This window comes from Gossypium arboreum, chromosome 6 (assembly GCF_025698485.1).
Source record: "Gossypium arboreum isolate Shixiya-1 chromosome 6, ASM2569848v2, whole genome shotgun sequence".
Classification (NCBI taxonomy): Eukaryota; Viridiplantae; Streptophyta; class Magnoliopsida; order Malvales; family Malvaceae; genus Gossypium; species Gossypium arboreum.
The window spans coordinates 122,907,507-122,979,595 of NC_069075.1; the positions used below are offsets into that span (position 1 = coordinate 122,907,507).

General features: G+C 35.1%; 2 protein-coding genes and 1 pseudogene across 2 annotated transcripts; 1 reads left to right on the forward strand and 2 right to left on the reverse strand.

Moving 5' to 3' along the window:
- Positions 1–13,117: 13,117 nt before the first annotated feature.
- Positions 13,118–18,138, forward strand: LOC128293828 (uncharacterized). Its single transcript, XM_053029373.1, has 9 exons — positions 13,118–13,235; positions 14,118–14,963; positions 15,096–15,160; positions 15,248–15,343; positions 15,533–16,306; positions 16,450–16,822; positions 16,931–17,391; positions 17,477–17,586; positions 17,700–18,138. The coding sequence occupies exons 1-9, from the start codon at positions 13,118–13,120 to the stop codon at positions 18,136–18,138; spliced, it is 3,282 nt and encodes a 1,093-aa protein (XP_052885333.1).
- A 4,766-nt stretch (positions 18,139–22,904) lies between these two features.
- On the reverse strand, positions 22,905–26,261 carry LOC108470936 (mechanosensitive ion channel protein 10-like). Its single transcript, XM_017772466.2, has 4 exons — positions 24,325–26,261; positions 24,105–24,228; positions 23,526–24,022; positions 22,905–23,447 (listed from the first exon to the last, which is right to left on the reverse strand). Exons 1-4 carry the CDS (start codon positions 25,713–25,715, stop codon positions 23,174–23,176), a joined length of 2,286 nt encoding a protein of 761 aa, XP_017627955.1. The 5' UTR covers positions 25,716–26,261; the 3' UTR covers positions 22,905–23,173.
- Positions 26,262–41,778: 15,517 nt separating this feature from the next.
- LOC108470723 (vacuolar protein sorting-associated protein 2 homolog 1-like) lies at positions 41,779–43,761 on the reverse strand (annotated as a pseudogene).
- Positions 43,762–72,089: the final 28,328 nt, after the last annotated feature.

Below are 72,089 nucleotides of genomic sequence, written 5' to 3' on the forward strand. Positions count from 1 at the left end.
GCGACTCTTGTGACACCCTAAAAATTTTAGCTTCATTGGATAGGAGTCGTTCCGTAATCAACCCTCGGCCCCAGATCTAGTGTGAGGCCCAGTGACCCTCTCCAATATCCTCAGCATGGCCTGGGATAGTGTGTCGTCCCCAGCCGATCAACTCTAAGACCCAGTCTCAGTAGCAGGTGACACTGGTGTCTCACTCGTGTCCAAATTTGGCATGCTGCCCAGAAAAGAGGACTCAACTCGAGCCCCCTATGGCCTCTAGTACCACGTCCATGGATATCTCGTGCAGTCATGTCTATTCAGATTTGTCTGTATTATGAATTTTATGAATTAGTTACAGTTCCAATATTTATTAACAGATGTTTTATGTAAAGCAGTATCATAAATTCGGAGTTTGTTTTTCACAAGTATAGTCTCTATCAGTTTCAGTTTACTCTAATTAGTGTGTTTTCAGAACAGACTATCTATAACAGTTTATCAGAATACTTACTGGATCGACACCAGTGACTCGGTGTTTGTAACAGGCCAATTTGGGGCTAGTCAAAAAAGTGGTTTCGAAACCACTAACCCGAGGTTGAGGAAATTATTTTAAATATTATTTTATGTATTGTAGAAAAATTAGATAAGTGCATGAAAATTTTGGTGAATTAATTTTAGCGATTGTTTGCTTAATTACGAAAAAAGACTAAATTGCATAAAGTGCAAAAGTCCTATTTTGTTAGATAAGGGTGTCAATTAGCTAAAGAACCTAAATTTGGAGCCTTTAAAGAGCAATTAAACCCCCAATGCTTAGGCTAGCTGGGCATAGGAGACAAAAGAAAGAGAAATGGTCAAAATTAGGTGGGTTGGTGACCAATTTTGACTAGAATAAGAATAAAATAAAGAGAAAAAGATATCATCTTTTCCTCTTCTTCTTTATCACCAAAAAATACAGCCATTAGAGGATTTTTGAGTTTCAAATTTTTATCCAGTTAATCTCTCTACAAGTAAGTGATTTTAATGAGTTTTCTTAATAATTTTTACATTTTTGAGGCCCTTGTGTCATGAGCCTTCTAAAGAGGGGACTATTTTAAAAAATGGTTGAAGGTCTAGGGTTCTTCCATGAGAGCATTTAGTTGTTTTCTAAATTTTTTTGGAAGAATATGAGCCTTAGATGAGTAATAAACAACTTTTGTGAAGGGATTTCTCATGAAAACCCTAATAGGGACTATTTTGCATAAGTTGTAAAATAGATGATAAATGTGTAAAATAGAGGAAATTTTGGATTGCTATAAGAGTAAAAAGGGTTCGGCTAGGCTTATAATAGGGAAAAATTCGATAAAAATTAACTTTCGAGCATAAGGGTAAAATAGTCATTTTGTGAAAGTCTATGGGCAAAATAGTCATTTTGTCCAATTATGAAATTTGGAGTGTCTAAATTGATGTGCTGATGTAATAAATGAATTTTATTAATTTAGATCAAGAAAAGCGTGATTCGGGTTTTGATCGGGGTAAGAACAAAGTTTATGAGGATTAAGCTCGTCTTCATCATTTTGTATGAAGGTAAATACGTATGTGAATAATGTGTTATTGAAGCTTACTTTGGAATATTTTCATAATATACATGTGAAATTGGCTTGTTACTGTTATGTATCTAAATTCTATTTGTTTTCATAAATGTATAAATGACATGTTATGTGAGTAAAGTACATTGCGAGCAAGTACGATGCTATTCGGCTAGTTACGAAATCCCGTTGGACCTTAGACATAGCATAGGATACAAAAGGGTATGATATAAAGATTATGTGGTCTGAACTCATGAGTTGAGTTTGAGTTCATGAGATGAATATTATAGGTACCGTGGGTCCGAGTACTAGCCTTGTGTACAGACCCGTGAGTGGCTCAATGAGCGAACGTTACATGATAGCTATGGAGTCTGGGTCCTGACCTGATAAAAAGGCCCATGAGTAGCTCAAATATGAGCATTTCATAGCACGAGGTAGCCCTGATTTCCTATATGGTAATTAGATGCAAATTCCCTGAGTATCCATATGTATTCCGAGAGTTCCACGGGTAATATTGAAGATTTAATTATTGAAAACTTGACGAGGTATGCATACTGAACTTATGGATAGTACCTGAGTAAGGGACGAGATGCATTAAGTATACATGAATGAAAGGAAAAGTAAGATAGAGATGTTAAAAGATTTATCCTTTTAAATATGACAAGTTACCATTTGATGAATATGATTTTCTTTTAATTACACTTTATTTGCATATATGTACTTACTAAGCTCCCATGCTTACCCTCCTTTCTTTTCTTTCCTTATAGTGCCACCAAGCTAACATCAGGGATCCAGTGACGTCTTAAAGCTTCGATCACACTATCACTTAAGACCTTGGTAAAGTTAGTTTCATTGTTTTGTTTTCTGGCATGTTTAGGGACTCGAGTCTTTGTTTAGTGTTTTGTTAGCTAGCCATAATGTGTTGGCTCATATGATGAACATGATACTCATTTTTGTATAAGTCCATGGATTATGTTCAATACTCATTTTGATTTATAAATAGAAGATGATGTTTTCATGGATGAGTAAATTGCATAAATGATGTGTTGTCCCTTGTGGTTATTTTGGCTACGTGATGTGCCCTTATATTAGTATAGAGTGATTTTGTGCAGGTTACATAAGCAAGGGTAACAAAAAGGCTTGGTAAATAGCCTTATTTTGTTCACACAGGTAGACACACGGGCATGTGTCTAGGCCATGTATGACACACGGTCAACCCCATAGGCATGTTGTTCAGTCGTGTGTCCTCTGCACGTAAAAATTTTAAGTTAGTATGCATAGTAGTAAAAATTTCAGATGATGTTCATTTTTGTCTCTTTTGAAAATAGACTCATTAAGGATTCTAAGAATATAAACTATAACCCATAATTATTTGTTTTCAATTTTTAATGATTTTTCCAAATCAGAATAGGGGATTTCCAAATCATTCTGGCTCTGTCTCACAAAAATTCAAATATCTCATAATATGAACTTCTTTTGCTTACAACATTTCTTCTATATAAAACTAGACTCAATAAGCTTTAATTTCATATTTTATTCAGCCTCTAATTAAATTTCCACAATTTTTGGTGGATTTTCAAATTTAGACTGTTGCTGCTGTCCAAAACTGTTTGAATGCTAATTTTACCCTTTCATAATTATCTTTAAATAGGCTTTCATGCCAATCAATTTCTCTTTTCATATTCATTAGGCCACAAGGTGAAGGGATAAACATATCATGTCCCAATTTAATTCAACCTAAAAGCCTCACACATAATCATCCATCAAATTTACCACATAATTATACACCATAGGTATCGACCTAATATTTACAAGGTCGTCACAAAGTCATTCTCATAGGTGACTTACTCATTTACATTCTTACCAAAAGTCCAATATACATCAAGCTTATCACTCATGAATTTTTAGTACATACCTGTACCCTTTCAACATGATCATAAACATAGCTTACTCATTTTCATTCCTTACCAATCGTACAACATACATTGAGCACGCATTTCATGAATTTCATATAAGTACCTGCATCACTCGCATAATGGTTATAACCTCTCTTATTCCGAAAAAAACCATAAATTTCCCATTGAACCATTTGGAATTCTACAAGATATTCAATAAGCCTCAAGCATAGTGTAAGGTGTCGACGCCATGTCCTGGACATGGTCTTACACTGGCTCAGCCATCAAAGTCGATGCCATGTCTGAGACATGGTCTTACACTGACTCTCGTATATTGAGGCTGATGCCATGTCCCAAACATGGTCTTACACTGGCTCTCATCTATCGGTGCCAATGCCATGTCCCAGACATGGTCTTACACTAGCTCTCATATCTCCCTAGCATCATGGCATGAATATCCGATCTATTCCTACAGTTCAACCGGGAGTTTCCCGTATTAACCTCATCATACATTGCTCATAGCCACATTCAAACATTTTATGCAAAATCAATCATTAAATGCTTAATAACGATAAAGTTGTAATATTTACGCACATCTTACTCGTTTCAATGGAATATCATATTCCATCAAATTTTCAATGTATCCAATCATCACATAAATGTTATTAACATTTGGCATGACTTTCTCATACTCAATATCATCAACATATAATTCAATACAATCATAGAAAGATATATTTCAAGCATATTAACAATAACATGGATAATATGCTTATTTAGTCACACGGACTTACCTCAAATGCAAATTTCGGCCAATTATTCCATTTTAGTCCCTAACCTCGTGCTTTCCGATTTAAGCCCGAATTTCAGTTTTCTTGATCTATAATGATAAAATCCACTACTTTAATCATCATATTAACCAATACATTTCATAATTTATACTTTGGAAAAATGACCATTTTGCCCTTAAACTTTCACAAAATTTATGATTTTACCCCTAGGCTCGTAAATCAATTTTTATCAAATTTCCTCATTAAACAAGCTTAGCCGAATTCTTTTTATACCTATAGCATCTCAAAATTTCAATTATTTCACACATTTGCAACCTATTTTATAAACTTCACAAATGGTCCTCTTAGATGTTCTTATGAAAACCCATTTCACAAAAGTTGTTTATTTAACAACCAAGATTCATTTTATTCCATAAAATTCAGAAAAAAAAATGAAAAATCTCATGTCAAAACCCTATACTTTCAACCATTTTGCAAAATTTTCCTCTCATTAGCTAGATTAAGCTATGAGGGTTCCAAAAACACAAAAATCAAAAAAAGTGACCATCAAAATAACTTACTAGTAAGGGTTGTAAGTTGCTGAAAATTTCAAGCTTCCATGGAGGTTTCTCCTTCAAAATTTCAGCAGTGAAAGGAAATGGAAAAGAGAATTGGCCACTTGTTTTATTTTATTAGTATTTGCTTTTGTCATCAAATACCAAACAATACCAACTTTGACCCCTTTTTGACTCTTCATTTATTACATTTCATGTACAGCCATACACACATGTAATGGCCTAATTACTCATTAAGGACCTCAAATTTTAAGGTCTATAGCTATTTAACACTTTTAGCTAATGGAACACAACTTTTTCATTTTACGCGATTTGGTCCTTTTTCACAAATTGAGCTATTCAACAATAAAATTAGCTCACAAAATTTTCACACATACATGTTCACATGCTATAAGCACTAAAAATAATATTAAAATAATTTTAAAACCCTGGATTTGTGGTCCTGAAACCACTGTTCTGACTCGGCCCAAAATTGGGATGTTACATCTGTGAAGCTCAGAAATGTGATGACACTTTGTTAGCTGAACAGGCACAATGTGAGTCGACTTCTGATTCAAAATTTCAAATAGGATCTGATGGTTGCTTATTGTTTAGAGGTAGAATTTGTGTACCAAAGAGTTCAGAACTAATTCAGAAAATCTTACACGAAGCTTATAGTGGTAGCATGTGGTTTAGGGTTTAAGGTTTAGGGTTTAGGGTTTAATGTTTAAGGTTTAGGATTTTAAGGTTTTAAGGTTTTAGGGTTTAGAATTTAGGGGATATCTAACTTTGTCTCTAAACGCTTAGTATATTAGCAAGTTAAAACTGAACATCAAGTACTTTCTGGATTATTACAGCCAATGATTATACCGAAGTGGAAATGGGATCGAGTTACTATGGTTTTTCTATTTATTTTACCTCTATCTTCGAGAAAAAAAGATGCCATTTGGGTTATTGTTGATTGTTTGAAGAAGTCTGCACATTTTATTCCAGTACGTATAAATTTCTCCCTTGACAAATTGGCTGAGTTATATGTTTCTAAGATTGTCAGATTACACAGAGTGCCAGTCTCCATTATTTCAGATAGAGATCCGCGGTTTACATCACGATTTTGGAGAAAGTTACAAGAAGCTCTTAGTACGCGGTTGCATTTTAGCACTGCATTTCATCCTCAGACCGATGGTCAATCCGAACAAGTAATTTAGATTCTCAAATATATGCTTTGTTGTTGTGTATTAGAGTTTGACGACGACTAAGAGAAATATTTACCGTTGGTTGAATTCATGTACAAAAAAAATTTTCAATCGAGTATAAAGATGGCACCGTATGAGGCTCTGTATAGTCGTAAGTGTCGAACTCCGTTATACTGGACCGAGCTCAATGAGAAAAAGATACACCGGATTTATTTGTTTCGAGAGACTGAAGAAAAAGTAAAAGTGATCCGAGATAGTTTGAAAGCAGCTTCAGATTGTCAAAAATCATATGCGAATCTTAAACGTAAAGACATAGATACATGGAAATGATGTTACAGGTATACACATGAAATACATGGAAATTATGTTACATGATATATAGATATATGAAATAGATGATATATGTATATAGAATTTGATAAATTGTTGTGTTCATCCATGATTATTGACTTATATATATGTGTTTACTTGGCTAACATGGTTGGTGAATATGTGCTTAGGCTTTGGCCAAATTGTGTTGGGATATGCTTTGTTTACTTACCTAATATGTGACTAAATGGTAAGTTATATTCTATGCTTTACGAACTTACTAAGCTTAAATGCTTACTCTGTGTTATTTTCTATATTTTATAGAGATCAGAAGCTCGCTCAGGTTGGAAGCTTGTTGGAGCTATATCACCCAGCTCTTTTGGTACATTTGGATATTTAATTTTTGTTATAATGGCATGTATAGGTATTTTGGCTAATGTTGGCCTATATGTTTGATTGGGAATATGGCCATTTGGTTTGGCTTGTGATTTGGCATTTGATGATGTTATAAGCTTAGTTTTGGGTATGTAAATTTTAGCCTTAATATGGTTGATAATTTGCTTAATGTGTTTGAATGATGAAAGGGGAAATGATAGTTGAATGTGCATATTATATATGTTTTACAACTTGTTGTGAATTGATATTTTATTATAGAAGACATATATGTATGTTAAGGCTAGTAATTGAGTGGTTATTTGGTACCATTTGGTATGCTTTAGTAAGGTAACCAAATATCTTGTATTGATGCTAATGTGCCTATAATTTAGTTGAGGATTTTGGACAAATAGAGTGTATGATTGAACAAATTTACATGTTGTCATTTGAGGTGCCTAAAGGCATATTGGTTGTATGAAACCATACCTTATGTATATATCTTGTTTATGCTTGATTTGTATGCCTTATTATGGCTTGGTTATATATGCAAAGTTGGTCATAGGTGCATGACAAATTAGGTGAGAAAAATGTCTTGTAAAATGGCCTATTTTCATCCATACGGGCGTGTGTCCCCTGTAGCTTTCAAAGGGTTGCAATTTAGGCTGTTACACGGCCTAGCACATAGCCTGGCACACGGGTGTGTGGGGTTACTTCAAAGGGTACACAACCTGGCACATGAGCGTGTAACTTTACTGTGTGACCCAAGTCAGAGAGTTACACAGGCATTGACACGGGTTGGGACATAGCCGTGTGTCCCTATTTCAAATGCCCACACAACCTGAGACACGGGCGTGTTTCCTGGCCGTGTGACACTTGCAGTGTTAAAAATTTTCAATGTTTTTCAAAAAATTCTCTAAGTTCCCAATTTAGTCCCGACTTGTTTCTAATGTATATTTTGGGCCTCAACGGCTCATATATGGGACAATATGAATTATTTTGATTGGTTTTTTATATGAATATTGATATGTTTCGAAATGTTTGAAATTTTTTTCCGTTTAATTTGTAAACTCTAGTAATGTTTCGTAACCCTGTTCCAGCGACAAATTCGGGTTAAGGGTGTTACAATATCCATGAAGATCTTAGAAGCATTTCCTACCATCCTGTTGTAGTATATGCCTTTTAGCGTACCAACGAACAAAACATTGGTCTCCTTTTCTATGAGCGATGGTTGTACTTGCGATGGCAGTTCCCTCCACCATTGTGCGTATTCCTTAATACTCTTATTTGACTTTTTTTTCCATGTTCTGCAGAATTAAGCGGTCTGGGGCCATGTCTACAATATGTTTGTATTGAGCAATAAATGCTTGTGCGAGCTTTCCCCAAGTTCAAATCCGGCTCCTGTCAACTTTATATTCCAGCGAGCCGTAGATCCAGTCAAACTATCTTGAAATATGTGCATTAGAAGTTTCTCATCTTTGAAGTAAGCATCCATTTTCCTACAATACATGGTGATGTGAGTAATGGGGCAACTACTACCATTGAATTTTTCAAAGTCAGGAACTTTGAATTTTGGTAGGACGACCACATCGGGTACCAGACACAGGCCTTCTGCTTCTACAGATCTGAAGGTGTTTAATCCTTTGATGGCTTTCAAACGTTTCTCAACTAAGCTAAATTTATGAGCTTCTTCATCCATAATTGAATTTCCCTTATCCACTTCTCTTTACTCCTCGCTTGTAGGCAACTCGTTTACTCTTGGGATTTGAATGGTCACACCTGGCACTTGAAGCAGTAAATCTTCACAATATACCCTTGTATCATTGTAAAAAGGGATTGGATTGTCGAAAGTGCCACTTCCTTCTCCTACCTTGGCCTTGCCTTTGACTATTGTAGTCATCATTTCCATCATCCTTTCTATCTATTCCTCCAGTTTGGCTATGCGTGCTAATTCTTCTTCCATCATCTTCTTGGCTTTTGAACGGGTATTATACCGGTGAGCTATCTTTGGTCCTTTTTTTTTAGAACAAACTATGAAAAACCTCCCTTCCCTTCATGTCTAACCAGTGTTGTTGTTGTTGTCTCATGATTTCTTCCTCATTTTCTTTTGCATAAGTCTGATGCTACTCTTATTGCTATCTGACCTCTTTATCTCTCCCCCTCTAATGTGTATCTAAATCGTGTATTTTTTTGTTAGCTTGGCTACGTAATCTGGGACCTTCCTCTTTCCCTTGAATTGAGCTGACACAGAGATTTTGCTTCTTTTTAGGTGCCACTGGATATACATTTATGAAGGGGAATGGTTGAAAAAGGTTCCTGATTGCAAGCTCAAGGCTTGACCCCACTTGATTCGCATCTCTTCTAATTTCTTCCAAAAACTCGGGTCTTGAACCAAAGCTTCTACCATATTTAAACCAGCTGTAGCAGGTACGAATTGATCATACCTATATTAGCTCAGAACAACGAGGAATAACTGATATCTCCCCATATGCCAATTAAGGGAACCCAAAAATGACCACCGCACCCGATGAGTAGTATGTTCCGAATTATCCATGAAGCCCTCCATTCTATTTCTTGGTATGTCAATGTACTACGTTTCTAAAACCACTCCTCAATTGATTGATTTAGAGGCCACTCACTTTCTAGAAATTCCTCTATAGGCCTGGTCGAAGGAACACACACCTGATGAAGCGCTTATAGAGGCACCTAAAATGGCTTTTCATCCATACGAACAACAATTGTGCGCATATTAAGAAACGCTCGTCTCCTTTCCTTTTGATGAAATTGAGTGAAATGATGGTTTCAGATAAGACTACTAGATTAGGATTCACTCTTTCTTCAATCTAAAATAGAAAATTAACTAGCTCTACACTCACATATCCCAGAGCTTTTGGGAACACAATCAACCCGTATACAACAAATGCAAACAATGCCAAATGTCTATCACCACTGGCCTTTCCATAGTATCCCTAATGTCGGACCAGGAAATGCAAAGACCATTTTTATCTTTTAATCTTGCTTTCACTATTTCTACAGGTACTCCCATCAGATTTGCTAAGGGTCCCCAAAAATCGGCGTTCCGCTTCCAATATATCCTAAGCAGATCTCTAAAGTCATAGTGGAGAAGGGTAGAATATTCCTCGATAGTCGGTACCATATCCACTTCATTAAATGTAAAACACCTATAAGTGGATCCCAAAAACGTACCATAGCCTTCAACAGGGCATCAACCAGTTTAACGACTAGAAGATGTGCTACATCGCCATACTTGTCCCAGATGTGCATTTTTTTAGCCTTGTCCCATGATTGTCATATTCCCTTTAACTCATCTTTGTGATTCCTCCTACAGTCCATGTGAACTATCTGAGAACTAGCTATTTGGCAATCACCTTCTCTGCTCTGAGTATCCTCTGACATTCTCGCTATTATCCCTATATTTTCTACCCCATTCTGAACAACTAAATCTTCTCGAAGTGTGTTCATGTCGAATATAGATGTGACACTGTGCCCCAGGTATTTAAATGATGCATAAATTGTGCCATGAAGAGACACAGACACAAGAAAAACAAAGTCAGTAAAAAAAAAATAAAGTCAAATGAAAAAAATGTGAAATTAAATCATAAAGCATTGTAAAAAAATTCAAACACAAAACATACAAATAAATACTCATGAGGTCCTATAGGGTATTATGACGAGGGGTAAGGTACGGTTTTTATGTTTATGCTTCATATTTAAAATGATTATTACAAGCTAGCTAATGACTGACTCTAATGCAGGGGGAACCTAAGGCTTAAATACAACATCCATAGGCATGCGTTCCCCTTTAAAAAACGTTGGCCCTTGGGTGGTAAGACTTCCATAGCGTACACGGTAGCATTTGCTACACGAACATCTATGACCATCTTAACTATGGAGTTATCCTTAAATTTATGCGGGATGGGCCTAAGGCTACTCCTCCTAAATGGGATGGGCCCGGGCATAGGACTGAAAGCAAGATGCAACATGAATGACAATTATAGCCGCCCCACGACGATAGAGTCAAAATACACATTAATCAATTTCATCGATAAGAGAATAAATAAACACATCGGCATACATATCAAAATAGGATAAGTAAATAAAATGAACAAACAAATCAATATTTAACACATATTCAACAATTTAAAATGACATTAGACAATTAAATAAATTAATACACGAATAAATAAATGTAATATGCACAAATACTAAAAAAAACCTAGCTTTTAAACCTAAGTCGACTCACTAACATCCCCAGTGGAGTCGCCAAGCTGTCATAACGTTGCCTACATAAGAGTACAGGGGCCTAGTAAGGAAACCTAGACACAGAAGGCCTAAATTAACGTAGAGTCGCCACTAACCGATTAGGGCTAAGTTTATTAGCCACCTATCGTCTAAAAGTCCAGAATTAATATTACGAAAAATCTTAAAAGTCTAGACTCGATCTCATCACCAAATTTCAGGTTTGGGAGTACAGTTACGTATGGAGAAGGTTATAGTACCCCCACAACGCCTATCCAATGATAGTCCTACGAGGTCTTAGGAGCTCGGTTTTTTTTAAACATGTTAATGCCTTAATCTAGGCTAAAATCTTATGGAAATCTTAAATAAAAACTCTAAAGAAAATGTTTTTTGTTTACTTGTAACTCGATTAAGATGTGTTCACCAAACTTATTTAATTTGAAACTTAAATTAGATATTTTAACTTTTAACGGGAACCCTAAAGGATACCTAAATAATTTTAGCAAAACACCGTCAATTCCTAAAATTAATTCTATCTTAAAATTCTAACAAAAAAAACCTAGAAATTATCAATGAATTAGGAGAAATATTAAAATTCATCTACAACTTATTCGATCTTTTATTATTATTTTTTAAAATATTTAATTAATAACGTTGAACCTATCAAGATCTTACAAAAGTATCCTACGTCGGGTTTGTGATTTATCTTACTTTAAAATTCTTGATCTAAGGTTTAAATTTGTCAAAATCCTAAAATAATATATCTTAAATAACATTCATTAGCTTTCTAAAAAAGTTTCTGATAATACTCTAGGACGACATATTTTATGTGCTAATTGCATGCTTATTTTGAATATGATCCTACTAATTTGGATTATTTTGTGGTCTTTTATCTTTTAGGGACTAAATTGGATGCAAGAGGAAATTTAAAGGAAAAAAGTACGAATTTGAAGATATAATGGGCCAACATGCAAAGAAAGAGAGAAGTGGTGCCAAAAATGCAAACATGGAAGACCCAAGGACTGAAATGCAAAAGAAGAGATTTTATAGCACAAGACTCTATTTTAATTTTAATTATATTAGGATAATTATTAAGGATTTTTATTTAGATTTAATTCTAGGATTTATTTTCATTTATCTTTATTTATCTTTAATTATCTTTATTTATTTGTATTTATCTTTTAGAATTTCATTAGGAATAGACTAGGTTTTCTAGTACTATAAATAGGGGATGGAGTGGCACATATTTGACATCTCTTTTTTCTGTAATCACTCTCTCTCTCAAAAACTCTGTCTTTTGTTCTCTCCATATTTTCTTCAATAAAAATCATATCTCTATTTTATTTATTTCTTTCCCAAAAACCATGAGCCACTAAACCAATTTAGCCGAAGGTTGTCAAAATCCCCTAAAAAGGTTCATGAGGCTTAGAACCCACGCTTAGCCTTCTCAACAAGGTATTCATCACTTCTCCACATTACGGGGCTGACGCTTCTGTCCATGTCCCTTAATAGGTGATCTTTTCAACTTGTGTAAAGAACGGCCGCTTTGTATGTTTTGGGAAGATTGCACAGTCGGTTCGTTGGCTTTCTGTGTTAGAGGTTGGAGAATCCAAGAGACAAAACGGCGTGGTATTCGCCGTTGGGAAGTGATGATCTAGCAGAAGATAGTCCCACAAAAGCGATTATTAGCTAGAGTCAGGCTCCGCCAAATTTTAAGTCTAAATTCTTGGAGCTGATGGTCGTAGGCGTCCTCTTCCACTATAACTGGCTTATCCTGCTCGAGAAGGGTTACTTAAAAGTCAAAGATTGAACCCAAGGTGGAACGAGACAACCGGAGGCTAGAATCTCGCCACATAAGAAACTTTCTTTTCCCCAAACTCTGTTTATTTTTATATTCTTCATTTTAATTTCCGCAATTTATATAATTTCGCAATTTCAACTCACTTTAAATTCTATTTTTATTTTATTTTTCCAAATCGAAATTCTTAATTCCATTTTTTTATTTTTCGGGAACACAGGTTTTCTTGGCCAAGAAATTGTCCAGGATTTCAAGAAACGATCATTTGTACAATTCGGTCCCTAAGGATTCGACCCTACTTCCCATTTACTGGTATTTTTACCATTTTATAAGGAATAGGATATTTTTGGTGCTCTCAACGAAGCATCAAATTTTGGCGCCGTTGCCGGGGACCAGTAACATACTAATCTTGTTTTTTGTTTCTTATGACTGGATCTGCTCCAGGAACTCTTACGTTTGATTCAGAAATTGAAAAGACTGCGAGAGCTAATCGTAAAGAAACAAAGCTAAGGAAAAAACAGTCAACGGTGGTTGAGACTCAAAGTAATCCACCGCCGGAAATCAAAATCGACAACGAAGTAGAGTCTAGGGTTAACGAAAACCCTACTCAAACTTTTGAAGGAGAAAAAGTAAAAGTCAATTCCCTAAAAGAAATGCTTAACACTAGGGTTGACGTAAACCCTAATTTAGCACCTCAACCTATGGCTCAGACAATTCGGCAACTGGCCGAAGCACTGACGGAACAACCGCCACTATGCATCGCTTATCCTACTATGGATACTGATTTTGAATTAAAGTCAGGCTTGATCCAGCTACTGCCAACTTTTCGGGGATTACAGAACGAAAATCCCCACAAGTATTTGAAAGAATTTCATATGGTTTGCCTTAGTATGAAACCTCAGGGGGTAACTGAGGATCAAATTAAACTGCGTGTTTTCCCTTTTTCCTTAGCAGATTCTGCTAGGGAATGGTTATTTTATTTACCTCCTGGATCTGTAACGACTTGGGTTGAACTATCTCGTTTGTTTCTCAACAAGTTTTTCCCAGCGTCGCGTGCAGCTGAGTTAAGAAGAGAAATCATGGGAATAAGGCAAAAAGATGCAGAGTCTTTGTACAACTATTGGGAGCGATTTAAGAAGTTGTGTGCAAGTTTCCCACAACACGGTATAACGGAACAGTGTTTGCTCCAGTACTTTTATGAAGGCCTGAAACCTATGGAGATGAATATGGTAGATGCCGCGAGTAGAGGAGCGTTGGTCAACATGACTCCACAACAAGCAAAAGACTTAATCTCCACAATGGCTGCAAATTCTCAGCAATTTCGAGCCAATCCTGAACCCCCTAGAAGGGTTCACCAGCTAAGTAAATCGACCTTAGAAGATAAGGTTGATAAAATTGCTAATATTTTGAATCCTCTTGTTGCAGAAAAAGAAAAGACAACCTGGTTTTGCGGAATATGTGCTACCCTTGAATATACAACTGATGCATGTCCCAGTTTGAATAATGATACTATGGCTCATTTAGATGTTGTGGGAAATTTTCCTAGGCCACCACAAGGGCGATATGACCCTTATGCTAATACCTACAACCCAGGATGGAGGGATCACCCTAACTTAAGTTATGGGGCCAACCCACAATTTAACCAGTCAAACCAAAATCGGTTCCCACAACAGCCTCAAGATTTAGGGAATTCTCTAGAAACCATGGTCAATAAATTAGCAGCCAATGTCCTTGATTTTCAACAGCAAACTCTTAATTTCCAAAGAGAGACAAAGGATTTCCAACAGAAAACCAAGGCATTCATAAGGGAGTTAACCATATCAATTGAGAGATTAAACCCTCAAGGGAAGTTGCCATCACAAACAGAACCAAATTCGAGGCAAAACGCAAATACAGTGACACTGCGAAGTGGAAAGGTACTGGAACCAATTCCTGGCATAAATCTTGGCCAAGAAATCGCCCAAGAAAAACTTGAAAATGACGAACAAGTCCGAGCGAAACCCCCACTGCCAAAAATCCAACCTCCATTCCCAGGACGATTAAATCTGTGTCAAAAAAGTAAGAAAGACAAAGAGATCCTCGAAATATTCAGGAATGTCGAGATCAATTTACCACTGCTGGATGCCATCAGACAGATTCCGTGGTATGCCAAGTTCCTCAAGGAGCTTTGCACCAACAAACGAAAACTAACAGGTAACGAAAAGTTAAGTGTTGGTGAGAATGTATCCATAGTGCTACAGCGAAAAATGCCAGTAAAATGCAAAGATAGGGGTATGTTCGCTATACCATGCAAAATAGGCCATTTGGGGATCAAGAAGGCCATGTGTGATTTAGGGGCCTCCATAAATGTTATGCCTTATTTTATTTATGAATCACTTAACGCGGGTTTTCTGACGAAAACAGGTGTTATAATTCAATTGGCAGACAGGTCTGTTGTGCACCCCAAAGGAGTCTTTGAGGACATACTGGTAAAAGTTAACGAACTTATTTTCCCTGCAGATTTATATGTCATAAAGATATAGGATGATAACACTACTGGATCTTCGGACCTCCAGTTGGGCCGACCTTTTCTTAGTACTGCTAGCACTAAGATCGACGTTCGAAGTGGAACTCTTACGATGGAATTTGATGGGGAGATCGTGAAGTTTAATGTTTATAATGCCATTAGTCATCCAAGCGAAATTTTGGAGCGTAAATTGTGTCGACATAATCGACTCATTAGTAGATGAGACTTTTGAGTCAATTTATGAAGATAAATCTGAATTTATATCTGATGACTATGAATCTGTTAATGAGTTATTTCTCCATCAAATACTAAACTTTTACCTTCTGTTGTGCAGGCTCCAGAATTGGAATTGAAGCTGCTTCCCGAACATCTTAAGTATGCGTTTTTGGGGAAAAGTAATACCCTACCAATCATAGTTTCCAACAAACTCTCTAAGCTCGAGGAAGAAAGTTTGATCCAGGTACTAAAAAGTCATAAGGACGCGATTGGCTGGACCATTGCCGATTTGAAAGGAATAAGCCCTTTGACATGCACACACAGAATCTACTTGGAGGAAAATACAAAACCAAAGAGAGAAGCCCAAAGACAATTAAACTCGAATATGATGGAGGTGGTAAAAAAGGAGATAATCAAGCTGCTGGATGCTGACATAATCTACCCCATTTCTGACAGCAGATGGGTAAGTCCGGTTCAAGTCGTACCTAAGAAAACGGGTGTGACAGTAAATAAAAATGCTGAAAGTGACTTGGTACCAACTCGAGTACAAAATGGGTGGCGTGTCTGTATTGATTACAGGAAGTTGAACTCTTACACTAGAAAAGATTATTTCCCTCTTCCTTTTATAGATCAAATGCTTGAACCTTTATCAGGTAAAACTCACTTTTGTTGTCTTGATGGATACTCAGGTTTCTTCCAAATTTCAGTCGCACCAGAGGATCAGGAAAAGACCACTTTTACATACACATCCGACACTTTTGCATACAGAAGGATGCCATTTGGACTTTGTAATACACCAGCCACATTCCAGAGATGTATGATGAGTATAGTTTCTGAATATGTGGAGAAAATTATTGAAGTTTTTATGGATGATTTACTGTGTATGGAAATTGTTTTGATGAATGCCTTAAAAACCTCACGATAATTTTGAATAGGTTCCTAGAATTTAATCTTGTCTTGAACTATGAAAAGTGTCATTTTATGGTAGACAAGGGTCTGATTCTAGGTCATATAATTTTTGCCAAGGGAATTTAGGTTGATAAGGCCAAAATTGACATTATTAATTCTTTGGCATATCCCTCCACTATAAGGGAAATTCGTTCTTTTCTTAGCCATGCTGGATTTTACAAGCGTTTCATAAAAAACTTCTCAAAAGTGGCTGAACCATTATGCGAGTTATTGCAAAAAGATAGGAAATTTGAGTTCGGCCCAAAATGTAAGGAGGCTTTTGATACACTCAAGCAGAAGTTGGTGACCGCTCCTATAGTGCAAGCACCAGATTGGAACTACCCTTTTGAAATTATGTGCGACGCAAGCGAACGCAGTGTGGGGGCCGTGTTAGGGAAAAATATAGACAAAGAGCCTCATGTCATTTGCTATGCCTCAAAAACCCTAGATTCTGCACAAAGTAACTACACCACTACGGAAAAAGAACTATTAGCAATTGTATTCACTTTAGATAAATTTTGATCTTATTTATTAGGATCCAAAGTGATTATTTTTTCTGACCATGCAGCTCTTATGTACTTGATCGCAAAAAAGGAGGCGAAATCAAGGCTCATTAGATGGATTCTGCTGCTCAAAGAATTTAACATCGAAATTCGAGATAAAAAGGGATGTGAAAACCTGGTGGCTGACCACTTGAGTAGGATAAAAACTCCATTTGATGATGTTACTATAAAGGATAAGTTCCTTGATGAAAGCTTATTTTCGACCGAATCTTACTATCCATGGTATGTGGATATAGTTAATCCCTTAACCACAGGATCGTTACTCACTGAGTTAGCACGTTCCGTAAAGGACAAGCTTAGACGGAAAGCTCGGTATTACATTTGGGACGACCAATACTTGTGGAAACACTGTTCAGATCAGATAATAAGACAATGTGTTCCAGAAACCGAGGTAACCTCTATCCTTACTTTTTGTCATACAGAAGCTTGTGGAGGTCACTTCGGCCCTAAACGAACAACTCACAAGGTATTGGAGTGTGGGCTATATTGGCCCACAATTTTTTGCGACGCATATAACTTCTATAAATCTTGCGATAAATGCCAACATACAGGTAACTTCACTAAATGAAATCAAATGCCCCCATCCCCAATTTATGTATGTGAGATTTTTGATGTATGGGGCATCGATTTCATGGGCCCCTTTATTTCTTCATTTGGAAACGTATATATACTTCTTGTAGTAGACTATGTTTCTAAGTGGATAGAAACAAAGCCTACTCGCAATGATAATGCTAAAACTGTTGTGGAGTTTCTAAAATGAACTATTTTTTCTAGGTTTGGCACACCTCGAGCTTTGATCAGTGATCGTGGTACCCACTTTTGCAACAAGGTCATAGAGGCATTAATATCAAAATATAGAGTTCATCATCGTATAACAACAGCCTACCATGCCAACCGAAAGGATTGGAGTCTTTGGCTCAATAACGCGCTTTGGGCCTATCGGACGGTGTATAAGAGCCCGATTGGCATGACCCCGTATCGACTTGTTTTTGGAAAAGCATGTCATCTACCAGTAGAACTGGAGCACAAAGCTTATTGGGCTATTCGACAATGTAACATGGAGTTAAAGCCTGTAGGGAAGGCAAGAAAATTGGACATTCAAGAGTTGGAGGAAATTCATAATGATGCCTATGAGATTGCTCGCATTTATAAAGACAAAACAAAACTATTTCATGATAGGAAAATAGGTCAGAAGCATTTTTCGGTAGGGTAAAAAGTTTTACTTTTTAACTCCGTATTAAAACTATTCCCAGGTAAGCTTCGATCTTGGTGACAATGACCTTTTATTGTGACCCAAGTATGCATACATAGTGCAGTTGAAATAGAGAGTGAAGAAACAGGGAAGCGGTTCGTAGTCAATGGCCAATGGTTGAAGCCATTTTACGAAAATTTTCAAGCCCATACGGTTGAAAAGATTCAGTTAGAGCCACCATAGAACCATTCACGGCGTCGCGCTAACGACGTTAAACAAGCATTTATTGGGAGGCAACCCAATTTTTATTTTTATTTTTATTTTTATTTTTATTTTATCTTATTATTTTATTATTTATTATTTTCAGATATTAATAAAATTCTCTTCTTCTAGGTAACCGAAACGAAGATAAGGAGAGACAACCCTGCAGCCAAACAGCAACTAGCGGATCTTATTGCAATAAAACGCGAACGACATTAATTACACGAGGAGTTCCTCTACACCTTTTTCTCCTATTTTATTTATTCCATATTAAGGACTATGTATTTTAAGTAGGGGGAGACATTCCTTATTATTTCTGTCATTTTAGATGCTGATTTGGTTGTTGCTGCCCATATAATTTTTTTTTTAAAGACTATTCTGCCTCTTTTCATGCCCAAGAATTTGACCACGAATTTCCCACTGTTTGACCCACATGCATGATTTTTGTCTACTGAGTTAGTTATGATTTTTCCTGTTTGATTGCATCTCCATTATTTTATTTCTTTTAGGCTGAATAATTTTGATTAATAGAGTTAACCCTATTTTGCTTTTAGTAAATTTGATGAAGTCTAAATACAAAGAGGACACTTAATACAATTGCATACTTAAAATATGTTCATGACTATTAAGGTGGTTGCTGAAACTTATTTTTGACACTTGATTATTGCTCCTAAGTCCTCCAAAATTAAAATTTCGTTTAATAATAATAATGTTTCCATGGTTATGACTGCAGCTTAAGATGTGACTAGCTGAGTAACCGGGGTAGGGTGTTTGGGTTGTCATCCTATTTCGCGTCAAAAGGTTGTGTGACGTGTTACGTAAAACTCTGCTGACCGAAATTAATTTTTAAGAATGTGTTGGGCTGAGTAACCAGGGTGAGGTGCTTGGCTGGCATCTCTCTTAGCGTCAAAAGGTTCGATATGTTCTTAAGAAAAATAAAAATTAGGAATGTGTTGAAATGAGAAACCGGGTGGGGTGCTTATCGGCATCTCTCTTCAGCGTCAAAAGGTTCAATATATTCCTAAGTAAAAATAAATAAATAAAATTAAAAAAAGAAAAAAGAAAAAAAGGATGAGGTATTAATAAAATTGGGGGATTAAAGGAGAAATAAATAAGATGTCTTGATAGGTTTGGTAAATTACCTAATTTTCATGAAATAATCCAAGTCGATCTTAATTTTTATGTGTATTAATTGGAATACTTTTTTCAATTTTACTTAAAGCAAGCTAAGTGTTCTCTTTATTTTTCATATGCATTTTGACTAATTTTTATAAAACTTTGGAGTAGTATTTCTTTCATGGCAGGATTTAATTTTCACAGTAGACACGAACCATACTTGAGGGCAAGCATGGGCTAAGTAGGGGGAATTTGATAATACTTTAGAACGACATATTTTATGTGCTAATTGCATGCTTATTTTGAGTATGATCCTACTAATTTGGATTATTTTGTGTTCTTTTATCTTTTAGGGACTAAATTGGAGGCAAGAGGAAATTTAAAGGCAAAAAGTGCGAATTTGAATATATAATGGGCCAACATGCAAAGAAAGAGAGAAGTGGTGCCAAAAATGCAAACATAGAAGACCCAAGGACTAAAATGCAAAAGAAGAGATTTTATAACACAAGACTCTATTTTAATTTCAATTATATTAGGATAATTATTAAGGATTTTTATTTAGATTTAATTTTAGGATTTATTTTCATTTATCTTTATTTATCTTTAATTATCTTTATTTATTTGTATTTATCATTTAGAATGTCATTAGGAATAGACTAGGTTTTCTATTACTATAAATAGGGGATGGAGTGGCACATATTTGACATCTCTTTTTTCTGTAATCACTCCCTCTCCCAAAAACTTTGTCTTTTGATCTCTTCATATTTTCTTCAATAAAAATCTCATATCTATTTTATTTATTTCTTTCCCAAAAATCATGAGCCACTAAACCAATCTAGCCAAAGGTTGTCAAAATTCCCCAAAAAGGTTTATGAGGCTTAGAACCCGCGCTTAATCTTCTCAACAAGGTATTCATCACTTCTCCGCATTACGGGGCTGACGCTTCTGTCCATGTCCCTTAATAGGTGATCTTTTCAACTTGTGCAAGGAACGACCGCTTTGTACGTTTTGGGAAGATTGCACAGTCGGTTCGTTGGCTTTCTGCGTCAGAGGTTAGCGAATCCAAGAGACAAAACGGCGTGGTATTCACCGTTGGGAAGTGATGATCTAGCAGAAGATAGTCCCACAAAAGCGATTATTGGCTAGAGTCAGGCTCCGCCAAATTTTAAGTCTAAATCCTTGAAGCTGGTGGTCGTAGGCATCCTCTTCCACTATAACTGGCTTATCTTGCTCGAGAAGAGTTACTTAAAAGCCAAGGATTGAACCCAAAGTAGATCAAGACAACCAGAGGCTAGAATCTCGCCACATAAGAAACTTTCTTTTCCCCAAACTCTGTTTATTTTTATATTCTTCATTTTAATTTCCGCAATTTATATAATTTCACAATTTCAACTCACTTTAAATTCTATTTTTATTTTATTTTTCCAAATCAAAATTCTTAATTCCATTTTTTTATTTTTCAGGAACACAGGTTTTCTTGGCCAAGAAATTATCCAGGATTTCAAGAAACGAGCATTTGTACAATCCGGTTCCTGAGGATTCAACCCTACTTCCCCTTTACTGCTATTTTTACTATTTTACAGGGAATAGGATATTTTTGGTGCTCTCAACGACGCATCAGTTTCTAAAATAAAATACTTGAAAGACCTATTCATGATTTACAATTTACCTACAAAAATCTTTAGTTTTAATCTTAAATAAATTCCTATAGAATATTTACATATTATTTAAGATTCTAAAGATGAATATGATATTTAAAATTAGTTTAAAACCCTAAAAGAATATCTTACATGTTATTTATAATTTTTCTAGGGTAAATGATAGATAAGATCTTAAAGACTAACCTAAATTAAAATGTAAAAACCTTATGGTTTCATTAAAATGTAACACCAACTTAACTAACTTCATGTTAACAATTATAGGATGAAAAATGACATAAAGTTCCCTCTTTTAAAACGAATAGTAATAAAATAGGAAAATTAATTAAATTGGCTAAAGTTAATGAAAAATTAAAACTCTTTCAAAAATGGCAATAATAAAAAGAAAACTTAAATAAATGAAATAAATAAGACATTGATATGATGATGATAATAATAACAATAATACACTTTATTCGTAATATAATAAAAGAATTAAAGTAACATATATAAATAATATTTAAATGTATGTAAGGAAATATGTAAAAAAATATAAATATAAATGAACATGAAAATAAATAAAGACAAAATAAGAATAAATAAAAATTAGACAAGTGTGAATAAATATAAAATATTAAAATAAAGTGCATAATTGACATTAAATATATAAGGTATAAATGCAAATGAAAGGGAAGAGATAAATGTAAATAATTTATTAAAGATGAAAATAAAATGACATAGCTTGATTTTGGGATTAAAAGATAAAAATATGGAAGACAAAGGACTGATGTAGCAATTAATTTTCTTTTAATTTTAAAATTTCAGATTAAGTCAAATGTTTGAATAAACAAAAGGGTTACGGATGTAAATAGGCCAGAGAGTGAGGGCAGTGCTACAAAAAAAGAGTATTTTTTGTAAATTTAAAAAGTAAGGAGTGTGAGAATAAATTACTCTTTTTTTGTATCTATAAATTTAAAAAAATTATTTATTCTTTCATTTTAACCTCATTTTTTTTCAAAAAAAAAAATAAATAAATCTTCCTCTTTCTCTTCCTCCTTCTATGTTGGCCATAACTCCACGATTGAAGAGCCCAATGGCTCTCTGGCCTCTAGTGGTGGAGCCGCCGCATGCGGTGTTCGGGAATTTTTTTTTTTTACAAAATTAAAATTTTCTTTTAAAAAATCTCTACTTTTCTTAAAAATCAAAATTTTATTTTAAAAATTTTAAACTTTTCCTTTAAAATAACTAAAAACAGAATTTTATTTTAACAATTTAAACTCTCTCTTTTTAAAAAAATTACTATTTTTCCGAAAAATCAAAACTTTATTTCAAATAGTGAAAAAGATCAAAACATTATTTTAAGAATTTAAAATTTTCCTTTAATATGACTAAAAAATAGATTTTTATTTTAAAATCTATTTTTCCTTTTTAAAAAATCAAAACTTTTACTAAGATCGAGTTTTTTTAAAAAAACATTTATTTTAAAAGGGAAGGGAAAAAAGGGGATCTTGGAGGCTCCTAGGGGCGAAGGATCGACGTTCCGGTGACATTCCCTTCATCGGAGTCCAAACCCGATCCTCAATATACATATATGACAAAAAAAAGAAAAAAAAAAAAAACTAGAATGATTGTTGTTGTTGTTTTACTTTTTTTATTTCTTAAGAACAAAATATGAAAAGTCTTCCTTCCCTTTTCTTTCATTTCATCTATATATTATATTTTAATCTTGTTTATTTGTAATAATAATAATAATAATAATAATAGTACTAATAATAATAATAATAATAATAATAATAATAATAACAATAATAATAATTTGGGTCCTTGACAAGCCTAAAAAGAAAAGAAAAAAAAAATAAAGGTTTCAAATTGATCTAAATCGGGTGGGCTTCGAATGGCTAAGAGAGAAAAAAAAAATTTAAATGAGTCTCTAAGAACTTTAAATGAGTCTCTAATTAGGCTCGAACAAAAAATGCGTGCCTACAATAATCACACAAAGTTGGAGCACAGAATAACTTGAGGAATGTAGAGAAATGAGACCATCATGGAGCAGGTTGTTGAAGTGGTGATGCAAGTGAGCCAACATAGGTGACCTGAACTTCTTGTGGCAGAAGATGGTATTTAATATTTAGAGCTTCAAAAATTCTCTTCAGTTCCAACACCAGTTCTGATCTCCGGCTGCTCTTATCTCCATAGTTCTGAAAGTTTATGGTGTGAGTCACATAAAGACCCATTTTCATCTTATTCACATTTTCAATGTCCTTCACTTGTACACTATGTCCAGGTCGCCAATGCTGAGGCTTGCTCTCCAGATACCTGATAACAAAGTTGCATGCCCTTATCAACACAGTATTACATAATTGAGCAATCAAAGACAGTTGAGTCTTAACATACTCTTTTATTTTAGCTTTCAACTCTCCAATTTGCTCTATTGATGTGGAAACATCAACTGTGAACTCTACGGAATCACTCATCTCTGGACTCCTATAGAAGTTACTGATCGGTTTGGCTGCTAGAACGGAATTAGGATAGAATATTTTCTCGTTGTCGTATCTCAGAAACACGGTAGTCAGAATGTTCATCTCTTCAACGATCATCTGTATTCCGTCAATTACACAGCGATCACCGACATCGAAAGGGTGCATCACAAATACGAATATGATGGCTTCAAATACGGTCTTTGCAGTGTTACCAAACATGAATGCCACAAGTAAGAGCTGAGATGAAATGAAAACGAGTATTTGGGTTGTTAAGAATCCCATTAGAAGTAACCACACAATGATTGTTACAACAATCACCACCACTGAGACGAGCTTGTTAAGCTCTTCAATTGCTGTCTTGGTGTCATTCAAGGAATGTGCCAATGACTTGCGTTCTAAGTAAACATTCACCTGCATACAAGCAGAACATTAATGAATACAAAGAAGGCATATACGAAGAAAATAATTAAAAAGAACATAAAAGAAAACTTGCCACCCAATTCTTGAAAGTTGATCTCTTGATCTTTCCAGTTTCTAAAGCTCCTTCAAACAATGGAAGCACATTGTCCACTACTTCTCTTTTCATGAATCGTAATAGATCGTCCTCTTCGATGTACCTGTTTCATTAATCAAAGCGAGATGAGTCAGATACAGAACAAGGCAATTGAATATATACATACATACATACATACATATAAGTTAGATATGCTTACTTGCTACCAGGCTTTGCAACGTTCTTGAATACACGATATGCAGCGGCCTTTGCTTCCCACTCACTGGTTATCTCCTTATCCATTTGCTCATTCTCTTCATCCTCAACATCTTCAATGTAATTAGCAATCGTAGACAGCCCTGAACCACTTATCACATTGATTAATCCTTTCATGGTCCAAGCAGATACCTTCTCTTGCTTCATTTTCTTAAGCCTGTCCACATCAATCACCTCTTGCTTTTCCCCTCCTTTTTCCTTCATCAAATTCTTGAAACTCAACTGGCCAATGCTCCTACTACTCCCAACATTTTCGGCCATCTCCATAACCGGAGGCCCCGATAGAGCTCGGAGAACGTACTGATGAAAAATTGATTCCTGAATCCTATCAAAGAATCTAGTACACTGGAAAGAAGAAGCCAATAACTTAACAAAAAGGGTTTTGGCCAGCCATATAGCTGATCCGATGAGACAGGATGCAAGGGCCCTAGTAATATAATTTAGAACCCTATTGGCTTTCTTTGATCTTTTAACTCCGCGGTCAAACAACAAACCCCATGCGAGAAGGACCAAACCCAACCAAACAAATAGCCTAACACTCCCCTTCAATCCAAAAACAAAATATAAAACCTTCTTCTTAAGCAGATAGTTCTTTTCAATCAAGAAAACAACAATATTCATCATCCACTCAGTAAACAATCTACAACAGAAAATGACCAATACCAACACACACCATTTCCACAATTCCAGACCCCAGATCCTAGTTTCTTCAAGTTTGTCCACAGTTAAACTAGCAACAAGAAGCCCCATAGTGCAAACAAATGTCATAATCTCAAACCAAAGAAAAATTTTCCATTTTTTACCTGATTTTGCACTTACTTTAAGATCAGCAGTCTTGTAAACCTCCTCCTCCTCATCTTCCTCCTCTAGGCCTGGTGAGATCAAAGGAGTTTTTGGAGTAATAGGAGCTGATCTCAGATTCTCTTTAGGAGTAGCTGCTGCTGTTGCTGCAGGGGATCTCCTATAAGGTGAAGAGCTTGGATTCAAAATCTGGGCACTATTTTCTTCCACCAATTTAGCATCATTTAGATAGGATGGCTCAACCAATCTGGATTTGGGCTTAGAAAACGCTGATCTTGCAAGGGACTTTCTTGGAGTAAGCTTCTTATCAATGGGAATTTTGGGGGGTTTATTGGGAACTGGACTCATCCTTGCAATCTCACTAGGATGAGAAGGAGATGGTATGGGAGTAAGAGTAGTTGAGACTCGGACTCTGAGATTCTCAAACTGTGTCAACTCGTAAGAGCCTTTAGAATCATTTTCTGTTTTGAAGACAAGTGATTCCTCAGGGCTTGAAATATGGAGTACAACATCGTTTGTTCCTTTCTTCTCCATCAACCCTTTTTCCAGTTTCCATTTAAGCTTTGTTTCAAACACTCGATCGTAAATCACTCATATGACATTGCATTTGCCTTGTTCAGCCCAGTTTCTGTTTACTTTCCAGGGAAATAGAAGAAAAGGCTAAATTCTCGTGTTTTTTTTTTTCCTCGGGAAACAACAAAACAACGGAAGTTGACAAAAAAAAATTTCCCTTCAAACATAAAAATCGAAAACGACCCTTTGATTTAGGATTCCCCAAAAGAGGTTAGCCACCAATTAAGAAGGTCTGAACTTTGAACAAGTACAGAAATAAGTTTCAACAAGCCAATATTGACAAACCCATGAGAGTTAAAAAAAAAAAAAGCCAATACTTTTGGCGACCAAAGATAATTGGAGGGTAGGAAAAACCAAAGGAAACAAAGTCAGTTGCAGCCAGTGAGCTCTGATTTTCAGGGCCATTGGCGTTGGCGGGGTTGCTATCCTAGACCTCGTCGTAAATGGACATGACACAACTTGTTTATATACTTTTTAAAATCCTCCATCGCCGTGACTGGAATTATTGACTATCCATTTTTTTTTTCTTGCATCAATTTTTTACTTATTAAGTAGTTATTATAATATTTGAGAATAAAAATTCCATGTGGTTAGTAAGATTTAGGGAATGTTGGAGTACATAAAGTATTTTTTTTCCTTTTTTCTATATTTATTTTGACATAAAAGGAGAATAATATGCATATATAAGATATTAAAATATAGATATAATCAGGATTAATTCAAGGAGTAGACAAAGGCTTTCCCTCTCGCACATGATCATTTTTCAATTTAATCACTCTAAAAATTTAAATATAATTTAATTTTCTAAAAATTTGATTTACAATTCTGATCTTTAAAATTTTTTAACATATATGATTATAGTTTTTGTCTAATATTAAAATTAAGTTTGATCTGACCAGATTTTTGAATTTATCAAATTACCTCTAATCAAATGATTCGACTCTTGATTTTTTTAATATAAAATATATTTTTATATTATAAAATTTTAAATTAATTATAAATAAAATTCAATTCAATTCAAGTAATTGTAATTTTAAAATTTGTGAACCAAAACATCACGGTCCTCATAGATTTTTTATTTCTTGATTGATTCGGGACCTACGGTTACTGCTGGGCGTAATAGCGAAAGGTTAGGGCCGACCTGGTAATGTGTGGCGGTGGCTACCTCCGTTGCCAGGAATGCTGAAGTGCAATGTTGATGCCGGAAGGAGGGTTTCCGAGAACGCGGTGGGCTTTGCTGCCATTATTCGGGACTGTCAAGGTATACTTTAGTTCATGTTTAGCCGAAGGTTTTTGGCTTAAGTCGTCGTGATTGGACAATGTTGTGGTGAAGTCGGACTTTCAAGTGTTGGTACATGCCCTCGTGCGCTCGCTCAATGATGATTATGAGTTGAGTGTTCTGATTCGAGAATGTGTGATGCTTTAGAGTCAATTTCAAAATCTGTTTTTTCTTTTTACTGGTGGGTTTGTTAATAAGACAGTTCATTCCTTGGTTTAAGTAAATTTATGTTGTACAAACCATTCTGAGTGGAGGTCTCTCCCATGATAAAATCAGGTGCATTGGATGAGCTCCCTTCCTTCTCAATTTCGATTGTCTACTTTTATGACTTCTTTCGTGTTTTAATTTAATTTACGATTTATTATGTTAAAAATAGAAAACATTTTTAAAAAGTAAAATAATAATTTTAAGAAAATAATAATATGGAAGCAAGGCAGTTATGATAACTCAAATCATGGAGCTATGTCATTGTTGTTAATAATTAGAGCAAGTAGAGCGAGTTGGAGCAGGTATGCTTAGTTGGTTTTCATTTTCATTAAATGAAAATTAAGTCTTACGTGATAAACAATGTAACATGGAACAGGTGTTTTTACTATAATCACATTGTTGATTTTGTATTTCACCATGTGAAAGAAAATGATAATCGCATACTTTAACTGATTTTTTAATATTTATTTTTGGTGATTTAAAATATAAGGTTGTTTCATTTTAATACGTTATCATAACATAGTTTATTCTTAGTATATAATACCAATAATTGGTTAGAGTATTATTTTTTCCATATATTTTAATTATTATTTAGCTATAAATTAACCATAATTGGTAATTTAGCTGTTCTAATGACTTGTTTGTGATAAAGAGAAGGAAAACATTTCCTTTATTTTTTGTAAGAGTTTTTACATAAACTTCTAATTGCATATTTTAATTTGTACTAATTATTCTTTATTTTATATGTAACTATTTTAAAACATATGTGTTAAATAAACTTTTTTCTCACATTTTATTACACTACTAATTAAACATAGCATAATGGCGAATCTATTCATACTATATTTAAAGTGTTGATTGAATTAGTGTCACCTCTCAATTGGATCTCAACACAGTTGAGCAATCATCGAAAGCTTTTGCTTTTATAAAATACAGAAACATTATTGTGAGGGTATTTTTCTCATTTTAAATTATGTAAAATCTAAAAGGAAATGCACTTGATGGGATTAACCCAAAACATCGTCATCATCATTTTTAATATCTTAGCTCTATCATTTCAATTAAAACCTTATCTATTTTTAATATCAATTTTATTAATATATTAGTTACATAATTTTTTTCACCCACATAGGTGTGACATAATCTAATATATATATATAAAAGCTTTGGCCAAATACTGAAAATATCTATTTATACATCCTAAAACTGTTTATGATTTTTTAATATTAGTTCCCATATCATTTGCGTTGCATGTGATTTTACATGTTTATTTTAAAATTTATTAAATAATATATTTTAAAATTAAAAAATCCTAATTAAATGAGAATTGGTCTAATTTATAATAAAATTATATTAATTTTAAAAATAATTGAGAGAATAAAATAGTATTTTAAAAGTAATGAAAAAAAGGAAACAACGAATAGTAAAATATTAAATAATTAGATAAAATAACTTGTCATTCAAATATAAGTCAAATTTTCACCTACATATAACCATAATTTTAATATTTCATTGCCATTGACATAATATTTCACAATGAATGGTAAACAACATTCACAATTATTTCCCTCAATACTTTTACTTGTAACAAACAAATAATGGATAGATAAAAAAATAGTTTTAAGAGTGCTTGTTTTACATTGTATAAACAACTTATAGAAAATTTTAAAAATAATATCATAATATTATACCACCTCATCATCGTTAAAATAATCATTGATCGCTCTTCGGCATCGCTATTGTTTAAATGTAATTCAATATTGCCTCTTTAAAAAATCATTACTTTAATGCTCTATTCATTTTTATATAATTCTAACTTATTAATGCTAACAATTCCTCTTTTATATAAGTAATTTTTCTTAGATACTACTTAATTGAATATACCTAACTACTAGTGTCATGGGTTGCGCATTGGAGCCAGCAACCATGGCACAAATATGTGATCCATCATATTCAAGAAAGGTCATTTGGCCCAACTGGACTAGTCTATTGCTTGGAGAGATTGAAGGCCCATCTACAAAGCAATGCAAATATGGAACGCAATCTTCAAATATATGCAATCTTAGAGATAACTTGTAATCTTAGAAGATATTATAATGTAATCTTAGAGATTTGATTTGTAGATAGCTTTTAATCCTAGTCATTAATAATGTACTTTAATCTATAATGTTGATTTTGGGGAGGCTAAACTATAAACAGAGGCCTCTTCCCCTCGCTGTAAATCATCTGTTGAGTAATAGAATTCCTAAGAGTATTCTCTCAAACTCTCTCTTGTGTTCTTAGCTTTTTTGTGGCTTTGTTATTATATCTCAAGTTCGTTCATCTTTGTGCATCTTGAGTTACTTCTTCTTTGTGTTAGTGCCTTAAAGGAATTCTGTTTGAATCCTCAATTGTTAGGAGTTAGGCTAACTTAGGCGTTTTCAAGAGAAGAAATTGATTAAGGCCTCACGGATTGTAAGGAAAAAATCTGAGTCCGTGACAGTTGGTATCCGATCTAAGGTTTTGAAGGCATCGTTGAAAGACGTTAAAAGAAATTGTCAAGAATGTTAAGCTAATGGAAACCTGTGGGAGGGCCAGAAAAGCTAGTCGACCAAGTGACATACTGTCGGTTTTGGAAGGACGGTAGTTATTTTCAAGGAGTCCATAAGAGAGATCAAAGAGAGGATCGATGATGTCAATGAGAGAATCATTGCCGGGTTGCAATCAATGAAGGAGTAGCTTAGAGAGTATGTGTAGGATTCTCTCGGTTCTGTTGAGAAAAAGCTAACCAGTAGGGATGATACCCTCGAGGCTATGATTACGACCTTGAAATGGAATATTTCGGATCTCAAGGGTAAACTTACAATCTACAAGGTTGCTTTGAGAAATTGAAGGTTAGTTGTTGTTGCACCCAATCCCAGTGTGGATGTTCCCAAGTCCAAAAAGTTTAAGGGGACAAGGTTTGCGAGAGATGTAGACAACTTTTTGTGGGGAATGGAGTAATATTTCCATGCCAAAGGCATTATTGATGATACCATTAAGGTAAATATTGTTGTTATGTATTTTACTAACGTTGCTTTGTTGTGGTGATGTTGTAGGTCCACTAATATGAGACGTGGTGGGACCAAAATTGATACTTAGGAGGAGTTCCAAAGTGAGTTCAAAGAGTAGTTTTATCCAGAGTATGCCGAGGACGAGGCTCGGGCAAAGTTACATCAACTTACACAAGAAGGCGCAGTGAGGGAGTATGTGCTAGAGTTGAATGAAATTATGCTTCAAATCTCAGATATGGGTGAAAAAGAAGCTTTCTTTTCCTTTATGGATGGATTGAGGCCATAAGCAAAGAAAAACTTGTAACACCAAGGAGTTCAAGAGCTTACTAAAGCCATGTCTGTAGTAGAATCTTTTGTCGAGCTGGGTATGAAGAAAGACAAATCTGAGTCTTCTGAGCCCAAATTCAAACTGAGGGGAAATGGTGGGGGAGACAAAGACAAGTTCGTTAAGAATAGCGATGGTAAGGCTCAAAAGTCATGGTTCAGGAGGAAGAAGTGGCCTTTAACTTTCTTCCATTGTAACGGTCCACATATGATCAAAGATTGTCTGAAGAAAGTTACGTTTTCTGCTATGAAAGCAAATAATGAGGAAGATGAGGGAACCAAGAATCTTTATTCAATACTAGGAGGTGTCGAAGATAAGATGGATCATGTGTGACAGCCCTAAAGTGACCCTAGTCGGAAAGCGGTTTCGGGACCGTTAAACCGAGTCACCAAATTATTTGAATGTGATATTTATTGTCTAAAATATGTGAATATAAATGTGCGAAAATTTTTAAGCTTCGATTTAGTTAATTGCATGTGAATGGAGTACATAGGACTTATGTGAGAAAATTTAGAAATGTGCTAGGCAAATGTAAAGTGGCCTAATAATGCATGTTATAGAAATAGTGGGTTTGCATGTCAAATTGCCCAATATTTGAGCTAATGGCCGGCCATGCTATGAGTGGAAACATGTCACAAACATGTTATGTAGTGATGTATGTTAGGAACAATAAAATAATGAGTATGGGTAATAAAGAAATGGAAAAAAAAAAGAAAAAGAATGGTGAGATTGTTTCTCCCCCTCCCCATTGCCATGAATGCAAGGAAGAAAACAAAAAAAAAAGTGTCCATCTTTTTCTCATTTCTCTTGGCCGAATGTTCTAAGGAAGAAAGAAAAACAAGTTGTGTTCTTTGGTTCTTCTTGGCCGAATTGAGAGGAGGAAGGAAGGAGTGAAGCAATCGGTCATCTTAGGTCGATATTAAGGTAAGGAAGTTGATACTAGTTCTTGAAATCCTAGTTGATTTTGAGTGAGATATCAAGTTATTGTTGGTAACCCATGTTGAAATTGTGATTTTGGAATAAGTAAGGTTTTCGGCTATGGAGATTAATAAGGGTGTTGGTCGTGTTTCATGCTAAATCTAGATGAACAATGGTAGTTTGCTTACATCTTGAGGATTATGAGTTCCTTTCTTGGTTCTACCTTAGATCCATGAAGTATATTTTTATTTGGTGTTGTTGGAAGTATCGGCCATGGTATATCCATAAGTATGATTTATGCTTCTTGCATGGTAGGTAAGATTTATGTTTTGGATATATGTTTATATTTGGTTATAATCAACTTTGTGATTCTGCTCTTGCATATATATATATATATATATATGATTGCACACGATGTATTGGTATGACCTATATAGTATCTCAAGGTATATATTTACATATGATGGTGTTTCGGTTATGGAGTAAATGATGGATGCGTATTGAGTTATAATATGTAATGCATTAGTTAGTAAAATGTATGCCAATTATGTGTGGTATTAAGTATATATTCGGCCTCAACATAGACATGCATATTCGGCCATAGGAAGAAGATTGGGGTTGCATGTATTCGCTTAGAGGCAAGCATATTGATGCTTTTATCTTGGCTTAGAAAATTCGACTAAGGTGAATATTGGCTAATGTGTTGAGTTGATTCATGGTTTCATATGTATGTGACTTTAGTGTCTAATGTATATATATGGGCTAAGTACTTTGAGTTCCTCTTTTGATGCTCAAATGATTAAATCAATTTATTTGTTAAATTAAGCTCAAGAGCAAAGGGGAACTAAATCCGATAAAGGGAAGGAAAAAGTGGTCGAATAGCCATCGAAATCATTCGACAACATCCGAGGTAAGTTTTCGAGCAATGAGACTTAGTTTATGATTTGATTAAGTCATAATGTATGAGCATAACAAATATACAGTGATATGATGACTTTTACTTGAATTATATGTTGAGTTAATTAGTCTATACGTATGACGGGTAGCCGTATGTGCATAGAGATCGTGTTATAAAGCAAACTAAACCATGCTGTTTGTATATGGCTAGTGAGCCGAAATGGGAATGCTTAATACGTGACTTGTGTTTGAATTCTAATTATAAAAATGAAATTAGATGTGTTATGATTTATTGATATGTGCATGAATGTTCGGATGATAACCGGCTAAATCCGAGAGCATTTGAGCTAGTGGCTAATTCCGGCTAAGTCTCAAGGCATTCGTATGAGCTACTATATCCGGCTAAGTCCTCAAGGCATTCGTGCGAAGCTACTATATCCGGCTAAGTCCCGAAGGCATTCGTATGAAGCTACTATATCCGGCTAAGTCCCAAGGCATTTGTGCGAGTTACTATAACCGGGCTATGTCCCGAAGGCATATGAACGAGTAGCTATATCCGGTTAAATTCCGAAGGTACGTGATTTGGGAATAAGCAACCTTGCTGTAAAATTTCAATTAATACACTTGTAAATCCCAGCAATGAGGTATGTTCGTTTATGTTTTGAATTAGTTGATCCCTTATAAATAAGTATTCGCTCAGTTGATAAATGAGCTACCGGCCTTTGGCTAAGTTGATCTTTGTGTATGAATATAAGTGGTGGTAATGTGAAGTAAGTCTGACATCGAGAATTTGTGCATATGAAATTATCTATTTAGCTACATGAATGCTATACTTTGGTTGTATCTAAATTCGTGGCTCAAACTTACTAAGCATTAAATGCTTACTCCGTTTCTTTGATTCTCTGTTTTATAGATTTTGGTTTGTCAGCTATCGGACTCGAGATTTTGAAGTCGAAGTCGTCCACACTATCAAAGCTCCTTTTGGTATACTTTTGGCTGAACTTTGAAATGGCATGTATAGGACTACCCTTTTTGTTGTGGGTCGTGGACCCCTTTGGATTTGTATAATTTTGGATAGCCATGCGAAAATGGCTTATGTATGTTTTGAGCATAATGTTATAATCATATGGTATGGATATGGTTATTGAGAGGTGTGGATATGCTTGGCAAGGATTGGCCATTGGAATGGTTAATCACTATCATAATTTGTGCTATTTATGCAAAAAGGGCTAGTTGAATCATGGAAACTATGAAATAGGTAAAGTCTACCTTAAAGGCGATCTTGACAAGAAGAATGATGTAGATTTGAAAAATCACTAAAAATGGTAGGAATGGAATTAAATAGTGAATAAATTATGTAAACGAACCTTGATGAATCTTTTTCATAGGAAACGTTCATATGAATAGTATATTGTGAGATGTTAAAGTTTTCGTGAGACAGGGCCAGAACGGTTTCTGGATTCCCTGTTCCGACTTTGGAAATTCATTGTAAATTAACCAGAGATAATTAGAAGTCATGCCATATATGCATAGATTCCTTTTTGAGTGTAGTTTCTATAGAGACAAACGGCACCAGTATTGAATCCCTGTACAGGGAGATATCCAGGTCGTAATGCATGAAGGTCAGTGTAGTCGCATCCTGTAACAGGAGAGACTTTAACTAATAAACTGTACTAATTGGCCTAACCAAAAATTCTAAAAAAAAATCTGTAGATGGACACATGAGTCTAGTTTCAGGGAAAAATTACGAAACTGATTTTTGAGTTTTGGAACTCAAGATATGATTTTTAAGGTAACAGTGACGCAGTTAGCCAACTGCCTGGAAATTTTTAAAGTGGTCTGTAAAAATGAGCGGTTTAAGCTCGTTAACCCCTCGTGTCTGACTCCGGCAACGGTCTCGGGTACGGGGTGTTACATCATGGGCTGACGTTTGTGGACATCATTATAGCTGACAGAAGATTGAATGCGCTTGTTATCATAGGTGCATCAGATTTGTTCATGTCCAAAGAGATTACTTGTGATCTTCAGCTCAAAATTGAGAAGGAATCGAGTTAGATCAAGATGGTAAATTCGAAAAGTGTTGAGATAGAGAGTGTGGTGAAAGGAATTGAGATCCAACTTGGAAAATGGATCGGTAGAGACACCATTAAGGTAATACAACTTGATGACTTTGACTTTGTGGTTAGATTAAGTTTCCTTGACCGGATTAATGCGAGTATTTTTTCTTCTAGCAATTACATGGTGATCTTGGACCCGAACCATCAATGTATGATACAAATGAAGGAAAGGAGGTATGGAAGGAAAACCACTATCGATGATCCAATTTACTAAAGGATTCCGTAGAGATGAAGCCTCTTATATAGCCACATTAAAGGTTGAAGAAGTCCTTAAGCCCATTGGTAAGATTTCAAAAGAAGTGGGTCAGTTATTATAGTCTTTTCGAGATGTGATGTCTTCTGAATTACTTAAGAAATTACCACAAAAGAGGGAGGTAGATCACAGAATTAAGTTAGTGCCCAATATAGAGTTACCAGCGAGGGCCCAATATCATATGTCTCCGCTAGAATTAGAAAAGTTACAGAAACAACTGAATGAGCTTTTAGATGCGGGATTCATTAAGCCAACTAAAGTTTCATTTAGTGCCCCAATGTTGTTTCAAAAGAAACATGATAGTCGTTAAGGATGTTCATAAATTATCCGGATTTTAAAAAGATCACTATAAATAACAAGTATTCAATTCCCCTTATTACAGATTTGTTTGGTTAGCTTAGTAGTACGAGATGGTTTACCAAGTTAGATTTGAGATCGGGGTACCATCAAGTCTAAATAGCCGAGAGGGAAGAGCCAAAGACAGCTTGTGTGACACGCTATGGTTCATATGAGTTTCTTATGATACCTTTCAAACTAACCAATACTCCAACCGCATTTTGCACCCTTATAAATAAAGTAGTTCAACCCTTCCTAGATTGTTTTATGGTTGTTTATCCTAACAATATTATGGTGAATGATAAGTCTCTTGAGAAGCATGTGAAAACTTAAGGGAGGTGTTCCAAACCTTATAAGAAAATAAGCTATATGTCAAAGATGAGAAGTGTTCATTAGCCCAAAGTGAGGTACCATTTTTAGGCCACGTTGTGGGAGGTGGCAAGATTCGGATGGATGAAAGTAAAATTCAGCCATTGTTGATTAGGAACCATCAACAAAGGTGACAAAATTGATATCTTTCCTTGGGTAGGCAAACTACTATCAACGCTTCATCAAAGGCTACTCCAAAATTACTGCATCTTTGATAAACTTGTTGAAGAAAGGTAAGATGTGGTATTGGGATCCTCAAGTTGTTTTGCCAGATTATTCGAAGTCGTACAAGGTACGTACAGATACATCAAACTATGTGATTAGGGGAGTACTGATGCAAGATAGGCATCTAATTGCCTTCAAGAGTTGAAAGCTTAATGAAACAGAGCATCGATACACAGTCCAATAGAAAAAGATGACTACTATGGTGCATCACTTGCATATATGGAGACTATTTGTTGGGTTCCAAGTTCGTGGTCTTTACTAATAATGTTGCAAACAGTTATTTTCTAACCTAGAAAAATTTGTCTCCCAAATAAGCTTGTTGGTAGATTTTCGTAGCAGAATTTGATTTTACTATAGAATATAAACTGGGGAATGCCAACATCATAGCTAATGCACTTAGCCAAAAGATAGAGTTTGCGACAATCAACCAACCTAATAGTTCTCTATCGGAGCACATTCGAGAAGGATTGTCCCATGATCCTACAACCAAAGACATGATCGAGTTTGCCAATGAGGGGAAAACGAAGAGATTTTGGCTTGAGAGAGACTTATTGTTTACTCGGGGGTATCACCTTTATGTACCTCAACATGGGAATTTGCACAAGGAAGTCATGAAAAAGTGTCATGTCTCACTATGGGTAGACTGTCTAAGTATGTACCATACTATGGCTCTTTTGGAGGACTGCTATTATTGGCCTCACATGGGTGATGATGTAGAAACCTATGTGAAATCTTGTCTAATATGCCAACTAAATTAAGTTGAGTTGAAGACTCCTATCGGTTTGCTACAACCCTTGCCCATTCCGGAACAACCATAGGAGAGTGTATCCATAGACTTTATTGTTGGTTTGCCTAAGCTTGACGGGTTTGTGAGTATTCTTGTTGTGGTGTACAGATTTTCCAAGTATGAAACGTTCACTTCAGTAACTAATGAATGTCCTATTGAGGAGGTAGCTCGTTTGTTCCTTAGATATGTGGTGAAATATTAGATAGTGCCACAGTCTATCATCAATGATCGAGATAGGGAGTTCGTAGGCCAATTCTGGACGGAGTTATTCAAGTTGATAGGCTCAGACTTAAAATTTTCCACTAGCATTTATCCACAAATCGATGAGTAAACTAAACGAGTGAATGTGTTATTGGAGACGTATCTTCAGCACTATGTCAGTGTCATACAAAGGGACTGGCCAAAGTTTTTGACGTGGCCAAATTTTCATATAACTTGTAGCTAAGTGGGGCTACGAATCAAAGTTCGTTCAAGATAGTGACAGAATAGCAACCCCTCACAACCAATGTAGTTGTGACTCGTTATACAGGACCGGATCTAGCATCTTATTGATTTGCGAAGGATTGGTAAGAGAAAAATGATTTAGCCAAAGCTTGCCTACACAACGTAAGTAAGCGCAACAAGAAGTGGGCAAATCAGAATCGAAGGGATATACAATTTCAAGTTGGTGATTCAATCCTTGCTAAACTACACTTGATTTTGAGACATAATGGCTTGTACAAGGGGCTTGTGTGACAGTATAATGGACCCTTTCGAGTTTTAAAGAGAGTACATAAGATGGTCTACAAGCTTGAGTTGCTAGAAAAGCTCAAAGTCCACCCAGTGTTTCATGTAAGTATGCTTAAGCCATTCCATGAGGATTAAGAGGATCCAGAGGATCCAAATTGAGGCAAGTCCAAACTAGCACCAATGAGGGTAAAGTTCTCTTATGATCTTGAAGTTGAAAGCATTGAGGCAAACTGTGTGATCAGACGAAAGTACTATTGGCCAAGGCATGGGTACTTAGTGCGATGGAAGGGATTTCTTAACAGAGAAACAAGTTGGGAACCTGCCGAGGCCTTATAGTTGTTCCAAAACAAGATAGACCAGTTCCATTGGAAGACGTGACAAGGGCGTCGCTAGAACAAGTGGGGGAAATGTCATGAGTTGCACATGAGAGTCCACAACCATGGTACAAATGTGTGATCCATCATGTTCAAGAGAGGCCATTTGGCCCAACTGGACTAGCCGGTTGCTTGGAGAGATTAAAGACCCATTTACAAAGCATGGCAAATATGGTACGTAATCTTCAAAGATATGCAATCTTAGAGATAATTTGTAATCTTAGAAGATATGATAATGTAATCTTAGAGATTTAATTTGTAGATAGATTTTAATCCTAGCCATTGATATACTTTTATCAGTACCATTGATTTAGGGAAGGCTCAACTATAAACAAATGCCTTTCCTCCCATTGTAAATCATCCATTGACTAATAGAGTTCCTGAGAGCATTCTTTCAAACTCTCTCTTGTGTTCTTAGCTTTTCTGTGGCTTTGTTCTTATATTTCAAGTTTGTTCATATTTGTTCATGTTGAGTTACTTCTGCTTTGTGTTGGTGCCTTATAAGAATTCTGTTTGAATCCTCAATTATTGAGAGTTAAGCTGATTTAGACGTTTTCTAGAGAAGAAATTGCTTAAGGCCGCATAGATTGTAAGGCGAAAAATCCAACATCGTGACACTAGATGCTATTTATAACGCTTAACTTAAAATTCAATTGGTATATAATTTTAATATAATTAATACACCTTAAAGTTCTACTCAACTTATAACTCTACTTCACATCAATAAAATTAACACAATTTTTAAATATGAATTACTTATAATTCTCACTTTTTCTTTTTTTTAATACCTACCTATTAAAGTTGTACTAATTAATTATCAATAATTGTAATATAAATGAAAAAAAGGCAAATTGGTTTGAAGATTGTGGTTGGTTTTGGGTTTCAAATTTAATAATAGTAATGCTGACATGTGACCAACTGTTTTCCACTTCAAATAATATTTATATTTGAAATCTAAGGATGATATTGTCAAACTAAATTAGATATTATATTATCCACGAATTGACAAAATAGTTTAGTTTATATTGGGTCAAAGTTGCATATCCGTTTGAAAAAAATCTCTTATTTTCATATTTATTTTTATTAAAACTATACACCAACTTTGATTTTGTACAATTATGTACATGAAATTTGAATTATGATTCATATGTATACATCAAATTTTAATTGTGCTTCAATTGTTTGTGCATACAATATATTAACGTAAAATTGAGCTAATTCAATAATGTTGTTAATAATTTATAAAAATTAAATCAAATCAAAATCTCATATATAAAATTATATAAAACTAAAATTTATGTATATTATTTTATATTTATCCCTTACTTAAATAACAACATTACGAATATAATAAAATAAATTTATATAAGCATAAGTAATTGAGTAAACATAAAATATTTCTTATTTTAGTAAAAATATCTTATAATTATATAGGCTTATATAGAGCTGTTCATGAATTGAGTGACTGGGTATTAGTTTAGACAATAAAATTTTTGTTTACAAACCAACCCAAATTTAAATAAAATGATTTTTAAAATATTTTATTTAAATTTAATTATAAAATAAATGTTAATATAAAATGATATATTTTAGCATTTTAAAAATAATAATATGAGTTTTTTTTATGTGGATCAAGTCAATTTTACCTAGAATTTTTAAATTGAGCATTAATCTAGCCCATAAACACTTTAGACTTGAACAAAGGTTAATGATTATATTGCTAATATAATAAAATAGGTTGATTTAAATAAACATAATCGATTGAATAAAAAATACAACAAATTTTATTCACTTAATATATCATTTGGTATTTGAGTTTGATATTTTTTTCTAATGTGATACTTATGTCGGGTAAACTTTAGTTGGTCACTCAAAATGAATCTTTACAATTCTATCACTTAACTTTTATGATGCTTTCATTTTAGTTACTCAGTCGTTAAATCTCTAACGATGGCTAACTGTACATGTCACATAATGTTTACACTTTCATTTTGGTCACTTAACTTCTAGGTTGCTTTCATTTTGGTCATCGAAAAATATATCCTTTTTTAAAGTATTGATAAGTGTAAAAAATATTAAGGGTTAAAGCGAAAAAATGGTAGGCACTAAAATAATGCTCTAAAAAATTGTCAAGTTGTACTTGTTTATCCCCTCATTGAAAGTTATAAATTTAAATTTTTCGATATTAAAATTTTAAATTTCAAAACATCAAAATCAATTAAATAATTTATGGAGAAAATTATCATTGACAATGTCAGCCTATTTATTACTATAATATTAAAATTAATTAAATTAATCTCCTTTTAAATTTTAAATTTATTTTCCAAATGAAAATCAACTCAAAAAGCTCATATTTAATAATTGTCTATGAAACCCAAATTTCTTTTAATTATATAATCTTTAATTTTTCATGCTAGGCTAAAAGCCAAGAATATCCTTGCAATTAATTAAATCATTTAATTAATTGTATTTTCTATGCCAAACAAAACCTAAATTTTTTTCATCACTTCTTTGCCAAAACGAAGAATAAAAGAAAATTAATTTAATTAATTACAAGAAATTTTTCTAATTTTTACCCGCACGATACATGGATTGACTATATATATCAATTAAAATATATTAAATATTTTCTTATTTTTATAATTTTTATGAATGATAAGAGAAAAAATACAAACTAATTATTCAAAAAAATTGGTAAAACTAATAAGTGAAATAATAATTAAAATGAAAAACTATAAAGAATTGTGAAACATTATCTAAACACTATTTAACAAAATTATTTTTAAATTTAATTATGCTTGGTAATTAACTTAAATACAATTTATTTATTTTCCTTAAATTAAACCGTGCAAGATAAAAAGCAGAAGAAGAAGAAGAAGAAGAAGAAGAAGAAGAAGAAGAAGAAGAAGAAGAAGAAGAAGAAGAAGAAGAAGAAGAAGAAGAAGAAGAAGAAGAAGAAGAAGAAGAAGAAGAAGAAGAAGAAGAAGAAGAAGAAGAAGAAGAAGAAGATATGTTTAAAAAATATACCAAAATCAGATTTGGTAAGAAATAGTTTTAAATTTTAATAGTATTTCATAGTTTTTAAATTAATTTAAATTTTTGGTAATATAAACCTTAAAAATGATTACAAATTATGTTAATCTAAAAATTTTAACAGTGATTATAAATTGTTAAATTTAAAACTAATTATAAAAATTCTGTTATAGAAGTATATAAAGTTTTTAACATTTTTAAAATTCAGTTTTCAAAGTAATAGACTTATTAAAATTATTCTAAAATTAAAAACTTATATGTTGAATTAAATATTTGGGAAATTAGTTATGCTCATGTCAATTGTAATCAACATTCTATTTTCCCATCTCCTTCTCTAGGCGAATTAGTTGTCATTTGGTTACTGTTATCCTCTGTGCTGCAATATACTGAATATCGTTCCATTTCCATTCTATTTTCCTTGGATATTTCCTATTCACATCCCATTTACTACATTCTTTAAAAATAATATCAAATATCAAAATTTCTAAGACATAATCAATGATTAAATCGATTGGACCATTAACTTGCAATTCGATTGATTCAATCGGTTTACTATATTTAAAACCAGTTAAACTATATATAAAATAAAATATTATTCATTTCAAACTTGTATTTTACCTCCTTTTTTTCATATTCATGACTCTCTCTTGTTGGAAAATAGAAACCAAATAAATTATATTTTACTATTTATAATTTTTCCATTTTTTCCATTTCTCTATTTGAACAATCTCCATATTATATCACAAAAGAAATTTATATTCACCTCTCTTTCTCTTCTCAATACATCCTCAAGTTAATTGTGCTGGTAGTTTTAAACAAATGTAGATACAAGGAGATGAAGGTAAAAGCAATCATCTATGCGAAGTAATAATTATATTTCATCTATAATATATTTTACTCTAAATGAGTTAGGTTAAATTTTTTTTAAATTTAACAGTTTGAATTAAAATTATGAAATAAAGCTCAAAATGGATAAATAGTTGAGTTGGATTATAGGTCTTGGTGTTTATTTTATATAGGTGGAATGAGATTTAACAAATTTGAGTTCAAATTTTAGTATTTCCAACTTATTTATATATTAAAATGATATGAAATTTTATTTTGACCTTCCAACTCTTAAATTTTTAGAAAGGTAACCCAAGGTTCGTGGATATTGGACATAAGTAATTTTATGTCCATTCTCTTCATTCAGAAAGAAGCAAAGTGCATCCCTGATTGCTTTGGAATTATTTGAGTACACATTGTAATCTACTCTAAGAATACATGGCGAATTTATTACAATTTCCACGTATTTGGAAATCCTGTATCAACTAACTCTGGTACATGTTTCCCAAATGTTAAAATCCAAACGCATTTCCAAGTTGGAACACAGAGACAAAAGTAATTAGGCATAGTTACTACATCCTTCTCAAATTGTCTAACCTTGCCTGTAAGTCACTATCTATCCCACTGTCATCATTGCCAGTTGCTTGCACCTGTGCAATCTTACCATTTGCAGTTGGTGCCGCAACAGCAGCTGATGGTGCATTTACGAGCTGTTATTGGATCCAAAAAAGCAGGGTTAGTAAGGACAGCCTATTCAAGCTATATGTGCTTATATATGCTGAAAAAGAAGTGGTGAAAATAGTACCTCTTGGTTGATGTCAATTCCAATCTCGTCAAGAACCTGGCTCACCAATTCTTCTGTTTCCTCCTCTTCTTCATCCCCTTCCAAAGCATCATCGATTGCATCACCAATCACCTCACTCACCATCTCCATTTTCTCATTCTGTCTTTCAAACTCTTGCATAATTTTCTGCAGGGATGGCAAGTTCATCTGTCTGTTCATTTGCCCCATTGCCTTTGTCACACCTTTCATTGCCTCTCCCATTGCTTGTGTTGATTTCAATGTCTGGATGTTGTACAGTACAGCAAATTCAGTCGAGTTTCAAACTTTATGATTTATAAGCAATTAAAGCTTGTAAATTCACTAGGCTTCAATCTTGCAATGTACATCAGTTGCTGATGCAGTTCATTTATCCCCCAACTCTAAATAATTTCAGATGAGAATCAAGTTAATTGATGTTCCAACATATCTTCTTTTTTTCATTTTCACATATAAATTCCCATACATGGTATGGAACAGGGCATATATCAAAAGTTTTTGTAATAGCCCCTCCACAATTATAGCTATCGACTTCCATCTACTTAACAAGCATCAGAAGTGGCCATAATTTTCTATGTCAAGCACTTAGGTAAAACAAATTGCACACTTAGAAGTCATTGACACAGATAAAATGCAAGGATAAAAGTACATACTTGAATTCTAAGAGATACACCCTGGAGCTGTGATTTGAGCTTATAAAACTTTTCAATCTGATGGCGTGTCCGGATAAGGTCTTTTGCCATCCCTCAAATAAAATCCCGAGAACAAAATATTTAAAGGATAGTAGGCTCGGTGGACAGCAAAGCCCATTCATGTCAATAAGAAACATGCAGATCATATACAATAACTTTTAAATCTGAAAGTTAAAAGAAACCTACTTTCACAAGATAAGAGATGCGAAATACAATATTGAAGCTCAATTAGACAAGAAATGACTACACTAGTCCACTAATACGAAGCAAAATAGACATACACATTACTCAAGCTACCAAATTGCCGCAAGTGTAATTGATGCATTTTGTTTAAAATGAGTGAGATGAAAAAGAAAAATAACTCATCATATCTATCTGTAAAGTGGTAGAGAACAATCAGCAATAAATCGATATGATCCTAGCAAACATGTCACTCACACATAAAACTAGTCATCAAACATCGAATCAAGCCAGTACATAATCAAAATCACCAATAAAGCAACCTCATTTATACCAAAAAAATAAAAAAGGCTTCACATAACTGACTAAAACATAAAAATGCCAAGCTAATAAGCTCTCAATTAGATATACCAATTTTTTAAGAGAAATTTTAACTACACATAAGTAAAAATGTTGAGCAAAAATAGAAAACAAAATTGTAAAAAATATATGTAACACACCATCTGCCCTTGCTTTGCACTTTTCTTAATCTCAGCAATCAGTTTCTTTTCCTTGCCTTTCCCTCTCTATCTCTCTAATAGATTTGTCGAGCATCCGCTTATTTTCTCGCAGAAGCTCTGAAAAAATATATGTATATCTACAATACAAAATGACTTGAGAATCCGGCATTAGGGGAAATGAATTGAGAACCACAAAATACACAATTCACCCAATTTGTTTGCTTGATCTTTGATACACTAAAGTGACAGGCTCAATAAAGTGCAAAAACCTTATTTTTAGAAATTTGAACTAGCAAACTACCATACAATTACTCGATCCTAAAATCCAAAATTAAACCAAATAAACAAAATAAAGCATTCGAATTCCTGTCATTAGCAGAATTCACAACTATTTCTAAAACTATAAGAAACATACTACTTCAATCGAAATCCTTAATTCTAATTATTCAATTACCAAAGCCCTCAATATAAAATCACATCATCAAATTCAAATACGAACAGATCATAACAAAATTAGTAGCGATTTTCGAAATTAATACAAATTCTAATTATTTGAAAACAAAATTGATACCTGCAGGGGTATTTCTATTGCCAAACAGGAAACTCATGTTCGGTCGATGCTACGAAAACTGTCCCAAAACGATTTGGTAGTGGCTACGGCGATCTGATCTGGTATAAAAACGCATCGGATGTACACCACAAGAGATTGCTTCTTCGAGGTGGTTTTTTTTATCGCTCAGCCGCCAAGACAACTTCTTTGCTACTTTACTCCGTACATGGACAACGGCTGCTAAGGAATGGAATCGGGTATAGACAAATGGTTAATTTCTGTTATTAGTCCTTCTACTTTTAAGAAAGTTACGTGGATTTAGTCTCTATGCTTTAGTTTAATTATGTTTGATCTCTGTATTATATTTTATTTTAATACTCACTAAATAATAACAGTTAAATTGATTAGGTTAAGTTTTGTTATTTACATATTTTGGGTAGAAAAATATTATTTATGTCAATATTAAAATTTTAGATTTTGAAAAAGTATAGATTAAATAGATATAGCCTTAAATAGATTTAATCGGATCAAGATTAAAAATTTAAAAAAGTGGAAGAGGTAAAATTATAATAATCAAATCCATTTTCCCACGTGGCTGCATCTGAGTGGTAGGGTCCAGTCTTTATTACCAGGCTGGCTCTCTGAATGTTTCTCTTTGATATGGGAATGGGCCTAGACTGAAGCAGATGCTTACTCGATTAAATTGTATGGAATCAAATTGATTTATTAAATAAATTCGGTTTGTGGATTTATTCAGTTGATGTTCAAATCATACCAACGGAATAAACTCTCAACTTTTTATTCATCTAATATGTTAAAAATAAGTAAATTCAAGTAGTTTCCACTTTCCATCCATTATTTTTGTATTCATTGTTATCTAATAAAAAATTAGTAGTTTAAATGCAAACATTATTAAAAGTTCTCAATTTAATCCTTTCACATTAAAAATATAAATTTATACTATATTATGTTATATGTTATAAGTAGTTTAATTTCTATCACACAAAAATTAAGTTTATAATAGTATATAATATTACTATAATGTAAATATTTAAAATATATCATTTATATTTAAAATTTCAATAAAAATATAAAAAATTAAATTGTAATTACATAAAATTTTGTAAAAAATTCAAAATAATATAATTGAGTAAATTAATCATTTACAAATGTACTTAAATTTGGGTAAACTCTAAAATCCATAACCTAAACTTAAGCAAACAAACAATATGCTGATTATATATATATATCATATATTAGATGTGAAAAAATTTATGTAGTAAATATATTTATAAAAAAATATATTTTAAAAATCAAATGAAGATTTAGTTGAAATGATAAAAATATTGAAAATTATGGTGTTTTGGGGTTCAAATCTTGTCAAGCATATATTTTTTTAAAATTTAACTTGAAATGACAAAAAACCATATAATAGTATTTATTATTGTATAAAAATTCAATAATTACTTATGACACTAAAAAGTAACGTTAACTCGATAAACCACTCAAATATGGTAAAAATAGATATATATAAACTCGGCTAGGAGTGTAAATGAGATATTGGTGCTCACAAGATACTTAAGTTCGACTAAAAAAAAATTAAATTTGCTTCAATAATTATCAAGCCGCGCTCAAATTATCAATCGAGCCAAATTCAAACTTAATAATACTTGATTTAAACAATTTATAAGTCTTATCGAATTTTTTATATTTTTATATTATTAAAGTACTTTATTACTCTTAATATATATTATTAAGCTTAAACTTAATATAAAATTTGATAAATGAGGTTTATGGAATATAAACTTAAATTTTAAATGTTGGATGAAATTCGAACGCATCCAACTTCATATTTTAAATGAAAGTCAAACTTAACAATATTTCAACTAATCTGAATGTGGCCATGAATACCTGTACGAGCGAGTGGTGGTTTTAACAAAACCGTGTCACCTTTTCCTTTTTCTGTTTTTATTTCTGACAGCAAATTTGTGATTAAAAAAGATTATACCCACGCGGTGAGGACTCTCTCTTTTTATCTCAAGTAGCTTTCTCGCATTTAAAACTCTTTTTTATTATTTACTGATTTCTGAACCTTAAAATAATCAATAAAATCATAGCACACGTGCGCTCGGCGGACAGGCTTTGTACAGAGAAGGGCAGGCGGTCACGTGCGGCTTTGTCATCCTCAGTTCTCACTCTCGATTATTTGTATCACACGCGCTCCGCGGTGGGCTTTGCCATGGCCAGCTACAAGGAGCAGAGATCACGTGGCTTGGACCCCACACAGTCTAAACAAGCGGGGCCATTTGAAATTATTGTTAGCTTAAGCACAGTAAATTTGCAAATTAACTACAGTAAATACTGATAATTGCACCTTTTGTGCTGGCAAACATATACACCACTACTAAAATTTTGATTTACATCTCTAATTTATTGGCCTTGTGGTGATAATTGATTTCACTAATAGTTGATTATTGAGTTATGAAAAATGTTTATTGCTAGGTATCTTCTATCCATAAATTGGCTGGACCTGATGATTCTCTTGTTTCACTCAAGGTTTTACGAAATTTTATCTCCCACAACTCAAAAATAAATTCAACTATTTATCATTACAACTACTTCTTTTTATCTAGTTTGAATTTAATTTTTTAAGATTAATTTTTCGTAATATATTTAGAGAGGATTTATTTGCAAGTTGAGATATATACGAATCTAAATTATTAAACCATTTATTTGACATAAAAAGGATATTTGCTCTCTGAAAAGATTTGTAAACTAAAGAAAGGTAAAAGAAGATGTTAAGCAAACTGAAATTCATTCTTGTTTTTCATATCTATGGATGAACTTACGTTTATACACTTGATTTCTTAACTATTATATAACAGCTCAGCTGTAAAGTTGTTATTAACAGAATTGCTAGAATACTTATACTGTAACTACATAACTAATTCATAAACTCTAATATTCACCACCTATCTACCGAACCTTCTAAACTTGTAAGAGGTGTCGAAGTTTACAAAATTGAGATGCAGACAATGGTTTAGTAAGAATGTTAGCAACTTGATTAAAGGTAAGAACTTCTCCGACGATAAGAGACCTAGCAACAACTTTCTCATGGACAAAAAACAGATCAAGTACGACATGTTTCAACTTTAAATGTAAAACCAGATTAGCTACCATTACAACAGCACTTGAATTATCACACCATATTATTGGTGTATCAACAGAAGGATACTGAAGTTCACTTAGTAAAGACATCAGCCATGTAACATACCTAGTTGCGGTCGCCAACCCGTGGTACTCAGCCTCAGCGGTGGAGTGAGACACAACCTGTTGCTTTTTAGAACACCATGATACAGGGTTATCACCAAAATAGATACAATATCTTGTAGTAGATCATCGATCATCAAAATCTAACCCCCAATTCACATCAACATTGCCAACCAAAGACAGCCTCTTAAACGGTTTGACAAGCAAAACGTTATCAACCATACCACTCAAATAGCGTAAAATTCGTTTGAGTGCCATAAAATGAACATCAGTGGGAGCATGCATGAACTGACAAATACGGTTCATAGTATAAGCAATATCAGGCCGAGTTAGCACGACATATTGCAAAGAACCAACAAGACTACGATATTCACTAGGGTCTTCAATCAGAGTACTAATGGTTTTGGACAGAAAAGAATAGCTAACCATAGGTGTATGAACAACCTTAGCATGAACCAGATGACAACGATCAAGCAAGTCAAGAACATATTTAGGTTGACATAGATGAAGAGTTCCATCAGTCAGGCGAGTGACTTCAACACCCAGGAAATAATGAAGATCCCCCATGTCTTTGAGTGAAAACATAGAATGAAGTTGTTTAACAAACACGTCAGTATCAGGAGACGAACTGCCCGTAACAATAGTATCATCAACATATACAAACACATACATATGAGCCACATCAGTAATACGTATAAACAGGGAAGCATCATATTTGGACTTGACAAAACCTATGGAAAGAAAATAGGATTTCAACTTATCAAACCACTCTCTTGGAGCCTGTCGTAATCCATACAACACCTTTGTCAACCAGCAAACCAAGGGTTACCCATCGGCATTATGTTGAACATATCTAGGAGGTTGATGCATAAAGACTTCTTCGGTAAGCTCACCATTTAGAAACGCATTATTTACATATACTTGCTATAGCTGCCACTGCTAGGACACAACAATCGATAGAATGGTCCGGATGGTAACTGGTTTAACAACAAGACTAAAGGTTTCCCGAAAATCACAACCTGAACTTGAGAACAACCTTTCGTAACTAATCTCTCCTTCCGTTGAGTAACAATGCCGTCGGGATTTCGTTTAATCTTAAACAACCATTGGCACCCGATCACCTTTCTTCCTAGTAGCAAAGGGACTAACTCCCAAGTGCGATTACAAATTAATGCATTATATTCAGCTTGAGCTACTACTCTCCATTCCTCATGTACAAAAGCTTCATCAATCGTACCAGGCTCATGTTCAGTAGTTTCAACAGCTAAAACTTTATGTTTGAAAATACCAGCTTTGGACCGTGTCACCATATGATGTGTATTCTCAGTAGGTTGAGGAGGATTGACTACAGTGGTGGAAATATTTGGTACGGGAGAAGGGTTATTTCCAAGTTATGGAGAAGAATTGACCATAGTGGAGGGAACTACTGGTGTGTGTGATAGAGTAATAGTATAACCCAAGCGAGACGAATCATGATGTAAGAGCATAGGATTTTCTGTATTCTGATCAGGAGAACTAGAAAGAGCAGACAACAACTGCACAAGAGGAACATATGTAGTTACATACTCAGTTGTTACGAGAGATGATGAAGGATGTTCAAGATACAGAAACTTACTTTCATAAAAAATAACATGTCGAAAGATAACAACTTTCCCGTTAGACGTGATGCGGACTATATCCGAGAAAAGTACACAATTGAGATCAAAACTTCAACTTATGTTTATTAAAAGGACAAAGATATGGAAAACAACAACAACAAAAAATATAAAGATGATCATAAGTCGAAGATGTTCCATAAAGTATTGAATATGGAGTCTTACCATGCAAGATCGAAGTGGGTAACTGATTGATGATATGAATGGCACAAGTAAAGGCATAACCCTAGAATCGCATTGGTAAGTGCGATTGAGCGAGGTTGAGACCAACCTCAACAATATGCCGATGTTTTCATTCAACCACTCCATTTTGTTTTGAAGTATGCAGATACGAAATCCGATGAATAATCCCATGTTGTGCAAGTAACGATGTGAAAGGCCAAAACTCACCACCCTAATCACTTAGAAATTGTTTAATGTCTCTCTCAAATTGAGTTTTGACCATTTGCTGAAACTGAATAAAGCAGTCAATTGCTTGATATTTACGTTGAATGAGAAATAACTAGGCAAACATTAATAAAGGACACATAATACCAATTACCCCCACAATCAATAGCTGCAGGTCCTTACAAGTCTGAGAAGAGTAATTAAAACGACACAGTATACACAGTAGTAGAATTAGGAAATTGCAACTTATGTGACTTTACTTTCTGATAGGCAGTACAAACATGAACAAGATTATTTGTATTTGTGACTATATTACAATCTTTCAAAATAGACTGAAAAATTTGAGTTGAAGGGTGACCCAAATGATGTGCCAAAGTTCGAATACACCATTAGTCAAAGAACCCGGTCATACTGTGGCATGATGTGTTGATGAAGGACCACTGGTATCAGTTGAAGCTATAAAGCCCATCATGTTGTGGCCTTGTAACAAAACGTCCTGAGTCTAAATATATTTTACCACACAATGAAAAGGGTGAAACTCAAAATAAACATTATTTTTTCGAGCAAATTTCGAGACCAACAACAAATTTTTACAAATCTGAGGCACATGTAAAATGTTAGACAAATGCAACAATATAGAGTTAGAATCTAAGGTAGTATTACCCATAAACACAACTTTAACATGCGTTCCATCACCCATTAAAATCGTAGTTGTACCTGAATATGGAGTTGAGTTGTTTAGGGCAGACGCCTCTTTACACACATGATGAGTCACTTCTGAGTCAGGATAACATGAGGTGGAATTATTATTCCCAACAAGTGTAAGAATATACGGCTCATTAGAGCTAAATGTATGAGCTCCAAAACCTGAGTCAACACTATAACCGGTCGTAACCGTATTAGACTGACTGCATTTGAGTGTTTGGATCATGAAACATCGGGAACCCGTGAAAGACCCACACACTTGAAATGACCCGTGACACACCCTGGAAAGAAAGACCCAACACCAGTATCATGATTCGAGCCCTGAAAACACCTCACTCGAGGCTTCGTGTATTGTAGACCATTTGTTTCAGCAACAATATGTGACCCACTAGGATTATGGATATTAAACAAACAAGCCTACCCGAAGTAACATTATGGACACTAAACCCATTGAATGGCCCACCCGTATATCTCTTTGAGGAATAACCCTCACCATAAGCATCCAAATTAGGGTGAAAATCCTCATGAGCAGTCGTCAGAAAAGGAGCACCATGTGCTACTACTTACCCAGGCATCAGACGACCAACGCACCACCAATCAAACCACCACGGCGCTAGAGAGATCGGATTACAGCCCTAGGGAATAGTAGACGCACTAGGTTGTGCACCAAGTATCGCACCATGTCTAACACCCCTAACCCACATCCGTCGCCGAAATAAGGTTTCGGAGTCAAAACCAATCAAACTCATATCATCAAAGTATCATACAAGTTTAATTTGTAAACATGCCAAATTTAATCTATTTTGCCTATTTTATGTTCATTTAAACATTAACTTAAACATGTCATAATATGACCTTAACATAAACCCATATTTATATGTATATAACCAACCAATATTAACCTATAATTTCTTTTTACAATCAATCCAAAAAATGATTAATAGTTAGACACCCTAGGTACATGTCGACACAAAAGAATAAACATCACCACATTTGAGATCGGGACCATTGTTGGATGCTGAATCGGTGATCAAAATTAAGTACCTAACCTGCACATGGAAAACAAAACCGTACACTGAGTAAAAACTCAGTGGTATTTCTATAATCCAAATATTAAAAGATATGAAATCACAAATATACAATATAAATGTTATAATAACCATATCACATTTAATTTGTTTCACAATATCTCAATTCTCGTATTTGCTATATAAATAGTTTTTCATAATATAATACATATCATCTAACATCAATCATAATGCAATTTCAATTAATTACCCCTATTAACACGACTTGGACTCGGACAGATACACGGATCCAACCAAAACACACCAGTTTGGCACCCAATGCCTCATCGGATAATTCGAAGTAATAATTTGACACCCAGTGTCTCATCGGCTAAACTGAAGTAAATTGGCACCCAGTGCCTCATCGAATATATCCGAAGTAATAATTTGACACCTAGTGTCTCATCGAATTGAAGTCGAAGAAATCTCTAAACTCTTCCAATCCTATGGCATGCCATCTATATCCGACTCAGCCCAATACAGTTAATAGGTGATAAACCGTAATTTATATATATTTTTACCCCATGTTTAACGCATTTTATGGATGATTTCCCATTAGAATTGGTGAATTCGATGCTCCTAATGCTTTAATTTCATGTTTTATACTTAGGAGAGCATAGGAGAGCGAAAGGAACGAGAAATGGGTCAAAGTACGAATTCAACACGGCCTGGACCTCCTCACATGGGCAGACCACACGGCCGTGTCAATTTGGCATGCTCGAGCACAACCTGAAGTAATCGTACACGAGCGTGTCCTTGCAGAGCCCAAGTTGAGTCCAATTCGGAAAAGGCTAATTTTGAGGGCTCTTAGGCATTCTAAAGCCTATAAATACACCCTAGAGGAGGAAGAAAAGGGGACACACAGGAAGGGAGTAAGAAATTACTCTAAGGAAGCCGATTGATCCATCTCAGAAGCCGGATTCACCATCAAGACTGAAGATCTCTCCTCAATTTCCCCTTCAGGAGTTTTGGGTTTTTTTTATGTTTTGTATGCTTTATTATTCTGAGATGTTTTCTTATTTAGTTATGAACTAAAACCCCTAAATACCTAAGGAGAATGAAACCTAAGACGAATCTTGTTATTATTTTCTGAATTGTATGATAAATATTTAACTTGTTCTTAATTATGTGTTCTTAATTCTTGTTTTGATATCCCAGGATACTGATTCAAGATAAGCTTTTATTCAGAGGAGGAATAGACCCTGTCTAAGAGTACATTTGTCATAATTAAACGGAGTTGATTGCACGCCTAGATATAGGGTGACAAGATTTTGCCGGATTAGGGTGAAACCTAATAAGGGGATCCATAGATCGAGTTAATGCAACCCTAGGGTGTTAATTAGAGAAAAGTCTCAATTATTCAATCTAGGGATTAGACGTTATTAGTCTTGAATAGGGATAATAACATAACTTAAGGATATCTATGGAACAAGTTAAATGAATAAATCGTCCGATTTGGAGCCAGAATAACAAGTACAGTCTAGGTGGATTTTTCCTTAGGTATTGTCTTAATTCAATCGATTTTCCCAAAAACAATTCCCCAATTCTATTCTCTGTGAGTTCTTAGTTTAGATGATTAGTTAGTTAAAACAAAACATCTTTATTCTTAAGCTAGATAATAAAAAGACAGTCATTAATAGTACTTTTAGTTCCTTTGGGTTTGACAATCCGGTCTTGCTAAAACTATACTACTGTTCGATAGGTACACTTGCCTACATCGCGCTAATAGTTAGTTTCAAGAACGATTAATTATAAATATTTAAAACCTCTCATGAAATCACGCGATCAATAGGGTTTCAATTCACTTTTCAAATACAACTAATATTCAATTCAATTCAAATAATCAATATATATATTCAATATATATATACCAATTCAATCAATATAAATTCAATAAATTCTTCACATACTAAATCAATCCATTTCAATTACAATTCCCACCTCAACACTTACCATATACATTAAATTAAATTATAACAATTAATAACTAAATTTGGATTATAGAAATACAAAACAAAAATTTCGAGCTATTCCTCGTCGACTTTATCTTTTCCCTTTTTAGTCAAGGATTCTGGTACGACATTAGTTACGGAATTAAAACAATTAAAAAAATCATCAATACAACACAATTCAATCTCATAATTAATATTTCAATTTTTATTCCATATTTATCTAAATTTCAATTTAGTCTCTAAACCGAGACTAATTTTTTTCTTCATATTTAATTCTATATTTTCATTCAAATTCTACTTTAAACTAAAATTAACTTCTTAATTTTACTTAAATCCCTAAATTTTGAATTTTTCACAATTTAGTCCCTATTACTCAAAATTTACAATTTATTCTACAATTCAATCCTTTTTCCTTTCTAACTTAAAAATCTATCAATTTAATCCTTAATACTAAAGTTATTCAACATAGTCAACACTTAAAAACTCAATAATTTTTAAAATTTTGACATGGGTTAGGTAGTACTTAACATCGACATTCCAAAAACATAAAAATTACAAGAAAAATAGACTAAATTGACTAACTAATTAAGCTTGAAACTTTGAAACCCTTAGCTTTGGTCTCCTTCATTTTCTTTCTTTTCCTTTTTGTTTTGTTTGTTTTTGTTTTTTATTCTTTATCTTTTCTTTATTTATTTGTTTTTTATTATAATATAATATAATATAATATAATATAATATAATATAATATATATACTTAATTCTTAAGGTAAATATATTATAATATATATTTTAACTTAAAATTTATAAGAATTTCATCCTCATGCCACCTCATTTAAAGGCAATGGCATAATTGCTTCTTTGGTCCTTTTAGTTTTTCTTTAATTTATAATTTAACTTTCATCCTTTATGTAATTTAGTTCTTATACCTAATTACTCTTAATTCAAGCAAATACTTTTAACCGAAACTTAATTAACCCCACAACTATATTTGTAAGTATTTATTAGAAATATTTACTAGTTTAATTTATGAAAACAGAGTCTTGGAAATATATTTTTCCGACACACATGACTATCGGGTCGTTACAATTCTCTCTCCTAAATAAATTTCGTCTTCGAAATTTACTTGAAAAGATGTGGGGGTACTAAGATCTCATTGTCTCTTCTGGTTCCCAAGTAATCTCCTCAACACTATGACTACGCCACAACACTTTCACTAATGGTACTCACTTATTACGCAATTATTTCACTTCTCGTGCCAAAATTTGAACCGGTTCTTCTTCGTACAACAAATCAAGTTGAATTTCAATATCTTCTGTCGAAATAATATGAGATTGATTCGATCAATATCTTCTAACCATTGAAACATGAAAAACATCATATATTTTCTGTAATTTCGCAGGCAAAGCTAAACGATATGCAACTGGTCTCACTCTTTCCTTGATCTCATACGGTCCAATAAAATGAAGACTTAGTTTCCTTTTTCGGCCAAATCTCAAAATTTTCTTCCAAGGCGAAACTTTAAGAAATACTTTATCACCAACAGAATATTCAATATCTCGAAGTTTCATATCTACATATGATTTCTGTCTATCAAAAGCTATCTTCAATCTATCTCATATTTTCTTAACAATATCTTTTGTTCCTTGGATCAATTCCGGCCCGATCATTTTTCTTTCACTCAATTCCATATAACAAATAGGTGATCGACATCTACGACCATATAAAGCTTCATACAGATCCATTTGAATACTTGATTTAAAACTATTGTTGTATACAAATTCGACCAAAGGTAAGTAACACTCCCAACTTGATTCAAAATCAATAACACAAGCACAAAACATATCTTCCAAAATCTGAATAACAAGCTTAGATTGTCCATCAGTCTGTGAGTGAAAAGCTGTGCTAAAATTTAGTCACGTACCAAGAGATTCATGCAACTGTTTTTAGAATCTCAAAGTAAATAGTGGATCCCGATCAGAAATTATCGACATAGGAACACCGTACAATCTCACAATTTCTTGAATATAAACTTCAGCAAGCTTTTGGAGTGACCAATCAGTCTTGACTGCAATGAAATGAGCTGATTTCATAAGTTGATCAACAATTACGCAAATAGCATTTTTCTTCATTGTCGATAATGGTAATCCCGTTACAAAATCCATCGTGATACAATCCCATTTCTATTCAGGAATAGTAATAGGCTAAAATAATTCAGTGAGAACCTGATATTCTGCCTTAACTCGCTGACAAGTTAAACATTTAGCCACATACTCAACCACATCTCTTTTTATTCTTGGTCACCAATAAAATTCTCGCAGATTGCAATACATTTTTGTTCATCCAGGATGCAAAGAAAAAAGACTATTGTGAGATTTGTCAAGTATCAACTCTTTCAATTCAGAAACATTTGGAGCACAGATGTGGCTATGAAATCTCAATCAACCACAACCATCAATGCTGAAATTTTCTAATGTACCATTTTAAGCTATTTCTCTTTTCTTCACCAACTTGTCATCCTCTAACTGCGTTGACTTGATTCGATCAAACATCATTGGTTTGGTTTTTAATTCAGCCAATAAGCTTCCATTATCATGGATATTAAGCTAAGAAAACATTGTTCACAATTCAATCGCTGCTTTTCTACTCAACGCATCAGCTACAACATTAGCTTTACCAAGGTAATAATCAATAACATAATCAAAATCTTTTAGAAGCTTCATCCAACGACTCTGTCTCAAATTCAATTCCTTTCGAGATAAAAGATATTTGATACTCTTATGATTGATATAGATATAACACTTTTTGCTATACAAGTAGTGTCTACGGATCTTTAAAGAAAAACCACAGCAGCTAGCTCTAAATTGCGTGTCGAATAATTACGTTCATGCACTTTCAACTGACGAGACACATAAGCAATCACTTTCTCATCTTTCATCAAAACACAACCAAGACTTCACTATAAATAATAAAATCCTTTCCCAATTATGGTAAAGTCAAAACCAGCGCTTCAGTCAACATCTGCTTCAATTTCTCAAAACTTTCTTGACATTGATCATCCTAGACGAACTGAACATTCTTATGCAGCAACTTTGTTATCGGCAATGCTATCTTTGAAAATCCATTTACAAATCTTCGGTAATAACCAGCTAATCCAAGAAAACTACGAACCTTTGACACATTCTTTGGTGCTTTCTACTGAATAATTGTATCGATCTTTTTTGGATTAACTTTAATTCCATCTGCTGTGATAACATAACCCAAAAATACAACCTCTAATAACCAGAATTCACACATACTAAGCTTCCCGTATAACTGTTTCTCTTGTAACACTTGTAAAACAATTCTGAGGTGTTGTTCATGCTCGGATTCAAATTTCGAATAGACCAAAATATCATCAATAAAAACTACCACAAATTAATCCAAACACAGTTGAAAAATTTCAATTCATGATATCCATAAATGCTATTGGAGCATTCGTCAATCCAAAAGGCATTATTAAAAATTCATAATGATCATACCGTGTTCGAAATGTCATTTTTGGTACATCACTTTCTTTCACTTTCAACTGATAATAACTCGATCTCAAATCAATCTTTGAAAAGGCAGAAGCTCATTTTAGTTGATCAAATAAGTCATCAATACAGGGTAGAGGATATCGATTCTTAATCGTCAACTTATTCAATTGTTGATAGTCTACACAAAGCCGCATCGAACCATCTTTCTTTTTAACAAAAAGCACTAGAGTTCTTCAAGGCGATACATTAGGGCGTATAAAACCACAATCCAATAAGCCTTGCAATTGTACTTTTAATTCTTTCAATTCTGTAGGGGACATACGATAAGGGGTATTGACACCGAAGTTGTACCAAAAAACACCTCAATTGCAAACTTAACTTCTCGATCTGGTGGTAATCTCGGTAATTTCTCGAGAAATACAGTAGAGAATTCATAAATAGTTTGAATTTTACTGCACCTACTATCAACAGAATTGGAGTTGATAATATAGGCTAGAAAAACTTCACAACCTTGATAAAAAAGTTTATTAGCTCGAATTGTTGAAATGATACGAGTTGAACCACTTGTTCGAATACCATTTACCTTAATCTTATCACCATGTTCACTCTGAACAACAAACTTCTTTTTCCAGCAATCCAGATTCACTCCGTGCTCCGTAAGCCAATCTATACCCAAAATCATATCAAAATCACCAAAAGGCAATATCAATAAATCAACAGGGAAGGTCATACTCTGTATTATTAACGGGCATCTTCTGTACACCTGATCCACTGACACATATTGTTCCAATGGGCTATACGCCACTATTGATACTCTAGACGTCTTAGATTTTAAACTTCACGACTTAACCAATTTAGTATTAACATATGAATGTGAAGACCCCGTATCTATCAAAGCATAAACAGGTTTTGAATGTAATAAAAATATACCCATCACAATATCATTAGAATTACCATCCTCACGAGTCCATACAACATAAGCTAGAGCTGGCGTTCTAGCTTCCGATTGTTGAGTAACAACATCATTTTCCTTTCTAGCACCATCTCTCGAAAATAAACCACTTCGACTCGACCTACGACCACTAGAAGCAGGCATAAATATCTGAGAAGTAACAGGTGTAGGATTCTCATTCTTCATACAATCTCTAACAAAATGTTTTGTAGATTCACAACGAAAACAGCTTCGAGTGAACTTCCAACATTCATCACGGTGCTTTTTCCCACAGTGCTCACAATTTAAAATTTTAGTATCCTGAAATGGACTTCGCATACTACTCGTAAACACAGTTGGTTGTCTATCACGATTTCTATTAGTTCTATCTGACTTAAAGTTTGATCTCCAGCTACCATAGAATTCTTTTGATCTATTTGGTTGCAGATTTGAACTAGTAGTTCCAGAATGCTTTTCAACAGTATGAGTATTCTAAGTCTTTTTATCAAAACCCAAAACTTGCTCTACCATTCTTGCGCGTTCAACTAAATCTACAGACTCAGTGATTCTGTATGATACCAACTGTACTCGTAACTCATAGCGTAAACCACGCAGAAATCTGTTGCAATTGTAAATTTCAGTCAGCACAAACTCAGTAGTATACCTACTAAGTCGCGAAAATTCTTATTTATAGTCAACCATAGACATTTCACCTTGTTTCAATATCAAAAACTCTTGTTTTCTGTCTTCAATATACAATTCACCCACATATTTCTTTTGAAATTCCTTTTGAAAAACTTCCCAATTTACCTGATCATGGGTACATAATGCATCACTTGCAATACTCCAAACTCGGCCTAGATGTTATGGCCGAATCTGATGATATCACATGGAATGGAATTTGTAGTCTAATTTGTCGAATGAAAACTCTTCCATTTTATTAGTCTTTAATTAACTCAGGAAAATGCATGTTTATTCTACGGTTCAAAACGTGATCTTTTTAGCGGAAGCTTGCGAACTTTTTATTTTAGAAAACCGTTCGTTTCAGGAAAACTTTCATTTTGAGAAAATGTCGTGTGTTTGTAGTGATAAAACTGGAAACCAAAGTGTCATCCCAAATTTAAACAAAAACCCGTAATGGCCATGATTACATCAAAATTTCCAAATAAAAACTAAAACCATGATACGCATAAAACCGTAAATTTATCATGAGGTAGAAGTAGTGGTCACTGTCGAGTCCCCCGCTACTCCGATCCGTCTAATGCTGGGGATTACCTGAATAGATCAAACAGAAAAAATGGTGAGTTTTCGCAAACTCAGTGTGTAATCCTCACAGAATACGTGCACACAGCATAATGTCAGAAATCAATCATGTATATACAGTTTAGGCCTGAGCCCATTACAGAATCAATGTAGGTTTTAGCCCTCTCAGATACAGAATCAGATATAAATTAGGGCCTTAGCCCAGCTCAAATACAAAATGCAGATCAGAATATCAGAATCCTGCCCACCAGCCTCTACACACCATCTCCATCCAGCCCTACACACCATGTGGAGATATAATCAACACACCCATCCTTCCACACCATACTGTACCGAATTGCGGCACATGAGAACAATAGTGCAACTGAGCTGCCAGGTAACAGGCTTAAAGCCTTTCAGACACTTCCTTCAAGATATCATCAACCCCACTCTGATGTATACAAATATGGCATGTTATAATGCAATTTAACAGGTCATACAATTGGTCAGAAACACATGCTCAGAGTACATGCTAAATACAAATATCACATAGTCAGAGCACAAAATTAGGGGTCTAAGTAATGCTTACCGGCCCTATGGTTGGTTACAGTCGACTTGGGCGACCCATGCAACTTTATAGATTATTTTAGAAAAATAAGCTTACATGCCTATGTGGCCTGCCCGTGTGGTTCACCCGTGTGGGCCCACACGCCTGTGTGGCCGAGCCCGTGTATCACACATGGCCTCACCGGTCAACACAAAGCCGTGCAATGTGCTCGTTTCTTGCGTACAGGCTTGGCTCGTCAATCACACGCCCATGTGCTATCACACAGGCTACCACACGGGTGACCACACGACCGTGTGGCGTTGACAGATTCATTTTTTGACTTTTGTCGCTTCTTGTTTTTTGTGTTTTCGGGTACACACCAGGTATCAAAATGATGCTAAAGTAACCACAAGCACTCTAGAACCTAAAAATTCATAATCCAAACTCGAATTCAGTCGACTTGGGCAACCCGTGCAACCTTATAGATTATTTCAAAAAAATGGGCTCACATGCCCATGTGGCCTACCTGTGTGGGCTTACACGCTTGTGTGGCCCACACGGCCCAATGGGTCGAGCCCGTTTATCCCACACGGTCTCACCGACCAACACACAGCTGTGTTATGTGCCCATATCTTGTTCTCACGGCTTGGCTCGTCGATCATTAGTGCTATCACACGGCCTACCACACGGGCGACCACGTGGCCGTGTGGCGTCGATAGATTCATTTTTCAGCTTTCGCCGCTTCTTATTTTCTGTGTTTTTAGGTACACACCTAGTATCAAAAAGATGCTAAAGCAACCACGAGCACTCCAGAACCTAAAAATCCAAAATCCAAACCCGAATTCAATGATACCAATGATACTTTAACAAAACTTATAACAAGGTATTCAACCATTTTCCAACAAAACTTTACCCTTGAGCAAGAACAAGAATTTCACACTCTTAAAACATCAATAGACAGTCTTCAGCCCTTCGGTTAACCCCTAGACACCAAAGGAAACCCTTATTAGCACTTGACCACAACAATGTTAAGATTTAACAAAACCCAACTTACCGAAAGCGTGCCGTTACGATGCACAAGGAATCATAAAGTAAAGAAACAGAAGAATGAAAAGATGAGGGGAGAACAAAATTTCGGCAAAGGGCGAAGGAGAACGAAATATTAGAGAGAAAAGAGAAAAATTTTAGAAAAGAGAAGAAGAGAAAATGGACGTCAGTTTCTGCAGGAGGGATTTTTGGGAAACCAATTACCCAAATCCCACTAATTCGCATCCTAACCACCCATTACCCAGAATTCCACAACCAGTAGAACTTTAACGCAGAGCCGAGCAAGATAAAGCTCCCTCGCTTGCGCAGGAATTCGAACTCCAGACCCCCAACACACCAACACACATCTTAACCACCAGACCAGTAGGCCCATTTTGTTATGAAATTATAAGTAACTTAATATAAGCCTGCTGACTAGAAGTTAATGCTTAATTCAGGAAAAAAACCAAAATTTTCCAAAGTCATGGCTTGAACTTAGGACCTCACACACACACCCAGAACACTTAACCACTAAAGTAGATACACAGTCGTGTGTCAATGAATCATAGAGACATATTTAAAAACTTGAGGTGTTACAACTCTACCCCCTGAAAGAAAATTTCGGCCTCGAAATTTTACCTAATTAGAAAAGGTGTGGATACTGCTAATGCATTGAAGCCTTTGGCTCTCAAGTGGCCTCCTTGGTGCTATGATTCCGCTACATCACCTTCACTAAAGGAATAAAATTCCTTCTCAAAACCTTAACGTCGCGATCTAGAATTTGAACCGACTCTTCCTTAGAGGTCAGATCTGGCTGAACCTCAATTTCCTCAGTAGGAATAATATGTGTGGGATCAGAGCAATAGCGTCTCAACATCAATACGTGAAAAGAATCATGAATATGATCTAACTCTGGAGGTAGCTCCAACTGATATGCGACTAATCCCACTCGTCTCAAAATCCGATACGGCCCAATAAACCAAGGGCTCAGCTTGCCCTTACGACCGAACCTCAGAATCTTCTTCCATGGCGAGACCTTGAGGAAAATGAAGTCTCCTATAGAATACTCTATCTCTCGACGCTTCAAATCTACATAGGACTCCTGCTTATCAGAAGCTACTTTCAGTCGATCTCGAATCAAGCAAACCTTGTCTTCAGTTTCTGAAACCAACTCCGAACCCAGAATATGTCGCTCACCCAACACAGTCCAACATAAGGGAGTACGACACTTATGACCATACAGTGCCTCGTAAGGTGCCATCTGTATACTAAACTGGTAACTGTTATTGTAAGCGAACCCTGCTAATAGCAAGTACTCCTCTCAACTACTTCGAAAATCAATAACGCAGCTCCTTAACATGTCTTCCAGTATCTGAATCACCCTTTCTGGCTGACCATCTGTCAGAGGATGAAAAGCAGTATTGAAGTCTAATCTTGTACCTAGAGCCTTATGAAGCTTCTTCCAGAACTGAGACGTGAAACGAGGATCCCTATTAGAGATGATCGAGACAAGTACCCCATGTAGCCTCACTATTTCAGAAATGTAGAGTTTAGCCAACTTTTGCAGAGAAAAGTTTGTCCTGATCGAAAAAAGTGAGCAGACTTGGTCAATCGATTAACGATGACCCAAATAGAATCCTTCTTAATAGGTGTTAGAGGCAACCCACTAATGAAGTCCATCGATACTCGCTCCCATTTTCATAACGGAATCTTAAACTACTGCAGCAACCCCGAAGGTAACTGATGCTCAGCCTTAACTTGCTGGTAAGTCAAACAGCGAGCCATGAAGTCGGTAACCTCTTGCTTCAACCCTGGCCACCAATATACATCTCGCAGATCTCGGTACATTTTATTTCCGCTGGGATGCATAACATAGGGGCTACTATATGCCTCCCTCAGAATCAACTGTCTCAAGTCCTCATCATTCGGTACACAAATCCGACCGCGGGAACACAATACCCTATCCTTATTAATCCCAAAATCCAAAGTAATACCACTTTCAACTTGACAGCACCGCAACTCAAGAGACTTATCCTCCATCTGTTTATTTCTGATCTGGTCAATCCACGTCGGTTTCACTTGAAGTTCTACCAACAGACTCCTATCATCGAACAGACTTAGTCGAACGAACATCGCTCTCAGATCAGTCATAGCCCTACGGCTTAATGCATCAGCCACTACATTGACCTTATTAGGATGGTACTCGATAGTGCAGTCGTAATACTTAAGTAGTTCAACCCATCTACACTACTTAAGGTTTAACTCTTTTTGGGTAAGGAGATATTCGAGGCTCTTGTGATCAGTGTAGATTATACACTTCTCACCATACAGGTAATGCCTCCAGATTTTTAGTGCAAAAACCACGGCGGCTAACTCCAAGTCATGCATTGGGTAATTTGCCTCAAGAGTCTTAAGCTGATAAGACGTATACATAACTACCTTTCCGTCTTACATCAAAACACAACTCAGACCACATGCGATACATCACTATATACCATAAAAATTTTACAAGGCTAAGGCTGTATCAGAATAAGAGCCTAGTTAAAACTGTCTTGAGTTTATCAAAGCTCTCCTGCTGTGTACCAGTTCAAACAAAAGGAACTCCCTTACGCAGTAGCTTAGTCATCAGAGTTGCGATCAAGGAGAACCCCTATATGAAACGTCGATAATATCCTGCAAGCCCCAGAAAGCTGTGGATTTCAGACACGTTCTTCAGCTGTTTCCAAATCAATACAGCTTCAATCTTACGAGGATCAACTCGTATCCCCCAGCAGAAACTACATGTCCCAGAAATGTCACTTCTCGAAGCCTGAACTCACACTTGCTGAGCTTTGTATACAATTATTTCTCACGTAGAATCTGAAGAACCACTCTAAGATGCTCATCGTGCTGATCCTTTGTCTTAGAATACACCAATATGTTGTCGATGAACACTACTACAATCTGATCCAGATAGGGCTGAAATACTCGGTTCTTCAAATCCATAAATACCGCTGGTGCATTCGTCAATCCAAAAGGCATAACTAGGAACTCGTAATGTCCATATCGAGTCTTAAATGTCATCTTATGCACGTCGGCCTCCTTTACTCTCAACTGATATGTAACGTCCCCCTACCCGAGACCGTTGCCGGAGTCAAGCAGGAGACATTACAAAACTTATCTTAGCACTTAAACAGTTTTCATAGTAAACTATCCATCTACGCCACGGTCGCTAAAAATCATATCTCGAGTTACTTAAACTCAAATCCAATTCGTAAATTTTCCTGAAACTAGACTCATATATCTACTTACTAATTTTTCTAGAATTTTGGTCGAGGCCAATTAGTACAGTTTATTAGAAGAAGTCTCCCTGCTTCGTGGTTCGCTACTCGACCCTTGTGCACTACGAGTACGTAAATCCAATGACTATGCCATTTGTTTCAATTAAAATAGACTCAATAAGGAATCCATACAAATAAAGTTTGAGTTCTAATTCTTAATACACAATTTATGGTGAATTTCTAAAGTCGTAATAGAGAATCCAAATTGTTCTAACTCGTTTCACCAAAACGTAAATATCTCATAAAATACAACTCTTTTACCTATTTTGTTTCTTCCATATAAAAATAGATTCATTAAGCTTCAATTAAAAATTTTATTCATTATCTAATTCACTTTATACTATTTTTGGTATATTTTCAAAGTTGGACTACCGCTCATCGTCCAAATTGCTTTTAGTAAAAATGTTGATAACTAAGTTTATAACATCTTCATTTCTTCTCTCTACAACATTTACCAACAATTCCTCTTATTACTCTTCACTAACATATCAAAACATACCATACTTAAGGTTTTGGTAACATTTACAAAACATACCAAAATATCACTTATTAACTTAGATACTTTCAAAATGACCAAAAGTCATCCTAGGTACAATGCCATTTTCCAAAAGATAGAAACTTCACCAATTTGAGTTCGGGATCCGCTTGTATGAGTCCTTATACTTTCAGTACCTAGCTCTGCATGACGAAACAAACCGCACAATGAGAATACTCTCATGGTATTTCTATAAACAATAGCTTAATCAACTTTAAAACATGGTAATTCAAACACATTATTGATATTATTCAATATCAATCAGTACTTTAATAATCTTTACTTTATTTACCCTTATTAACATAACTCGGATATTGACGGATACATGGATTCAACCCACACTCCGGGATAAGCACATAGTGCTTCATCAGAACAAATTCGGAACTTTAACATTATAGTACACAAAGTACTTCATCGGAACAAATCCAGAACTTTAACAATAGTCGACACATAGTGTCTCATCGACTCAATGTCGAATATCCCAATACTTCCAATTCCTATGACATGTCAACTATATCCCACTAGCCCGATTAATCGCTAATAGGGTATTCAAAATCACATTCATTTCAATATGGTAAAAATACTTACCTCATTCACATTTTCATACAATATAAATATCAAATATAGCAATAACGATTAAGCTCGGTTTATAAAAATACAAACCACTATTTATCGAATTTAATCGATATCTTCGCTCACTTTCTCTTTCCCTTCTTTGATGACGATCCGATTGCTACGTTTGCTACTAACAATCATACAATTAAAAATCATCAATATACTAATTCATAAAACACATTTTCACTTTCTATCAAACTTTTACAAAAATTCTAATTTCGTCCTTTTTCCATTACTAATCTTTGTTTCTTTAACTTAAGCTTCATATTCTCTTTTAATCAACCCATTAACAATTTCTAACTCATAAAATTCATTATAAAACATAAATTTTGAGCTCTATTCAACTTAATCCCTATTTAAACTTAACTTAGAATTCTTTTAATAAATCACTCAATTTTCACTTCTAACTTCAATTTCTATCAATTTAACCCATAAAACCTCAATTTATTCAACTAAATCAATATCTAAAAATTTTCTATTTTTCTTCATTTTAACCTCATACATGTAGAACTTTGAATTAGGCATCCATAAACATAAAAATCATAAGAAAATGAGCTAAAACAACTTACCAATTAAACTTTAGGGCCTTAATCCTCAAATTTTCCTTTTCTATTTCTTTCTTTCTTTCCTTCTTTCTTTCTCACGTTTGCTCTCTGTAACTTTTCTATCTTTCTTTCTTTCTTTTTTTGAACTTACTCATAAATCTATATTCAATATAATAATATTAATAATATAATATTATTCTAATAAAATAACTTAATCTATAAGAAAACTACTTTAACACATTTAATATCTTTACCAACTATTACACATGTTATTCAATATTAACACACACATGTCACTTAGGGTCTAATTGCTAGATTAGTCCCTTTATTAATCTTTAATCTATAATTAAACTTTTATACCGTATGCAATTTAGTCCTTTAAACTAAATTCAAGCTACTTCACTTAATTAAACACTAAATAACCATTCAACTATAATTCATAAATATTTCTAATAAATATTCATGAATTAATTTCACGAAAACAATACTCAAGACTCAATTTTCGATACCGTAACTTTCGGTTCATTACATGATAATACCTAGAATGCAAGTCAATCTTGGAGAACACCGAAACCCCTCTAAATTGGTCAAATAAATCATCAATACTTGGAAGTGGGTATTTATTCTTAATTTTTAGTTTGTTCAGCTACCAATAATTGATACACATCCGCATTGTCTCATCAATACTTGAATTTGAGCCTTAAGTTTCGTTAGCTCTTTCGGTGCCATTTAGTAAGAGGCGATAGAAACTGAAGCTGTGCCAGGAAACAACTCAATTCCAAACTCGACCTCACGGCTCGGAGGTAACCCTGGTAACTCCTCAGGAAACACATCTAGAAAATCTCTCATAGTTCTAATAACCTTAACAGAAGAGTCCCCCAAATCAGAAATACTGACATAGGCCAAGAATGCCTTACACCCTTTCCGAACTAACTTTCCACTGCTAAAGCTAAGATCACATTAGTCAGGTAGTCACGATGTTCCCCAATCACAATTACCTCGTTGTCCTTATCAGTTCTCAACACAACCCTTTTTGTCGCACAATCCAGACTCACTTGATGCTTTACCAACCAATTCATCCCCAATATCAAATCGAACTCCCCAAAAGGAAGCTCCATCAGATCAGCCCGAAATATTGCCTCTTAAACCTCTAACGGAATGTCTCTATACAATTTATTGACTGAATGGATTGCCCCAAAGTACTCACAACAGTTACCTCACTAGAAGTATCCTCGACCGAAATCCCTAAAGTTTCAGACACAGTGCTAGTTACATAGGAGTGTGTAGAGCCTATATCAATCAATGCCAAATAAGGTACATTAAATATTAAAAACGTACCTGTAATAACGTCCGGGGCATCTCGGTCCTCATGATGATGAGCAGTATAAACCAAAGTAAGCTGCCTCGCCTCAATCAGTCTAGCACCTTTGCCCGGTGCTCTCTGACCTCGGCCCATACCATTACCACCCCTGGCCTGACCTCGGCCCCTAGGTGGCTGCTAAATTGCCCTCAGCGGCTGTACAGTCCTAATAACCAGAGCTTGCATCTGATTAGTTCTTAACGGACAATCCCGAGCACGGTGCTTAGTCGACCCACATCTTAAGCAGCCCCAGTAGTCCTCCACCACTTGTTCGAATGGCGTCTACCACAGTGCCCATACAACACCACCCCAGTAAGTGCAGTAGAAGGCCCAACTCTCACTAGCCCATTAGATCTGGCATTTTTCTTAGGCTTCAACCCAGAACTCGAGGGCTCCGAATCTCTCTTGTTCCTACCCCTCTCGCAATCTCTGTTCTGGTGCTCTGCGCGCTTAACATCCTCAACAATCTTGGCCTTCTTGACCAAAACAAAAAACTCACGCTCCCTCTGTTGAGCTATCAGCACCCTCAGATTATCCCTAAGACCGTCCTCAAAATGTACACATCTTTCGCCGTACTCAGTCGCCACCATGCCTCGTGCATAACGGCTCAATCTCAGGAATTCAGCCTCATACTTGGCCACTAAACGGTCTTTTTGGGTAAGATTAAGGAACTCATGCCTCCTGGCATCAATGTTGTTGGCTCCTACATACTTACTCTGGAACGTAGTCTTAAAATAATCCCAGGTCAATCGGTCGGGCTGAGTGTCCTTCTTGATCGTGAGCCACCACTGGTATACCTCATCACGCAACATAGAAACATCCCCCTTAAGCTTCTGCTCAGCAGTAAAATCCAGGTTATCCAGAATTCTATTCGTGGCCTCCATTCTGTACTTCACCACGTTAGGCGACTCAATGACACCCTCGAATAACTCAAATTTCATTGGACCGTCATTTCAGAATCGACCTACGGCCCCTAGCTCCAGTGTTGGGCCCAGTGACCCTCTCTAAAATCCTCAGTATGCCTGGAACAATGTATCGTCCCCGACCGTGCGATCATGAGACCCAGTCTCTGTAGCTGGTGAAACCAGCATCTCGCTCGTGTCAAGATTCGACATGCTGCTTAAAGATGATGACTCAGCTCGAGCCCCCCGATGCCTTCTACCACGCCTCTAGTACCCCGTCTATGGATACCTCGCGTGCTCATTACAGGTTTTAGAATTTATCTGTATTAATAGTTTTATGCATTAGTTAACAGTTCTGATATTTTATTAACAGATAGTTTATACAGTATAGTATCAGAATGTTCAGAGCCGGTTATCGCGAGTAGTAGTCTCACTACAGTTTTCAGTCTACACTACCTAGAGTGTTCAGTATATTCTAATCATATTTTCAGACAATTTTAAAAAGAGGTTTAGAAAACTACAGGATTGACGCCGGAGACTCGGCGTACCACATACTTAATAAAAAATAATTCAAATCATTTCTTTAAAACAAAGTTTAAAACCCAAATCCACAGCTGAGTTTTACAACCTGGCTTTGATACCACTAAATGTAACACCCCAAACTTGGCCTAAACATTATGACCAAATCTGGTGATATCACATAGAATGGAATTTGTAGTCTAATTCATCGAGTGAAAACCTTTCCATTTTATTAGTCTTAAATAAACTCAGGAAAACGCATGTTCATTTTACAGTTCAAAACGTGATCTTTTTAGCAGAACCTTACGAACTTTTTATTTTAGAAAACCGTTCATTTTAGGAAACCTTTAATTTCGAGAAAACGTCGTGTGTTTGTAGTGGTAAAAATGGAAACCAAAGTGTCATCCAAAACTAAACAAAAACCCGTAATGGCCATGATTACATCAAAATTTCCCAATAAAAACTAAAACCATGATACGCATAAAACCGTAAATTTATTATGAGGTAAAAACAGTGGTCACCGTCGAGTCCCCCGCTGCTCCAATCCATCTAATGATGGGGATTACCTGAACAGATCAAATAGAAAAAGGGTGAGTTTTCGCAAACTCAGTGTGCAATCCCCACAGAATACGTGCACACAGCATAATATCATAAATCAATCATGTATATACAGCTTGGGCCTGAGCCCATTACAGAATCAATGAAGGCCTTAGCCCTCTCAGATACAGAATCAGATATAAATTAGGGCTTAGCCCAGCTCAGATACAGAATGTAGATCAGAATATCAGAATCCTACCCACTAGCCTCTACACACCATCTCCGTCCAACCCTACACACCATGTGGGGATATAATCAACCCACTCATCCCTACACACCATACTGTACCGAATTGCGGCACATGAGCAAAATTGTGCAGCTGAGTTGCCAGGTAACAAGCTTAAAGCCTTTTAGAAACTTCCTTCGAGATATCATCAACCCCACCCCGATGCAATGCATCATACAAATATGGCATATTATAATGCAATTTAACAGGTCATACAATCGGTCAGAAACAGATGCTCAGAGTACATGCTGAATACAAATATCACATAGTCAGAGCACAAAATTAGGGGTCTAAGTAATGCTTAATGACCCTATGGTTGGTCACGGTCGACTTGGGCGACCCGTGCAACTTTATAGATTATTTTAGAAAAATAGGCTCACATGCCTATGTGGCCTGCCCGTGTGAGCCCACACGCCTGTGTGGCCGAGCTCGTGTATCATACATGGCCTACTGGCCAACACAAAGTCGTGCAATGTGCCTGTTTCTTGCGCACACGGCTTGGCTCGTCAATCACACGCCCATGTGCTGTCACACGGCCTACCACACGGGTGACTACACGGCCGTGTGGCGTTGACAGATTCATTTTTCGACTTTTGTCGCTTCTTATTTTCTGTGTTTTTGGGTACACACCAGGTATCAAAATGATGCTAAAGCAACCACGAGCACTCTAGAACCTAAAAATTCATAATCCAAACCCGAATTCAGTGATACCAACTATACTTTAATAAAACTTATAATGAGGTATTCAACCATTTTCCAACAAAACCTTACCCTCGAGTAAGAATGAGAATTCAACACTCTTAAAACGTTAATGGACAGTCTTTCAGCCCTTCGGTTAACCCCTAGACACCAAAGGAAACCCTTATCAGCACTTGACCACAACAAAGTTAAGATTTAACAAAACCCAACTTACCGAAAGCGTGTCGTCACGATGCACAAGGAATCGTAAAATAAAGAAACAGAAGAATGAAAAGATGAGGGGAGAACAAAATTTCGGAAAAGGGTGAAGGAGAATGAAATATCAGAGAGAAAAGAGAAAAATTTTGGAAAGGAGAATAAGAGAAAGTGGACGTCAGTTTCTGCAGGAGAGATTTTTGGGAAACCGATTACCCAAATCCCACTAATTCTTATCCTAACCACCCACTACCCAGAATCCCACAACCACTAAAATTCTAACACAGAGCCGAGCAAAATAAAACTCCCTCGCTCGCATAGGGATTCAAACTTCAAACCCCCAACACACCAACACACATCTTGACCACTAAACTAGCAGGCCCATTCTAATATGAAATTACAAGTAACTTAATATAAGCCTGCTGACTAGAAGTTAAGGCTTAATTCAGGAAAAAGCCAAAATTTCCAAAGTCATGGCTTGAACTTAGGACCTTTCACACACACCCAGAACACTTAACCATTGAAGCAGATACACAGTTGTGTGTCAATGAATCACAGAGACATATTTAAAACTTGGGGTGTTACATCACTGACTGCCACCAAATATATACTTCTCATTGCAGTAAAAAAATAGCACATATTAAACTTTCACGCGGGTTGCATTCAAGTTATTGTAAGATTCTCTTAGTAGATTCAATCCAAATTTCAGCTACGGAAGGATCAACTCCTTTTAACCCCAAGAATTCTGTTGCACTATATTTACACAATTCTCTTATCGAAGCTCGACGAACAGTAGGGGTAGATATTGTAGAAGATATAGTTTCCGCCATTCGTTGAAGAGCATCAGCAATAACTCTAAGTAACTATGAATCATCTCTTTCCCTAATATTACCTTGTTCAACATTAGGTTGTTGAGTACTAACTGGATTAACACTTGGTGTTACCGATTCAATTTTATCTAACTCATTGGGTGTAGCACCCTTTACCCGAGTTCGAGGCCGGGACTGGGCACGAGGCATTACCATACTTAACCACATGTATATAATTATTTCTAAGTCACCAAAACTTGATCAACTTTAAAAATTTTCTAACCTTGATTAAAACTCTTTAAAGTGGACCTACGAGGCTTCAAACTTTCATTGAAACCCATTCGGAACCAACTCAGGTCCTTAAACCGATTTAATATAAATGATTCTTGAAACAGGGCACATGCCCGTGTAAAATGGTAACACGCGCGTATGATCCTTATAACATGGCCGTGATAATGATCTGTGTGGCACGCATGGCCTAAGCATCTAGGGACACACCCATGTCCCATACCCATGTGAATTAAATTCTAAATTCAAACCTATAGGGGTTTTCACACAGCCTATCACACGCCCGTGTCCATAGCTCGTGTCCATGGCCCGTGTCCCTGACACGGCCATAACACACCCGTGTCTAAAAACCTTGACATTCTGTTTCTGACGTCAGCATCCAATTTAGGGCACATGACCGAAACACACACCCATGGCTAGAGGCTGTGTCCTCCACACGACTGAGACACACGGCTGTGTCTCTGTCCGTGTGTTTACTACCATGCATTTTGACTTGTAGGTTTTACGTACAGGGGACACACGACCGGACAACACGCCTACGGGGCTGGCCGTGTATCACACACGGCCAAGACACACGCCCGTGTATCTACCCATATGGACAATATAAGGTTATTTACCAAGCCTTTTGCCACTCTGAAACACAATATGACAACATCCATTCAAAAATAAAAGGTATAACCAGCCACACAAGGCATTATCTCATTCATGAAAATAACATCATTTGCATATATTGGTAATAAACATTAGCCATTATTCTAAGACTTAATACAAAATGAAGGGATTTATCCTAGGCCAACATGTTTGGCCAAATTAACATGACACCAACTTCAAAGGTCTAAGCCCTATACATGCCATATTCAAAATAATAAAACCAACTATACCAAGTGCTTCAGTTGATAGTGTGATCGATGCTTCCGACGTCCGATGATCCTCGAGCTAATTAAGCGGCACTAAAAGAAAATGGAAAAGAGAGGGAGTAAG

Excerpts from the sequence above, each read along its gene's own strand:
- LOC128293828 (XM_053029373.1), top strand. The coding sequence starts at position 13,118 with ATGACTGGATCTGCTCCAGGAACTCTTACGTTTGATTCAGAAATTGAA. Across the intron at positions 14,964-15,095 it reads AGTAAAATGCAAAGATAGGG|GTGTTATAATTCAATTGGCA; the intron begins GTATGTTCGCTA and ends TGACGAAAACAG. Across the intron at positions 15,161-15,247 it reads GAGTCTTTGAGGACATACTG|TTGGGCCGACCTTTTCTTAG; the intron begins GTAAAAGTTAAC and ends TCGGACCTCCAG.
- LOC108470936 (XM_017772466.2), bottom strand. The coding sequence starts at position 25,715 with ATGGAGAAGAAAGGAACAAACGATGTTGTACTCCATATTTCAAGCCCT. Across the intron at positions 24,229-24,324 it reads GTTGCAAAGCCTGGTAGCAA|GTACATCGAAGAGGACGATC; the intron begins GTAAGCATATCT and ends TTAATGAAACAG. Across the intron at positions 24,023-24,104 it reads CAACTTTCAAGAATTGGGTG|GTGAATGTTTACTTAGAACG; the intron begins GCAAGTTTTCTT and ends GCTTGTATGCAG.